At 38.7% G+C, this 72,089-nt stretch overlaps 3 protein-coding genes across 4 annotated transcripts; 2 read left to right on the forward strand and 1 right to left on the reverse strand.

Annotated features, from left to right (window-relative positions):
- The first annotated feature begins 14,428 nt into the window (after positions 1-14,428).
- Positions 14,429-38,730, forward strand: LOC135465413 (serine/threonine-protein kinase H1 homolog). The gene is made up of 2 exons (XM_064742653.1): positions 14,429-15,433; positions 35,173-38,730. Exons 1-2 carry the CDS (start codon positions 14,567-14,569, stop codon positions 35,524-35,526), a joined length of 1,221 nt encoding a protein of 406 aa, XP_064598723.1. The 5' UTR covers positions 14,429-14,566; the 3' UTR covers positions 35,527-38,730.
- A 1,569-nt stretch (positions 38,731-40,299) lies between these two features.
- Positions 40,300-57,127, forward strand: LOC135465580 (uncharacterized aarF domain-containing protein kinase 5-like). Of its 2 annotated transcripts, none has more exons than XM_064742838.1 (14): positions 40,300-40,535; positions 41,392-41,722; positions 42,130-42,394; positions 43,915-44,055; positions 46,092-46,205; positions 47,070-47,201; positions 47,575-47,658; positions 48,731-48,812; positions 49,546-49,716; positions 50,762-50,969; positions 53,180-53,254; positions 53,994-54,089; positions 55,661-55,774; positions 57,004-57,127. In XM_064742838.1, exons 2-14 carry the CDS (start codon positions 41,409-41,411, stop codon positions 57,017-57,019), a joined length of 1,812 nt encoding a protein of 603 aa, XP_064598908.1. In that variant the 5' UTR covers positions 40,300-40,535; positions 41,392-41,408; the 3' UTR covers positions 57,020-57,127. The 2 variants fall into 2 exon arrangements, with proteins under 2 accessions (XP_064598908.1, XP_064598910.1); XM_064742840.1 differs by lacking the exon at positions 50,762-50,969 and adding an exon at positions 51,340-51,517.
- A 2,661-nt stretch (positions 57,128-59,788) lies between these two features.
- Positions 59,789-60,796, reverse strand: LOC135465959 (dopamine D2-like receptor). The gene has a single exon (XM_064743342.1). It carries the CDS (start codon positions 60,794-60,796, stop codon positions 59,789-59,791), a length of 1,008 nt encoding a protein of 335 aa, XP_064599412.1.
- Positions 60,797-72,089: the final 11,293 nt, after the last annotated feature.

The raw sequence follows: 72,089 nt of genomic DNA on the forward strand, positions 1-72,089 counted from the left end.
TTTATTATTATTACACAAATAAGCCTCACAGCAGTAAATTAATTTCCTTTTCGGTACCACAACAGACACAAACGATGAGAACTCACGGATATATACTCTGTTAACGACAGGCCATTCTAATCTATGGATTCTATGTGGCTGGCGAAAGGTAATATGCCTCTATACGTGAGAGCAGTAATGGACATGAATTAATCTAATATTTAAGAAACAGATACTCCTATCGGGCCTAAGTAGTCTGCAGGGACCAAGTCAAGGGTAGAACAAGCTTGACCTGGCCGTGAGTGCATGGCCAAACGGGAAAAACAGTTTTAAGAAAGAAAACAAGGAAAAATAGAGAATAGCTGTCCAATCGCGGTAACAATGTTTAAAGTTGGCGATAAACTATAAAACTAATAATTCTGTCACTTTTTTATTTATTTATCAGCGTTAATTGCGTAACTTTATTGCCGTATGCCTGAGTTAATTTTGATCAATGCCCGCACATATTCCCCATCATCACTATCTCCACACCACATTTCTTGCACTCACTTCATGACAATCCACTTATTGCACTACAAATCGTGCATGTATGCATGCTACCAGGATCTTTGGCGGAGGTGCCTGATTGGTTCTGTCCCAACGATCAGCCTTTGTCCACTGAGGTCGAAGGTAGAATCCAGATTCCACTGCTTCAACTATGTGGCTTCAAGTCAGAAGGTTTTTACAGGACCTTTTACCCAGGGGCAATTCCCCCACTGCTGTTATATATAAGTTAAATTTTATTGAACATACGGCGTGAATAAAACAATAAAATGTGCCAAGTAGCTAAAAAATATCAATGGTCAAACCGTCATAATTTTCATGGTACACTGAAGACAAATAAATGCAATACACTGACTATCAAAAGAAGATGTGTACATGTACTTTTCTTATTCGACATCAATTGTGACAACAGGTAAAGGTTTCAATATAAATAAGCCTGTTTCCCAGGGATGTTTCTCAGCTTATTTGCGTGTGATTGATATATTCTCCGCTAAACTTTCTTCTTTTTTCTTTATTGGAGAAACATAGCATGCTACATCCATGAATCACGAGTTAGAGAGCTGTGAGCATGATGCTTATTGGTTCACAGGTGCCCTCCGAACAGTCGCGTGCAGGAAGATGGTCACGCGATTGTCACAAGATACTGACATTCGTTACCACGGCCACTCGTTTTCCATGATGGAAGCTTGTTATGTATGCTTACTCGCAGCGAAACAATTTTTGTCACTTGCTAAAAACGTTGCTTGATTTCCCCTTGAATATCCTTATTCTTCCTCTCGTTTGCAGTTATTTAGTATGCGGATGACGTTCATGGACATATGTCCAGTATATATATATATATATATATATATATATATATATATATATATATATATATATATATATATATATATATATATCTTTTTCATGCATTTCTATAATCTGTTACTGTGAAATTGGAGTTACTTTTTATTGCAATTGTTTTATAACTGCACTAAAGGTCAACTAGAGTTTCTTTTATTTTTTTTCTTCATACGTCCGAATAAAATATGTCCGGAGCACCTGTATACAAATTACCAGTATATTTACAATTTCCGCTTATAGCAGAGAACCATGTGGAAATTGTCATTTCGCTACCGTCTGTATAGGTGTTGTAACAGGAACCAGAGAGAATTGCTAAATGTCAACGTCCCAAGATTGTTATCGCTGAAATAACCGGGTTACATGTTGACCTCCACGGGGTCACTTCCGGTTTGTCACGCGAGGTTCGTCACCCACGAGTATCAACTCTCCTCCAGCCTCCGATCTGCGCCACATGTCTGTTTAGTAGAGGCCAAGTATCGCACAATGCACGTATTATATACATGTTTTTAATAGCCTGGACTTGTTTGTCAGCGAGGAGCGGACGATAACCTGGAAGCCGTCCCACTGCAGCAAAAACAGTCAGAGGCCAAATATACATTAATAACTATAAAGCAATGTGTGTGTTATTGTACCATGTCGAAAACAAAGACTGTCCTATTACTTTGAGTTGGGCTTTGTTGTAACCGTTACCCGACATATGAACGTGATAGCACGACTCATTTTTATTTATAAAAAACCCCACTTCACCCACTTTCAATCCGCTTAATTGTAAACCCATAGTCCACTGTTTTAGTTTCTCAGGGTCTACACGCTTCCCCTAAATGAAGAAGTTCATTCTGACATTTGTTGCAGCAGGCTTGTATATATGTAGCTATTGTGATTTGGTAACAACAACAGAACAAAAATGGCCATGATTCTGACCAACGACCAAAACTCAACTTTGATCTGTAACATGCCTCTGTAAAGCCATGTCCATGTCCACTGTACATCATGTACCAAGTTTAAATCCAGAATAACGAATCGCTTTGAAATATGTCATTGTGTGAAATTGCATTTCTTTCAGAGTCCATGAGAAAGAGACGGTCATAATTTCGTTGAAAATGAACCAAACAGCAAAACTCGAACTTGATCTGTAACATACAAAGTATCCATTCAGTATATATGACTAACGGTTTCTCAAAAAAATTAACCCCCCCTCCCTGCAAAACAGGACAAAAAATGGCCCCAAAAATGTCCGAAAAACTGATGGACTGATGGACTAATAGGTGTGGGGTAATCCTATAACCTCGCCTCCACCGCCCCCCCCCCCCGTAAGGCTATACAAGGGACTAATAGCTGATGAGACACAGGTATCAAAGCCTTTAAAAGTGAACTGCATCGGTTTTTGATCTCAAAAATTATTGCCATCTTTTGCCAGTAGTTGTTTATTTGGTTAAATTGTTAAGATTTTTTCACTTACATAATGGTGGTCAGTCTTTTTTTTTTTTGTTTGGGAGTGGTGGGTGGGGGGGGGGGGGCGGTAAGAAAACCTTAGCAAAAGTTAGATTGCGCCAACACACACTCAGTCACCATCGACCGCTTATTATCAAGCCAATGCCCGCCCTTCCCAATTCCACGTACGAACAATCCTTTGCCAGAATTGAACTCACATCTCCTCTGACAGAGGTTAGGAGTCGCGCATCGCCTTGCCTCCTACTCTGTTTGCGTATTTAGAATTGTCGCGAAACTTTTTATGTTTGGAATTGCGAAGTTACCACTACAAATGTTTAAAATCGCTCCACAATATCTGCTTGGGGAAATCTTTTCCGCCTGAATATGTAATTCGCTCATAAGCTGTGTAGCTTGTTGTTCAGACATGTTAGCTTTAGGAAAATATTTCTAACTCAAGAGAACTATAGTCGAAAACCATCGGTGAGCGGTGGAAATCCGTCCTGCAACAAGGAGGCACATTACATGCTCTCTAAGGTTTCCTTCGTTGTCATATGACTGAAAAATTGTTAAGTACGACGTTAAACCCCAAGCACGCACTCACTCATTCTTTTACGAATATTAAGCTATATTACAAAACGTCTTCTTTTTCGACTATTCCAGCTGCACATGATGTTTGCATGAGTAATGCACAGCCTTTCCGCTGTCCGTATACGGTTAAATCTGGCTATGAATGAATAATGCTCTTTGTTGCTGTGCGCATTGTGACAGTAATTAGCAATTACTTGGACGAATGACAAACGACAGCCTCCATACGGATAAACGGGAAAGGAAATGTCGTGCTACATACTGAACTCTTGTAAATGTCACACATTATCTCTGGAGAGAATTAAGCTTGACAATGTGTGCCCCCGGTCCACCCGAGATCAGGGTTACATTTGGGCCATATAGACAGGCAGCACCCGTATTGCGTATACGTGATTCACTGTGCACTCAGTGACCCGGCGATGCCTCGGCCAGATTCTTGCGCGCTTGTGTCTATGTCTGTACACTGTAAGCCAGATCCGTCTATGACGTTACCTTCCTTTCTGACGTTTCTTAGCACCACAGGGCTGTTCTTCCCACGAAAACAAGCAACACCTCATTTTAAGCCATGCCATTGTTCTTGACTAAAAAAAAAAAAGCCAACAAGCCAAACCGTTTGTTCTAACATTGTTTCTCGACTGACTCATGTCCGTCAATACATTGGTGAATAGCGGTTCTTTTCTGTGTAAAAAACCTGGCCTGTTATCGCCACACAGGATCTGTCAGACTGAATTGTGGTGCGTATATAGATTAACATCTACCCTACATACACAATACGCTGCAACTGTTATATGGCTATGATAATATACACATGCACACATAGCGTCTACAGCTTCCTTTTTAACTGCCATGCCGGAAATCTTAATCTTAAAACTTTCTCTATACAAAACAGATCACGCTGATTTAGACACCGATGTGTTTTTGTGTGTGTGAAAAGGGCGGGTACCTCAGAAAACATATACACTGACTAGCAAAAGAAACAGTACGACTAAGATATTTATCATATTTTCGGTTGACTGATAAATTTGGTGATGAATGACGTTATTAATGCTTTACAAAAGACAAATGCATACAGAGGATAGGAATTCTGTTCATCTGAAAATTATGTTGCAATGTACTAGTTTTGGTTGGCAAGCAGAAATGCACGGAGAGGTGAAAGACGAATGGGATTAAATTTAACTTGTATGCAGTTTCGATTAAAACGATCAAATCAGTGAGATTCAAAGTGCTTTAAAACACGTGCTTCTCCAATGTATATTATGCTGCACTGCAATTACATGTATGTACATATTATATCATGAATATGAAAAAACAGTGATGTGCAATACAGATACAAGAAACAACAAAATATGACAGAGGTTAGGGCCGTTTCGTTATAGGCAAAGAAGAAATTTTTCAAATTCCGCATTATGGCATGTTTTGCCAGTGCCTTATAGATGTTTCCTTGGTCATTTGGTAATTCGCCACGATATGGCTGAAATATTGCCGATGTGGCGTTAAACCATAGTCATTCATTCATTTGGTAAACAATAGGCTTTGTGGTATACAATTCTTTTAACACTCTGTATATATGCACTGAAATGATGCGGGGAAATCCTTAAACATAAGGACTTAATTGACTTTATGATAATTCCACTGACTTCTAGATTTATTTATTTATTTATTTGATTGGTGTTTTACGCAGCTCCCAAGAATATTTCACTTATACGACAGTGGCCATCGATGTTACGAAGCGTTGGAACAATGTCACGAAGTGATGAAACGGTGATACGAATCGATTGCACGATGATACGAAACTATACATGTACATTTATGGCACGAATATATATATATATATATATATATATATATATATATATATATATATATATATATTATATATAATATATATATATATATATATATATATATAATACATAGGAGGTGATAATATGTATACGATAGCACGAAGCGATGATATGATGGTATACGAAGCGATAAATATCCTGTCACAACTGCGACATACTTTCGTAAAAATCATTGTGCCATCGTTGGACTATACACTCCAAAAAATTAACTGTTAATTTTAACAGAAAGTCTGTTGCTTAAGTGATACTGGAATGTATTCTGTTATAATGACATACTCTTCTGTCCTGCTAGTTTAACAGAGTCTTTATGTTGAATTAATAGGATATGTGTTTTATATTTAATAGAACGTTTGATACAATAAACAGAATACATTCTAGCATCATGCAGACAACAGACTTTCCTGTTAAAATTAACAGATTAATTCTTTTGAGTGTGCAAGGAGGGAACGATCGTACAACGATGGTCTTAACCAGCTTCCATACTCAGACAATGTTCACTACCTACATGTATATTTATTAATACTCACGACAAAAACTTATACCTCACAATAACCTCCTTCGTTATTGTATTAAAAGTTATCACATAAACTGTATATATTCACGTGGACAAATGTTACACATAAAGTATCACCTAAAAAGATATATGAAGGGGAAAAAAGACAATGTTTTTTCTTTTGCCTCTTTATCTAAACTTTCCAAATCACCGAATAGAGGGGGGAAATCTATAAACGCTATAATGTAACAACTGTTTAAAAAATTCAATTGTATGGTGTATTAACTTTTCATCTTTTTAACATTTCGCCTTGAAATGTTTAGAATGTAAATCCTATTTCACATTTGTTCACTGCACGTATGAGAGTCAATAAGTTGACAAATCAGCAAAAAAAAAAAAAAACCCATAGTAATAGATACTTGATAGTAGGAGAGCAGTACTCTCTGACACGGATATATTCAAATATTGCCGTGTGAAATTCATAAAATCCTACAAGAGAATGAAAACACAGATCTGTATTGAAATAACAGCTGAAAAATAAAAAGAAAGGCTTACGAGTGCAAACGGCTGCAGTTTTTGACATTTCTTTTTACATATATACATTTGTAAACTACAAATCTATAGCAAGCTTGTAGAATAACTTTTGATTGCTCCTGTTTTGTACTAGAGCAATACTTTATTTTGTATAAAAGACTGCATGATGCTTGGGAGAAGGGATTTGTTTATACAGAGTCGCGCGAGGTAATGGGATTAATTTGGCTTTTTGACTAGCTCATTTTACAGAACACGAAAACGCGAATTTAGTCAAAACAAAACGTAAATGTTAAAATGTCAGCATTTACCCAGTGTTAAAATAATACATGTTGCGCTGTAAAATGTGATTGCCCACATCACCAAATGTAAACACTTTATCAACATTTATAATTTAACAGCATATAGCACATGAAAGGGTCAAACTAACACTAACATGTTAGATTACACCTTTTCTTAACATTTTGTAAAGTTTGCAATTTCTAACACTGTAGAAATAGTTACCTTTACATTACAAATGCTTGCCCTCTCTCACCACTACAAAAATTTTCATTCAACATTATTAAAGTTAAACATTACTCTTCAACGTTAAGAGAATATCGATAAACCAAAATACACGATATTTCTGTGAAAACGTTTATCAGCGTTGACGTATGTGTTACATTATCAACAGGAATATGATTCGTGTTGTATGTATGAATGCTTGCAGGGCTATTTTTCAGCCATATGACGAAGGGGAATCATTAGGTGTGTGTGTACATATATACTGCGTCTTGTTGTGGCAGGGCAGAGGCCATGTCTCCAAAGTGTTGCTGCCACTGAAGTATCATGCTGAAAACACCCACTTGACACCCCACCGAGGTCTCATTATACTGACACCAGGCCAACCAGTCTGTTTCTTTGCTCTAATCTCTCAGTACCATTTTTAAAGTGTTTGGTATGACCCATCCGGCTTTTGATCCCAGGTCTCCCGACTTTGGGGCAGGCGCTCTAAGCATTAGGCCACTGAAGCAGTGCATCTTATTATTAGTGTATATTACGGAAAACCATTCTCGCCTAAAGTAACTCGGGCCCAAATAATGTATATAATCTATTGTTATTCCCGTCTTTGTGATGACGTCTTGAAGGCAAACTGATTACGTAGCACTGCAGACAACATTAATGCTCAGCATCAACAAAATCTCCATGACGTCACGACATCATCGACCAGTCAAGAAGAGCGCAGTAGACTTTCTCATGCGCTTATGTCCACTGATGCAGAACCTAGATTGTATCAGCTTAATGACCTTCCGGCAGTTTCAGTGAAACTCATGTAAAGGCATTTTGTTGGTTGTCAACGTAGAGGAGCATAATATCATAGTTATATCTATGGTTTAGTTATTTATTTATTTTTTTTTATATTTATTTATTTATTTGGTGTTTTATGCGTATATTTTGGAGGTGATGGGAAAAATCTCTATAATAATAATAATAATGTGTTAAATTTAACAGAAAGCCGATTGTCTGAGTGAAGCTAGAATGTATTCTGTTATTTCAGTACATTATTCGGCATATAATCTTACGTTTCCTTCAACTCGAAAATAATCGTTTCTTGTTGTCTCTAAGGCCTATTGCTATCGGCTTTTGTCTCTTTAAAGACTATAATTATAAGCATTGTTATACCGCCGTCGTCTAAGTGAAATATTCTTGAGTACGGTGTAAAACACCAATCAAATTATATAGCGAGAGGTCGATGTCTAACACGTGAAAAAGACATGGCAATGATGTCAGCCTTAGTGGGGTACGTAGATAATATCTTTTGATTAGTTCAGCCTTGTCTCTAGAGATATTGTTATCTGTCCTTTGTCTCTCTTTAAAGACACAAAACTGCATAGCAAGATGTCGATATCCAATACATGAAACATACCCGTAAATCGTGATGTTCTCAAGTTTGGCATCCATCTGGTTTTCTCTCTAAATATATATCACATAAACTGTAATATATATACAAGGTTAGTTGTGATGTCCAAATACATGAAACATACATTATAATGCTCTCTACCTTGATATAGTAGACAATAACCCTTGATTATTTTAATATGTCTCTAAAGACCTATTGTTAATTTACTTTTGTCTCTCTTAAAGGAAAGAATACATTGCAAGGCGTCGATGTCTAACACGTGCAACATACTTCAGGGATTCTCTGAAACTCTAATGTTTCTACTATTGTCGTCAGACTGCTGGTTATCTTTACAGACAAAATGCAGGTGCATAGCTACCTTGAGCTATTTTCTAGAGTATTAGAGGTTATTAGGTTCTTTTGTTTAAAAGTTACAAGTTGTAACTTGTAACTTCAAACTAGAATTAGTCTACCTATATTCTAGATTGAAATTACACGTTACAAGCTGATCTTGTAACTTCTAACTGAAAGTCTCCGTTGTCTCTAAAGTTGTATCTATCTCAGTGAAAACTGAATTTTTCTCAAGCCGTTGAAAGCCCTTTCACCTCAGTGAAAACTTCTTCCACCTGAGTGGAAACCTCTTCACCTGCCTTCCATCTGCTATAAATGAAAACCTTTAAACCCAGGTGAGATCTGTTTAAACACCACTGAAAACTTCTTCACCCAGGTAGAAAATATAATAAAAAAGTCACGACAAAGGTAAAATGTTGAACGTGGACCACCGTATATATGTTTTAGCTTCCAGTTTTTCGCCACTGAGGTCTCAGACTCTATTCCATCTTTTGCTGTTTTTTTTTGGTAATTGTGGCACTTTTATTCATGGGCTTTGTCAAGCATCTGGATAAAGTCGCGGTGCACTGGAGTGTCCAAATAATGCTTAACACCAATGAATTCCTGATATAAAGTAACATGTATGGTGACGTATATATGTGATACTGACCCGATGATGATGACGTATGCGATACTGACACGCGGTCGTGTATGATGACGTATGTGATGCTGACACGCAGTCGTGTATGATGATGTATGTGATGCTGACATGTGACCGTTTACACTAAAGACTGAAACAAGAACCGTGAAGTAAACTTGTTTTGTTGGGACATTTTTTTATTTTCTCAGAACACAGCATGCATGTAACGATCTATAAGAATATATGTTAAACACTTTGCTATGCGAGTATGACCACAATTCACATATAGACTCTGTTATTATACTCAGCAACATATGGAGTCCATAGAAGCATCCATCGCTGGGCGCTTGGCAGTGAGGTTGTATTCAGGTTCGATTCCAGCTTTCGCTCTGTGGTTCGCAGATATACATATATATAAGTAAAATATTCTGGGGCCGATTCCACGACGCCGTTTCGGACGTAACTCAGAATTTAAAAACTCTTTACGATTTTTAGCTTTAGGTACTTTAAGTTGAAATTTTGACACATTTGTCTTAAGATAACATTGATGAGGTGGAGTAAATATTCATTTCTAAAGTTTAAAAATACGCTTCACGATCGTATTTTACGTTCTGGCTTAAGGCAGAAATGGCTTTGTGGAATCAGCCCCTGGAGTGTAAGGCGTTAGACACTAGGCACATAAATATAAAAATAAATAAATAAAATAAATAAATAAATATAAGTGAAATATTCTTCAGAATACAGGATTCAGCACTAGTCAAATACATAATTAACATAACATTATGCCTAAACATAATTGAAATATTCTTGAGTATACGGTGATAAAAACCAATCAATGTACATGAACACAAAAAGTCAAACAATCGCCCAGAACTGTTCATCTAATACCTGTGGAACCTATACCTTTTGTGCTCAGTTTGTCAAGCTGGTTACCCATATATGTAAATTTGTCTCGTGTCATCTTTGTATATGTCTTCTATTTGGTATTTCTATCTTTATAATCCGTGTTTTAGTATACGAACCCATAGAAAGTTGGCCTCGGGATCGGGAAAGACAATGAAATGAGTAACAATTGCTGGAGTGACTAACTAAACTACGGCTGAGACTATATCCGGAAACTCTTAACTGTGGCTGTTCCAAATCACTTCTCACCCTCCCACACACATCCTTCCTGGTCAAGTCGCCTCATCCGGGTGCAGATCCATTATACATGCGAACAATATCATAATGTATATGTACATCCACAACGTCAAAGACACTGGCAATGTGGAAATACAGCCGCTGTATGCATCTGGCCTAAAACTTCCAACATACATGAGTATAATAATATATTATACTCAGTTTGCCTTATTCCGAGATTTTTTATTCTTCTTAAAAATATTTTTTAAGGTTTATTTGGAAGGTATGGTTATATCCTGTCCTGGAAAATTGGAGTGAGTGAGTGAGTGCTTGGGGTTTAACGTCGTACTTAACAATTTTTCAGTCATATGTCGACGAATGAATCCTTAGAGTGCATGTAATGTGCCTCCTTGTTGCGGGACGGATTTCCACCGCTCTTTTATCTAGTGCTGCTTCACTGAGACGACTTACCAAGGCAAGTAAGCCGCCCAGCCCGAGCCATCATACTGATACGGGTCAACAAGTCGTTGCACTATCCCCTTCATACTGAACGCCAAGCGAGGAAGTTACAACTTGGAAAATTGGTCACATCACTAAAAGTAATATTTTTTATATATTATACAGATATACAGTATATACGAATGCTCCGCTTATTTTAACTGTCTTCTAAGCTTGTTTTAATGACATCCGTCTACTCTCTACATAATACAGGATTGAGGGGAAGAGTTTTATAATTTATGGGTATAATTAAAATTATATATATATATATATATATATATATATATATATATATATATATATATATATATATATATATATATATATAGGCCTTTGTACATGTACTATATCGCATCACTGTCACATATCACTATACATACTACTACTAGTTAAACTACATTTGTAGGCTATTTGTAAAGGGTAAAGAGATCATCTACACCTCCACTGTTCTCAGTAAAAAGAAGCCATTGACAACTCTCAGCTATAAACCGGCTGCTTTAAGAATTCTTCAATCAGTCAATCAATCAATCAAAATTTAATCAATATATTTATATGGAAAAACCACACCGGGAAAAGATGTTGAAACTCACGTCACATTTAAAGGAGAAGAAAATGTAAATATCAAACAAATACCATTGAAAAGAGTATGCGTTTCCTCGCAGGTGCATGAAATAAAAAATTCTAATATGTACCTCTAGTTGATAAATTATAAATAAAGTCAGCGCCAACATCCGCTGTGGGCGACTCCATTTTGCCTAAGAACTAGTCCGGAAGTCTTCTGTGTTAGAATGAGAATTGCAGTCGGAAACCGCCGAGGTGCAGTTCGTACATTTCCGGTAGAACTCTTCTTCTCAGAAGGTAGCGAAGAGTACAGTTCGTTTTCCGCTTGACGACCGGGAGGCACAACCAGATAGACAAAAAATGTGCTCTTTTCAGCCTATAGTGTCATGTTTTTAAGTTCTCTTCTCCTTTAAAAGACGATGTTTTCAATCATGCAGCATCAATGTTTAAGCGGTCTAGCTCAAATGGGAAAAGATAAAGTATGCATTTTTGTAAAGAAGGTATATACTTCATCAATATAGTTCCCTTCAAACAGCCAGGACTTAGCATGCAAGCTTGCTATAAATTTAAAATAACTTCGTAGAAACATGGTTCTTTTGTCCCCATGCAGCGATGCAGTATACAGATCCAACTTTGCACTTACTAAAGTACGGAAGCCAGAATTTAATTCGACGAATATTTCTTACTTCTCATTTTAGGAGGAGGCAAATATATACACATATAGACTTAACATTAGAGCATGGCAATGTTTTATCGCCGTATATTAATGCCATAGAGGAGCCCATGTACACGTACTGTCTACACAAGCGAGATGACGTTTGTAGATTCCCTAAGTGTGCTCATGTATATTTCCTCCTTAATCGTAAGCTTATAAATCCTTCCGTATTTCAGGCATCATGCAATTTAATTGCCCCTAGCTCTCTTTCTTAAAAATACATGGGGTCTGCATGTGTTGAATTGGTTATAGGCCATTCCATGTATGTTTACTACAAACAACATGCGCTATACATGTGCCTATTAAAACACGCCACCCTTCCGTGCTTCAATAAGTGCGGTTCCATGCATAAATTGGTCTGTGGGCTACATGAGATGGCTTCATAAAGTGAAATCCGAAATTCTGGCAAAATCAACAGCATGCATCATGTGAATATCTGGTTGAGTGTTGCATAGTATGTGGTACCCCAAACACCAGTCACATCAAACATCAAGTCACATCACATCCGACGGTGGCGAGCACCATGGACAAAGTGGGCGTGAAGAGCATCCGCAGTTTGCTGGAAGACCCTTTAACGTATACGGAGATGTTCCGCTTATGCTATTGTCACACTAAAGTAGTCAAAACGTCCTGTGCGTCCAAAACTTGACTGCACCACGTCGTAATACGCCCTTAGTAGGATCGAAGTACGGCAATTCCGTTCGTAGTACGTCAATCGCGTTTTAAGTATGTTGTCACTCCGTCTAATTGCAGAACGGGATGGCCGCCTGAAATTTTTGAGTCGGTTCGAAGTTCTAGAGCACCCTTCCCGTCCATCCATGAAATTCACATAAAGCCCGTAAAAAGTTGCTCCGCAGTTCACATGCAGTTTGAGTCCGTTCGGCAGCAATTTTAAGAACGTAGTGAGAACTTGCTTGGTGTGATGGAGGTATTATAGCCTACTCTGTGCACGTCTCAATGCCTCTGACAATTTTTATTTTGTATTTATTTATTTAAATGTTTCTTGTCGGCGGTAATGCAGGTTTATGCATGTATGAGGGACTGGAGTCCCCGGAAACTTGAAAACACCGCCCTTCACCAGGTACCTGGCCAACCTCTTGACAACTGCAGCCGAATCAACGAAAGCCAAGTTCGAACACATTGTTATCGTCAAGGGCTTGAATCAAAGTTGCAGGTAGCCAGTGCATGCTGTTTGCGTTTGGGCAGGCAAACCAGGATTCCACTGAAAACTGAAACATGTGCAAAATTTAAACACATAGGCACTTTACCACGTCAGATGGTGGAGGGTTAAGTTTTTCATTTTAATTTTGAATTTTTTTTTTATGTGGGTCAGGCTCATGGTCAGGTGGAGAATGCCGCAGAAAACCACCGTCAATTGCCATGTACGCCTACATGCACATATTTAGCTGATATTTTTCTTAATAGACATAGAAATGTGTAGAAAATAGCACCATTCTCAATCAAAATTAGGATAAAATTTGTAGAACTGTTCTACCAGTTTACTGGACTTTTACATGTTCGCTGATATCAACGGGGAAACTTTGTAACTTTGATATAGGCTATAGGCCTATGCTGTACGATTTTATTTATTTATTTGATTGGTGTTTTACGCTGTGCTCAAGAATATTTCACTTATATGACGGCGGCCAGCATTATGGTGGGAGGAAACCGGGCAGAGCCTGGGGGAAACCCATGACCATCCGCACGTTGCTGTACGGTTTTAAATGTAGCCTGTATTGAAAGTGGGATTACAAGCGTGATTGCTTTATTGTTTAGTCGATCCGAACATCGTCAGGATATGATCTGTAGTTCTTTATATTTTACACAGTGCCTTGACACGACATAGGCCTACGGATCAAAACAGTTCTCAATACATGCAGTTCTAAGATGTCATGTAGGCAGCAAACGGGTTTTTGTAAACGACATCGAAGAACCCAAAACTTTTTTTTTCTTATCCCTCTCCTTAACTGGTACCCAGATAGTGCCTGGTACGGCTTCCTCACTTAGAATACCACACAGTGCCTGCATCTCGCTCTTTGTTTGCTATCCCTTGTTGTTAAACTCTCTCCATAGCTTACATCGATCTATTCCGAGCAATATTTACCTGGCCTTTATCCACGAGCTATACTGGCAACGCTCTGTCGTTAAGGACTTGTGACGTAAACGGGTATAGGTCACGTGACCTTATAACTGTGTCACGATCTCCGCTTTAAGTTAGGAGAGAAAATTCCTGTGCCCGTGTTTCTTTAATATCGCGAATTTTCAGGGATATATTCCTGGATGAAAAGTAGGTAGTTGTATTTTTCAGTCCCAGTTAACAGAACGCACAAGCACGTTGCTGTGTGGCCGTGTTGTCACTTTTTTCCCCGGGACTACTTTCTCTCGCAAGTCGGGCAGGTGCGTGAACAGGCTAAACTTTTATTCAGTTATGGATGCCAGTCTCTGAAGTTGTGTTGCGGAGCGTGGATGGTGAAACTCTCACAAGATTCATCGGAATTTCCTCGGAACGGTGTTTTGTGTGTCTGTGTGTTCTAGATGGGGTAAATGAAAGTCAGAAGTTCTGTTTTAGTACGCGATGGGCTGTATGACCAGCAAACTGGTGCCCGAAGCGCCGAACGATGGCCACCTTGTGAAGACAATGTTGCCGGATGGTAAAGCGACGACAGACAACAAACAACATGTCCACTGTAAGCCGAAAGCGAACAATCAAAACGAAGTGCCGCCCAGGCCGAACAAAAGAGTGGCCAAGTACAGGGCAAAATTTGACCCTAAAGTCACAGCAAAGTATGATATTAAAGCCCTGATCGGCCGGGGCAGCTTTAGCCGAGTTGTTCGCGTGGAACACAGGGTAACAAAACAACCATACGCGATTAAAATGATTGACCGCATCCAGGGTAAGGAGGTTTTCGAGTCGGAGTTGTGTGTGTTGCGGCGAGTTAGGCATGCCTATATTATACAGCTAGTCGAAGTGTTTGAAACCAGAGATAAAGTGTACATGGTGATGGAGTTGGCAACCGGAGGTGAATTATTTGACAGAATTATAGCCAAGGGGAGTTTTACTGAAAAAGATGCGACTCGGGTATTAAATATGGTGTTGGAAGGAGTGCACTATCTGCACAATTTGGGTATTACACATAGAGATTTGAAACCAGAGAATTTACTCTACTACCATCCTGGCCATGATTCTAAAATAATGATCACAGATTTTGGGCTAAGTGCTAGTCGGAAAGGCACTGATAATTATATGAGAACGACTTGTGGTACCCCTGAGTATATAGCCCCAGAGATCCTTGCCCGCAAGCCTTATACCTGTCAAGTGGACCTGTGGGCTGTAGGAGTTGTTACCTATATCTTACTCAGTGGCACCATGCCTTTTGACGATGAAAATAGGTCCAGACTGTTTAGACTCATTCTAAAGGCGAAATACAGCTATGCAGGAGAGGTAATATCAACTGATTTGATTCTTGAAATTGCTCTGCTCTGTGATTATGACATTAAGATATGCTTTTCTTAACAGGAACGAATAATAACATTTACCTTCCAGACAGATGCAAAGCCTTGGCGTTGTTCAGCTTGACTGACAGACACCTAAATGTACATTTTGTGTGGCAAAGTTGATCAGCATTTATGCCTTTTACTATACACATGAAATCCTTTCAGTAAGCTTTGTATGGTTGACTTGATTAAGGAAGTCAACCTAAATGTTACTGGTCTAGGTGAAGTTGCCCTCTGCTTCATTGTTCCCTACTTTTAAGTATTTTGGAGAAAACTTAAGAATTGGGTGGTGTTTACTTCATTTGGTAGAGAATATGTGGAAGAGGCTGCTGTTGGCAATGAAGATCAGAGAAGCTGATCATATGAAAACTTAACAACACCCAGTGTGTAGTTTGAAGAAATCGCATGTTTTGTCCAGATCTATGACATGGTTCACAATTTACATATGTTGTGTAGATTTGGTCTGTTTTTTTTTTATGGTTGTTATCAGCCGTAATTCTCTGGAAAGGGTCCAGTGGTGTCCATCTCCCTCTGTCTTCCCATGTTACCTTTCACCTTATTGCCTGCTGCCTTTGTAGCAGGCGAGTGAAGTGTCTGGATGAGGACAGTCCGGAGTTAGTGCTGATTCTTTAAAAGGGCTAATGTGTATATTTATTTTGATTGGCCTTTAACACTATACTAAAGAATTCTTAACTAACACAACTTCAGTTATGTTTGTGCATATACCACAGAAAATGACATCCCTGCTTTACAGTACATTAAGCTACTCTCCTATCTTTTAACGTGGCCATGTTTTTGTGCTGAGATAAACCTGCCAGTGTAAGATCATTGCTTTTTAACATTTCACAAGAATGAAAAAAACATAATTTGCAGGATTAATCTAACCTCCTTTTATTAGTTTCTGTATTCTGTATAGCGACCCATCTTAAAATTGGCCAATTGACTCTAATTTGCCATAGAGCAATGGTGTCACATCACATAGGGATGTCACTCTAGTGTCGTAGAGCACCATCATCAATAAGACATGCTTGCTTTACAACGTGTGTAACAACGTAAAGGCTGAACCTTGCCACATTGTGATGTATGTCAGGTACATGTATGTTACTCCAGTGATATGAGAAGTTTTGACGATGTTACTTACAATCGACCCAGGATTGACCCTGGATCTACCGCTCCCGAAGCCGACACTTGTTACTGTGATGAGTGCGGAACCAGCACTTGCTTGCCTGTAGCCTTTTCTTAGCATACTAACAATAACATACATATGGTTACTACATTGTACCAGACACGTGCTGTTGTACACAGCATCAGGGATTAAAATTTACTTCTTATCAAATGATTTTAATACCCAATACAACTTAGGACTTATAAAAAGTTCTCAGAAGCATTTGACTCCTGAAATACCTTCAATTTCAATCCTCGATTATTAGTTAGATTCTTGGGACCGTCGATTTAGGGTGATGACCTCCTTTAATTCTTCAACCCTTTCTTCCACTAAAACACTTTTTTTCTGTGGAAGTTGTGCATACAGTTATTATGAAAATGATGCTAAAAATTCTTTGGGTCATTAAGATGCAAGCTTCATGAAACTGTGCAAATTGTTTATCCACACCCTACAGCTCTCTCAGAATCTCTCAGAATTGGAGCATGTATACCTGTGAAATGTAAGTTATTTTGTAAGAGCATCAGACAGAATTCTGAATTTTTCCATCAAGGTCTAATATGCCACTGCAAATCTATACATTATCAGTAGATACAAGGTACACGTGTGGAGGCCAAAAGAGAAATACATGTATGTGTACCTACACATATTTGGTTTATGTGGCTCTGATACAGTGCCAGTCAGACATATATACAATCACATCTGCTATTTCATTTGTAATGACAGTACTTCCATGTACTTGTGTGTACTTGTATCAGAATGTTAATTATAGATTTTAAAGATTGAAATTATTGGAAGGTTATGGAATTTTGCAAAGGGTCTGTAAAATCAGTGCTATCTCAACACATTGTTAACATATGCAACATTGTTGAATAGAAGTTCTTCTGTTGTTATTCAGGTAACAAATGTATACATCCACCTATCATACAACCTGTATTATTGACACTGAACACAGAATAGTAAGTTACATGTTTTAAGCACAGTTACATTGTTCAAAACTGCTATTTGAGATTTATAGACTATTTGAAGACTATTATAATTATTCAGGTATGACATACCCATAGGTTATTATTATAATTAAACTTGTATTAATTTAGTGTGTATCTTCTGATTACTATGTTGTGATCAATCAATTAGAAGATCTACTTAACATGAATACACTGTGTGGAAGGATATACATGTAGATGTATACATATTCACAAATATGGGTGCATTCAATGAAAGTAGTTTTAGTTTTGTGTATGTAAATTTGACCCAAGGAATACATACGTGTACATGTATATGGCATTGTGGTAAATTTTTGAAACTGTGCCAGTAATGATATTATCTTAAAGCAGAAACCAGACATGAGTTTGCACGTACAGGTAAAAGCATGGTTTGAACATGCAAATACATGTCCTAGAGTGATCCAGTGGGTACAGTGCTGTTACTATCAGAAAGTAACGAACACAGTACATGTAATCTATTCTGTGGTATATGCATATTATAAATAGTATGCCATGTACAGGGTTATATCACTTATTATTCATCCCGATATATATATATATGACCTGCACTTGTGTATACTTTAAACTGAGTACTTAATGAAACAGATTACCAACCGGTACTGGTAATGATTGTGTTCAATTGGAGAAAAGATGCATTGTCAGATCTAGAGCCTGACAACATTCATGTAGAAAAGGACGCAGGCATAAAATCTAATTAACATGTTTTCTTAAAATTTCCTTTAAAGTTTTACCAGGTATGACAAAAATGAAAACTTAAGATTCTGACGTATGGGCTGAGCATTTTTAATAAAAGAATGCGGGGGTTGAACTCTTGACTGAGGAATTATATTTGCAAACCATATATTACTACACAGGTATTTATTAATAGTATCATACAAGATGCTTTTAATGCTTTCTGTGTCTTGTTGTCATTCAGTCAGCATGTAGGGTAGAGCCAGGAACTAAATTACTCCATGTGATGTTCATGGATTTCATACACGTGTACTGTGTTGCAGATATATACGTGTACTGTATTTACGTGTAGATAATATGTACATTCAATAATATGATAATATGTGCATTCATATGCATGTACATCTTACAGATCAGTTGTTTGTCATGACATAAAGAAGATATATGAACATGGATGATTTTTATTGTAGATATATATATATATATGTACATTTTGTGCAGCGTGTTGGTAATTGTGGACTGAGTATGCATGAAAATATTCCCCCAAAACTTGCTAGAAGGTAAATGAAGCACAAGGATGGAAAAGTCATCTTGATTCTCTCTATTATTTATAAGCACTTCATTGTAAGGCCCCCATGAAAAAAACAAGGCCATCCAACATGACAGAAGTCTTCATTGTGGTAACCTGGGCTTAGTTTGAGGTCATTTTTATTATTAACTCATAAAATCAAAAGTATGAAATGTTTTGACTCTTGTGTAGGTATTTTGATTCAGATTTGTCTGATTTGGTCAGTTTGTGGTGTACATGCAATAGAATCATTAGGGTCTCTGTCTTCTTCAACATGCAGGTTAAAGCTTGTATTAACCAACACCCATTTTAATCCTTGTCTTCTCTTCAGACAGGTGTAATAGCGCTGTAATCATTTCCAAACTCAAACTGCAAGAATTAATGATGAAACTTGTTGCATAGAAGCAAGATATTCTACATGATTGCACATACATTTGTCAATTATATTCAGGTGTCTGGCGTACAGGGAGATTCATGTATATACCGTTCTGTGAAACTCATGGGTGTCTGGTTAAATTATTGTGGATTGATTTGGCTGGTTTTGGTAGGCATTTGTGTCCAAGTTACACCTAAGAGGGCATTATTAACAAGTATGTTATATGGCGATCAAAGGTGTGGCTTGTACCAAGAGACTCCGCTTTTGCTTCCGCTTTGTTGTGTACACGTATCAGATGTAGGTGTGTGCTAAGTAATCTTGTTTTAGGAGTAACCTGTCACCTGTTGAAGCCAGATCACATTTCATAATTATATATTGTATAATGTTGTGTAACAGACATCAGCTCATTGGTCCCCATCTCCCCATTGGCCAATCATTAAGGCTTAAGGCAGATGGCTTTTTTACATGTGGGGAATTTCACGTTTATGTAAGCTGAAATTTTCTTGTGTGGATTCGTGTGTATGTGTGTATGAGGATGACATACATTTTCCTGCTTAGTCATCTCAAAAGGCTTTATTGTGCTGCTTACAGTGGCCTGGCCATGCTCTGATTGTCAGCCCAACACAAGCGGCATTATCTTCTGCCTAACAACACATAGCCGTGATAGGGGAAAGTGGAACAGTCCTCTTCCCTGCTGTGCACTTGCATAGTGCTGGAATATAGAAACTGATTGCTGAATCTTGCTGAACAAGGGGCACTAGTATTCTCTTAATTGGTTGATTTCCATGCATCAACCCTTTATAAATAGTGGCTCCATGGGAATGCCCAATTTCCCAGCGCTCACTCCTCTAAACTCATTGTGTTTCGTAACTGATTTCTGATGTCACTGGGTACAAGGACATTGCTACATGTACATGTACATTTTTTCCCTCGTAGGAAATTACATTCAGGCCATAGCAGTTTGAATTGTTGTTTTATGGGCAGAACAACAATCTTTTACCAATGTTAGAGGAGTTTATAAAAATAAAAATCATCTAATTTGTGGGAAATGTGAACTGTTGCAGCCATATTTCCTTGATCTGGAAGCTTTGAAAAAAGAAAAAAAAACAGGAAAATTTTAAAAATTTTAGATGACATGAAAACATTGGTGATGCCTTATGTACCTTTACACTTTTCATAGACACCTGATAAATATATTACATGTAATTGGAGTTTCCTTAGGCACATAATATTTGAAAATTAAGATTGAGACATATCAAAAGTAGATGGCTTCAGGGACATTCAAAAGATATTTCTTTCAAGCCATCTCTCAGAGTTTTTAAAAAAACTAATCAGTCTTTAGGATCAGTGTTAAAAGTGCTTACATGCCCAAGTACAACTTGGTAAGGTGTACTAGAGGTATACTTAAGGTACATCTGGGGTGTAGCGTATCTGAACTGAGGTGTGTCTAATGTATAATTGATGTGTGTCTGAGGTGTATTGAAAGTGTATGTGAGGCTCTGCCAATTATGCAAATTAGTACCTCAAGTACACCCACAGTACACCTCAGTGGAGGTGTACCCTGTAAATGTTAGGTAAAAAATATGATGCTTGAGGTGTATCTGAGGTACATGCTTATGGACGAGATGGATGTATACTGTTTTCACTTTCATTTTGATGTGAAACAAGCTCAAAACACTTAAAATATTGATTGTATAAATAATAGATAAATTTGTTTGAAAGTGCATGCTGTTCTTTGTTTACAGTATGTGTAAATGGCTTTCTAGCTGCTTGATCAAAATTTAATGTCACTCCTTTTCTATGCCTTTTAGAATATATGTACGTCTTGTTCAGGGAATCCATGTTGGAATGATCAGGGGCAAAGATATCCATACTCTGTGAGTGGTCAGTATTTGACCATGGACTGGCCAATCATTATAGGGTGAGACAGGGGTTTATGTTTATTTAGTAAACATTTTTTTTCTGCACAAAAATATTTGTAATTTTGTATTCACCATTTTGTCTGAAGTAAATTGTAAATCTGATCCTGTTTTAAAAAAGTGGCAGAGGTGTACCTGACGTACATGTACATGACCACTAAATTATAATTAAAAACTCTCAAAGTTTCTAAGGTACATCATTTACATTTTTTAACTTTCAAAGTTTCTAAGGTTTACCTGAGGTACATCTTCTAAGTGTTACCTAAGTTGCTGAGGTGTATTTCAGGTACATTATCTCGTGTTCAGAAACCACTCAAAAATTCTCAAAGTTTCTAAGGTGAACCTGAGGTACAGCATTTATTTTTTTTAACGTTTAAAGTCTGTAAGGTGTAGCTGAGGCACATCTTCTAAGTGTTGATTTGTTTTCAAAGTTCCTGAGGTACATCTGAGGTATACGTATACACCTGGGGTGTAAGTGAGGTACAGTACACTTCAGATATGAGAGATGGGGTGTACACCTCATCTATACCTCACAGCGAGGTGTACACCTCATGTCTATATGGGTGTTGAGTTTTAAGACTTGAAATGTGATGCCTAGATCTGATCATTATAAAGGTATATGCAGGTCGTACTTCCAGGTTTATCTAAAGGTCTTCCCTACTGGGCATTGGAAGGGATTGAATATCCTCCATTTGGCATGGGAATGCCAGGATTCTGTGGACAGGGACATTTTCTGTTGTGTCCATTGTGTTTCCTCCTACAATCTTGTTAGACGCGCTTTACTTGATGCTTTGTCTGAAGACAAGCCTATTCGTCTGGCCTGGTTTCATTGCACCCCCTGTTTCTGTTATTCCCCAGGTGATTCCATCCATTGGTCCCCTGCTGCGCTATGTTGTATGTTGTATTGTGAACTTACAAAGCCGCAGTGTAAGATTGTACAGGATATAGACATCGGGCACCTGAGGACATGATTCCTATGCATGAAAAAAAACGGAGTCACTCAGGCGTGACCACTACCTGACCCTGCACAGCTTATTATCAGTCACTTGTGCTGGGAGAAAGTCAAATGTGACAAGCCTTGGTTACCTCTTTCAGTCCCACAGGTGAATCAGGGCTCACAGACAACCAGTCATTGTCCTCTTATCACTTGCCTGTATAGCTCACATTATATACAAAGTACACCCACATAAAAGCTGAAGGCTATTCAAAAACTGGATTACCTTTGTTCCCGCATCCTGTTTTTCTGTAGATCTTATAAAAGACATGACAATAGGTAACACACATGAAGATTTTAACAGAAAGATCCGCCCTGTAACCATAACAACAATGTTGCAATTTTATTGAGGTGATGAAAATGTTGTAACAGAAGATTGAAAGGTGTACAGTGTGAATGTTTGCTAAGAGGTCTGGATGTTGGAATGTAGAAATTAGATACAAAAAGGTAAAGGACCTGCACATTAGCATAGAGCGCGGTTCGCACCTGTGCTGCTAATTTTTTGTTTTGTATTACTCATTGCCCTTTTTTCCTGTTACTGTAATCCTGCTGAAGTTCTGATATGCTGACTTGCATACATATGCCACTTTGTATCATTCTGTATGTATTAGATATTTACAAAAATTGCGAGAAAATTAAAACCACGTATATGCTGATGATCTCACCGGACATAAAACTGACATTTTTCCCATGCAGATTATCACTTAAGGTATAAGACTAACATTTTGCCTCGAGTTGATCTGTTTATATATTTTTAATGTGTTGTGAGAGAGTTTGCACAAGTTTCCTATTGTTTACAACCTGATGATACCTATCCTCAGCAGCTTTTCAGAGCTTTTTTTTGCCTGCTTGACCTGCTGAGAGATACAGTCCATGTGCATGACAATAGAGATTCGAGTTGATCTACAGCTGGGTTAAGAAGAGTTCGTAATAAGTATCAAGGGTTTCAGGTACATTCACAAGTCCTAACCATCTGCCCCCTAGCTTGGTCATGGCCTCCGCTCCTAAAACCTACTTGGGTATTCATGGCTAGTCCTTATTTTGACATTGTTCTCCAGTTTGATTAATGACTGTTCTCATTTCTAATACATCTGTATAGCTAATCTAATGTGATTAATAAAACCTTCATGAAAAAGAATGTACCTGGCCAGGTATTAAAACTCTGCATATGATTTGCATGTCATGCACAACATGGACATGTAAATAAGAAACATACATCCCTTACCTGCTGACCCTGAGACATGCATTTCTATCATTAAACTTAATGAACATAAATGTTTATAGACTGGATAATCTCAGGGAAGAATTTACTTATGAATGCACTAGACATTCATTCACTCAGTATTTAATATGAAAACATATATGAACTTGCCTATAAATGTGGACTTTCACAGTCCATAGTCGGATTTTGAAATTGGTCTATCATTTAAAATTTTTTTCCTCTGAATGTATATTGACGTCCAAAAGAAACTTAACCATGGCTGTGAGAGACGATCAAAATAAAGTAACCACATGTTGCATATGCAAGAGATACATGTATGTATTCAAGAGAGTGATGTTTTAGGATGGTGTGAACTAGATGAGACTCGATGATAAGGGAAACATTTTCATGAACAGTCACACAAAGATGCATGTGTGTCCAAATGAAACAAGTTAAAATCGCATTTGTAAAGTTTCTTTTGGACGTCAGTATATATTTTATGTCCTTTCCCCATAATACAGGTAAAAATGAGATTTCTTGTGTGGAATGTTTACAGAGCAGAATAATGTGTTTTGGTGATGCATTTACCGAAAACTTTTGTCTATAACTAACTTACTGACCAGCTCTGATAGCTCAGTTGGTAGAGGGTCTGCTTCGGGGTGGTAGGTCCAGGGTCAGTCCTGGGTAGGGTCACACCCTAAAAGAGGAAATTGTAGCTCTATTGCTTGGTGTTCAGCATTAAGGGTACACTGCAACAACTGGTTGACCCGTATCAGTATAACGGTTCGGGCGGGGAAGTGTACTTGGCTACTGTAAGTCATCTCAGTGAAGCAGCACTAGATAAAAGAGTGGTGGAAATCCCTCCTGCAACAAGGCAGTACGTTACATGCACTCTAAAGACTCCTTCGTCGTCATATGACTGAATAATCGTTAAGTATGACGTTAAACTCTAAGCACTCACTCACTCACTTGCTCACTCATATACGGATACTCATTTTAAATGATAATGAGAGTTCTATTGATTTTCTGATGTTAGAGCTTTACATGTGGATGTTTAGATGTTTGTTAGGAATGTAGGATGGTGAAATAATATCACTCTTGTAAAGTGAAATAATTTATAACCTTTATTTGTCCCTAAAAATATCTATACCTTTTTTGCCAAAGTCATGGGTAAATATAGTGTTTTGGCCAAGTTATGGCATGTTGGGACTCTAGTCCATCTTTAAACATGGTAAGGTGTTTGCGGAGACAATAATATTCTAGAAAGTGCATGTAAGTTTGAGTGTTGTCCATGCTTTAGTCAATATGAAGACCCAATTAAACAACTTGGTAAAGGGGTACAGACTCTGCACTGATTGGCAAATAGAAGAGATGGGACATACTTGGTTTAAAGTAGAAATAGGCGTTATGTCTGAACCTACATGTAAATTCAGCTTAACATTTGAATTTGTCTACGTATGTAATTAAATATTACATGTACCCTATATAACAGTCAATGAGTGACAATTCTGTATCATGTACAGGTGTTGAAATTTAAGACTTGCCTATGGTGTAATAGAGAGGCATGTACGTGCACTTTGCCTGAGAAGGCTTCACTTTGCTGACACAGTATCTTTACTCTGTCAGATTTGCAAAGGTACATGTATGGTCTTAAGGAGTTATAGCTCATAAATGATCAAATGTGACTTTATTTGTGCATATTGATGGACACAGCAAGTTATTCTGTCTGATTTATTATCATGCAGCTTTTATCTGCTAATATATTCATGAAATCATCTGATATAACTAAAGATTCTTTGCCATTGGCAATTTTCACTGTGTAAAGGCATGGAGTTCAGGCAGGTACACAACTTCTGAAACAATCTACATGTACGTCCCTGTCAGCCATGGAGAGATATTCACATAGACTTGTAAGTTATGACACAAGTTATGACACATTCGGTTGTCTTCCCTCTGTTATGGACAGAGGACATGAACAGTCTAGGTGCACTCATCTTATTTGTTGCCACTGTACATGTATGTCACGGGATGAAGTCACTCCGTGCAATAATACACCAGTACTATAAACCTGACACACACCTGACAACTTCTACGGAAGATGTTACTTTAACACCTGACTAAGTGGCCTTGTTTTTGTCAAGATGTACATAATGGATGACACATTCCTATCATTGCCCAGGCATGACAGTACATCTAACCTGAAATTAAGCTCAGACTATACTTTGCCTGTATTTTTGTTCTATTTTTACTGCCTTCGTGCAGTGTAGATCACTTGATTAATTAGATGACCTAATCCGGCATTGTTGCGTCTGAGATGACTGAGGTGTGTGAAGCTGTTCTATCTCATGACTGAAGCCTGAAAAGCTATGTTTTAGCCATTGCCCTTGGCGCTGTTTGCCTCAGCATTTGTTCATCAGGGCTATTGTTTCTGATCAGTTTGCCGAGCGCACAGTGGCAATGTAATTACCTGTGGCATGTGATTCTAGTGTTCACCTGGCCCATTGTTTGCGATAACGAAGTAGTTTGTTCCACCTCCGCTGTATTGTGTTTGAGTGCTAATTAAGCTTTTTTCTATGTGATCAGGTGATACTTCTTATATGTACATACAGTACAAGTGAGCATCCCAGGGTTTACCATCACATAGTACTAAAGATATAGAGAAGGATATTCACCTGATGCACCTGATTATGTACAGTACAGGGAGATGTGGGTGTGGTTGGGTACTTACATGTAGATTGTAGATATGTTTAGATTGGTTGGCATTCTTTATTAAGTATCAAAGGTCATTCAGTTTATTTCCCATTGTACAGACACAAAGCCCCCCTGCTCATCCCCCTCCCCCCCCCCCCCCCCCCCCTTTTGCAGCAACAACACACTGCAGGTACAAAGGCAGGCTTCATTTGATCCAAGATATGGAGCGCTTTTTATATCAGCTGCATACATGTACATGTAGATCTGGGCAGAGGGAGCTGATAGCCTACTCCTCGGTTGTTCTACACAATAGGAAGTTACATACCTGCGTGTCTGAGAGATTAGCCTAGCCAGAATGTACAGGGGAACCAGAGAAAGGCAGAGGGAAAATCGTTTTTTTTATGTCCGTACTTCTGTGTGTGAGAATTGGGAGCTGCACACAGTGACGTCAGTGTTCTCTTGTTTGCTAGATGTGGCTGACTTTCTTTTCAGTGAAAAATTTATTCCCTCTGTCTTATAGATCATAATGATGGCATTGTCTTGGCTGACTGAAACATTGCAGTATTAAGGAGAGAAAATCAAATTAACCTGAGGATAATTTATTCTGCCAAGACGGTGGTAGGTTTTTGTCGGGCGTGTGAGTCGTATAACTCTCATTAAGTCTCTGTTTAAAACACCTGCCATTCTTCATTAAAACTGACCTATTTCTTCTGATCCAGCGCTGAATACATACATACTCGGGCTGTAGGTTTATTGCAGTGAAAACGTCAGATTAGGTTTCATAATAATCAGGCGCAGTATGTTCATTAGAACGTTATAATTGCTCTATTTTATGGAAGTTTTGGTTTGCGAGAAGACACCTTCAAAAGCACATACAGGTCTTAAGATGATGCCAGTTGTTAAGAATTTGTTTTGAGGAATTAATCAGACTTTGTAACATCTCTTGAATGTCCCTAAAAGGTGAATGAAACAGTCAGAATCAAGTTCGGTGTCCATTGAAAAAGGCTACACTTTAGGTGATATACAGTAAATGCCACAAACTCCTCTGCTCAGGCAAGATGGTCATTTTTCTACTCTAACGTAGATGAAGTTCATTCTGATTGCATCTTTGAAGTTTTGCTTTGATTATTATAGTGTCTAAAAGCTGCAACTAGGCATTGTTATTGGACTGAAGGGATGATAATTTTTTTTTGTTGCATTTCATTACTTTCTGTATAGATCATGTTGAGCATGACATTAAGCAACAGTCAAGTGTATACCGGAAGTGGAAATCATACTGAAATTGTATACGATTGTTTTTGTCTCAACAGATGAAAGCAAAGGATATGTGAATTAGATTTTTTTGAGATTACAGATCACTCTCTTTGTCTTATCTTTGTTTGCGTCATACATTTACATATACAGAAGGGTACAGTGAGATTTCAAATTCTGAAGCATGTAAATTCACATGTATAAAAAAAATTGGATTGACAACAAGGAGCTTTCTACCCATGATTATATACCTGTATAGGTCATACTGTACATGTGTAGATGAAAGTTACATGAAGTGGTAGGTGGGTGTATGAGGAATTGTCTTTTCATGTAAAGTAAAGTAAAGTAAAGGCATGCATATGGATACCGATCTGTCGTCGAAAACATTTACATTCCGTAACGTATTAATGTCAGAAGTCGCTGTGATTTAACCGTAAGAACTGACAAGTTTTCTCGTGAAACACAAACTTTAAAGTCATACAAACTTCTAAGTGTTTTGTTCATGTACATGTATATTATATGTTTTATATATACATATATATACTCATGTTTAAGTTAACTTTATCTCATCTTTACATCTACATGCATAGCTGAGTTTATGTAAATGTACATACTATATACTAACATCCAGTATTAGAGTCAGGGTAGGTGTGAGCAGTAGCCAATGGCCATTTCGGAGCTGTAACTGACCCTGTGTGCCCACAATGTAGGCTGTTTCTAGCTGAGTTAACAGAGAGCTTGTGGCTCTACTACAGTGGGGAGGTATGGCTGGATGTAGGTATGGGATAGCAGAGAAAAGGGGAAAGCATCTGGCTTCGGCCTCCCTCCTCATCTCTCTGAGTGTAGCAGCAGGCTGTGAATGACTCCCAGAAGTAGGTCATCGAGGCCCACAAAAGGTGGCTGCAGGGCCGGCCACACTATCAACCTCTGTCTAACTGCCTATTATGTGGAGGGAGCTAGGGAAAGCCTAAGAGAGCCATATATACCCATGCAGTACATCAGCCCCTCATCTTGCCCCCATTGCACAGCACTAAAGGTGTGGAACCCACTGACAGCAAACACAGCCAGATGGCCATCTTCACTCTTCATCCTGAATACACACTATACTGTCTACTTGGGATTTAACCTAATACGAAACTTTCCCATTTACATGTAGGTAATGAGGCATATGCTTAAGGGGAACCAAATTTTTTTTTTTTTTTTTTTAGTTTCTATTGAATCTCCAGAATGGGGATGTATAACACAACTCTTTGTCGGCAATCATTTTCTCACCAGACGACCTCAGTCTTTTTTTTGAAAGCTCAGATTTTCCATGTATTGTTTAGGCATGACATTTGCATAGTTTCTTTCTTCTGCTGACTTTGATATCCTGCGAAAAGGGTGGAATTTCCGTGGCTGTTTTCCACCCTTTCTTTTGGACGATTCAAAGAGAAACACATGTTATTGGTGGGCCAGGGCAGGGATTACAAGTTTTGTGATTTATTTGGCTTGGCCGCTGTGTGACCCAGACCAGGTTCTGTACACAAAGAACAGAGCAATTGAGATTAACAACAAAGGAACAAGTCAAACATGGAGAACACATGTGTTTGTGGAGCCCCATTCTCCCAAAGCGAGGCCTCTAACCTCTGCCACCTGCAACCTCCATCACTTTTTACCTGCCACCTGACCTCTGCTACTCTCTCACTCTTAGACAGTTTCTTGGAAAACTACAATAACAGGAATGTGCCTGTGTAGAAAAGCAGGTAGATCTGGAAAGAAGCTTACACAGGTGTCAAAACACAACTGCTGGAACTTTCCCCTAATCTTGTTACCCTGTATAGGACATGTATATGACAGTGTGTTGGGAATTGTTTTACCAGAAGGTTAACTGTACCATATACATGTATGTGTACAGTACTTTTGTTACATAGTTCATGAGTGAAACAGACATGTTACCTGCACTGTACATTAAGCTTTAGTGAAAGTAACAAAGCACAGCAGGATATGCAAATGTACATGTACCTGAAATATTTATTTATCTGTTTGATTGGTGTTTTACGGCGTACTCAGTAATATTTCACTTATACAAAGGTGGCCAGCATTATGGTTGGAGGAAACAGGGCAGATCCGCACCCCGGGGGGAGCCCACGACAATCCACAGGTTGCTGGTAGACCTTCCAATGTACAACCGATAGGAAGCCAGCATGAGCTGGACTTGCACTCACAGCCACAGCATTAGTGTGAGGTTTGGCAAGCTGGCGTAGTATCCCCCTCGGCCACAGAGGCCCCTGTATTTGAAAAAAAAAAAAGTTGTATTATTTCAGAATGTGTGATCATTGAGCAACCACCAAGCCCTATGCTCATTATGTCACCTAAAATTCATGTTGATCCAGAGCAGATGGGTTAGAATGAAGGACTGAAAGCTTGGTTTAACAGTGGTGCAACTCTCTGTTGTTGTCTAGTGCTCTTTGTATGCATGAGTGCATTAAAGCAGAGTGTTATTTATATTGGCAAAAGCAAACTTTGGAAACAATACTCTCAAGTATGAGAACCTTTGGGCTGCATATTATTTTCAAATCTTTACTCATGTCATCCTGTTCGTATGCATATAAATGGGGAGTCAACAAATCTATTCCTGGGTCAAGTACATATGTAGATGTATGTCCTCTACCAAGATTTGTCATTCGTGTGAAATTTGTTATTCATTATGTAAAATAATATGCTTTAGTCATGGTACCAAAATTCTCTTGTGGTCAAATAGTTGCCAAAGGACTGGGTCTTGCTCAACTGAGCCAGTCTCGGTTACCTACCGTGCATAGAATTTGAAATCAGGCCATCTCATTTCCACTTCCCCTCCCCCCTGCCGTATTCCCTACCTCTTCCATGTTAATTTTGCCAGAATAGGGTGCCTCAAAGACTCTTCAGACACAATTACCCTGGCCAAACCAACATGTATGCCTCCAGTTCAGAATGTCAACTTAGGCTACCCTATTTTTTCTGAAGTTTGGGACACTAGATCTGCTGATTTTAACTAATATATGTGTAATTCTAGCAGGAATATTGAGTTTCTTTTTTTCCCCACATCGTTAGACCATCTAATGAACAACATACTCATATCTTTACTTTTCCAAAAGGGTGGTAAAGAAATCTAATATTCTACTTTCAACACTACTAATATCTGTCCCAAATTTTACACGAATTAGGGTATATGATAATCATGTATTATATACTGTATGTGTACAATGTATGTAGGAAGTTTTTGCTTCTCCAGTTATTTCCACTTTATTATGTTTTCATACTTCTGTGCAGATGTACACACATATCAGCCAAAAATTATAATGAATATGAGTAGGGTACCTGATTTATGTAAAACATCTCCAGCAGTGTTTTCATAATCTTACTTTTGTTACACATAGATTAGTGTAACGCACAGTTAACATAATTTAACATTCATGTTCGTTGTGATGGAAATGCTAAGGTTGTATTCAGTAGCAATGTTGGAATTTTGTGTGAGACAAAGTTTGTCCCAGCATAATGTCTGAGCTGTTCAACAGCTCTTTCTGTAATTGGTTTTATTGACAGAATACCTTAGCATGTTGACGGCCGTGTTGACACACACATCTATAGCAACCAGACAATGGTGTAGAAGGAATACCATTGTCTACCTGGCCTCCAGAGAGAAAAACAGACGCATGTCTGGGCACAGGAAAACTGCAAAACAACAGCATTAGCAGTTTATACCTGTCTATATGGGTTCTTTAATTTATAATGTTACCTTTGAATCAGTATTGGAAAAAGTCGTGTGTGTGCGAATGGGAGTAAGTTATACACATCTATCAGCCGGTGGGAGGGGGGGGATATAAATGTATATATTGATATATAACAATGGTTGCCTTCACCACCTTCATTGTTTCTTCCTGCGACTGCATGCACAAAGAGATCGTAAACTAAAGTTTATCGTACATCACTAAGGTCGCAATTACATGTGTATTTAGGACAAATACATGTACCTTATTTTCTGTGTACAGTAAGCATATAGAGCTGTGAGATTTGTAGTGCAGTAAATGACCCAAATATTTCACCCATGACAAAAGTTGTACACTTTGCCTAATTCTGAGAATTTTATCAGCTGTTATTAAAAAGCTGTTTTTTTAAGGTTGTTCTGAGGTTTGTTCCACTGGGGAAATGTAACTTTCAACACCTGAAGAAATGGATGAAGTTTCAGGTCATTTTAATACTGTAGAACATCTGGGAGTGCCTGAAAACCCTTGTGTGACACTGTATGTGTGCCTGTTTTGCATATCATTCTGGCTAGATCTTTGTTACCATCAAGAGCGTACAAGTACATGTACCTGTTTCTGATATCAAACTGTTGGATTTTTGTTGCCATCAAGTGGGCCCAAGTACCTGTTTCTAGTATCAAACTGTTGGATCTTTGTTGCCATCAAGTGGGCCCAAGTACCTGTTTCTGGTATCAAACTGTTGGATTTTTGTTGCCATCAAGTGGGCCCAAGTACCTGTTTCTAGTATCAAACTGTTGGATCTTTGTTGCCATCAAGTGGGCCCAAGTACCTGTTTCTAGTATCAAACTGTTGGATCTTTGTTGCCATCAAGTGGACCCAAGTACCTGTTTCTAGTATCAAACTGTTGGATCTTTGTTGCCAGTATGTGTGTCCATGTACTTGTTTCTGATATGAAACTACATGCAACTGGACCTGTTTTGCCGCAATATGTGTCCAGTCACCATGTACATATTTCTAGCTGTGTTTGATATCAAATTAGGTAGACCTACATGTATTGTGCCATCATGTGTATGCATGTGTTGTAGCGGTTTCTTATATCTGAATTGCAGTATTTGTGTGGCCACTTGTGACAAGTTTCTGACTTCAGCCAGACTTCATCTGTGTTACCTTATGTACATATACCTGTTTTTGATGTCAAACTGGCGGTGGGTATTTGCACTGACAGGGGTGTTTGTCTCAGCTGCTTTGCCCCTGGTTTTTAGTCTGTCATTCCCAGACAGGATGTGGCCAGATGTGGGGAGCAGAGTCTATGGGAAACCCTGTCAGAATTGTAATCCAGGAAGACCTTGTTGTGTGGATGTGAGAGTCTGTGTCTAACAGACAACCAGGGATTGACCAGGCTAGCCTGGGAAAGATAGGGGACTCTAACACTGTAATAAAGCCACTTGTTAGCAGGGGGCCTTGCCAGAGGATGCTGCCCTTTCCTAATAGTGTAATTGAAATGGATGGGTTGGCTCTTGACGTGGCCTATTCAATTGCTTGTTGATACCTACATTGTATACATATGTTACATATACATCATGTGTGAATTGATCATGCACACTTTACTGGTATATCAGTTTGTGTTAAAGGTGCTGTTGATTTTGGAGTTATGGAAATGGCAAAAACCACACAGCATAACATATTGTTACATGTACATTTACGAATCAAGTTTTATGGGGGGGGGGGGGGGGGTGGTAATTAATGTGTCTAACCACATTTTCAGTTACCTTTGCTCTGAGTGAATAACGGTTTGCCGGGTGCAATTTATGAGTGCTTCCTAAACATGAGGCTGCTGATGTTATCCAGGCATTTAATGTATGTTATATGTGCAGTGTAACTGAGTACTGTGCCTGTATTAACAGTGTGTATGTATATTTAGTGTATGGATAATAGTGTAGACTGGTGAAGTGTTGTATGACTGTAACATTGTAATGATGTTTCAGTGTTATCTGCCTGTGCCTGACTGCTAGCCAGCCCCCTCCCATCACCCCCCCCCCCTTCCCCATTGCATCCAGACAGACTGTGTAAGAACTAACCCCTGGAGAGAGGCAGAAAACCTGATACTCTTCCTTTCCCCAATTACTCATCCTCTTGTCTTCAGCTCCACCATAAACCATTGTGTTTAGAGATAACCCACTCTTACAGCTGTTGGTAGGTCACCCCCCCCCTCCCCGTGGAGCCTACTATGATGGAGAACAGAAACATAGGCCTGTACAAAAAGACATGACCTACAAATGCGAATCTACTTGCTTAATCCTCATGTATGTATATATACTGTGTGGAAATGTCAGTATGTTAGGACATAATGATGCTCAGTGAGAAACAGGTGAAAACATTGACATTGTACGCAACTTATGTGGAAGTATATACATGGATACTTGGTAGATGAAGTTAATTATGTACCTGTGCTTCATGGAAATGTCAGAATTTTAGTATGTAATGGTACCTCGGTGAGAAACAGGTGAAGGTAACGACATAGCTGGTGTACAAAACTTAGGCCTTCTGTAGAGATGTACATGTACTTCGTTGAAGTATCAGTACATGTATGTAAGACAGTGATGAGAAATTAGAAACAGATGAGAGATGTACAAGTTAAGAACGTACCTGTACTTTATGGAAATGTCAGTATGCAAGGACTCACAATGATACCACAATGAGAAGCAGGTGAAGATAACGATGCTGCGTACAGATTAGGCCTTTTGTGGCGATGAAGTACATGAATACATGGTGTTGCCTTTGATATAGTTGTTGTCTTAGATCTTAGAATGTTCAGTTCATCGTCTGTTACTGAAGAACAGCCTTGCCCTGATAAATGTAGATACAGGATATGTTTGTGCACCTTAAACCTGTAGTTGTCTGATTCACTTGATATAGCTTTATATCTCAGCTGTAATGAGGTAAACAGCTGCAAGTTTGTGATCTTCGTATTTATTTCTGTGTACCTATACATCATGTACATCAGTACATTTTTTGCACAGTATTATTTACATGTATTTGTATAATTTTTTTATATTTATAACTGCGTTGCATGTGACTGTGTCCTCACAACTGGAGAACTCTTAAAAATAGATTAGCAATCAAGGGGAGCATTCTTGAATTAGCCATGTGTAGGTTATATTTAGGTTTTATTGACCAAGGGAGATAATCATGTACGATTGGATGAGTTGACTGACTACAGTCTGAGATACAGTTGACCCAGTTCCCTCCCCTCCCTTCATATGCGGGGGCCTGTCTTACCTAGGCTATTTGGCCCTATTCATTTATCCCATTATCAGCCCATAGTTTGACAAAAAGCCAGGGTTTAGTTTTACTGTTCTAAATATAGCTGACAAAGTCCTAGAGTTTGTAGCCTGTTAAGAGAAGTGTTACTTTGTTTACAGGAAGTGGCTCATGCCAGTGACATTGTGTTTCCCTTGTCCTTGAGAAAAGGCTTACCAAACCTGAATGATAAATTGAAACTTCCCCACCCTTTGATGGTGTGAATATCTTGCCAAGTTAGGGTTTTGTGGTCTTTCTGTGCCCCTGAAGTTGTAAGACGTTGAAAGAAATTTGATTTCTTTTTGTACATGTATACAGGGCTACTAAACCAATTGCATGTGTGCATACTTAATTTTCATTTTACTAAATGTTAGTGCTTGTAATTTCACATTATGAATGAAGTTTGGTTTAAATCTTCATTCGTACAAAATGGGGAGTTTGTTTATGTATGTAGTTATTTTGTTAATGCCAGTTTTGAATGAAATCAAAGGTTGATAAGGTTTTAAGGATTTGAAAACAATTATTGGGTGTTATAAAGGAGTTTTGAAATGGTGACCTGAGAAATATGCCTTTGTGGTATCAACCTTATATTGCAATAATATACATGTGTAGATTTGAATATGATGATGGTTATTATATGTTCCTCATCATGAATACCCAGTCACTTGATAGTTTTAACTGTAGGTATTACACTTTTGTCAGTTATTATTAAATATTACGAAATACAGTATTTGGTCATGTATGGTCTAGCCTGTATATGTGTATACATGTGGAAAACTTTGAACAATTTGCTAACAGTTTGTGTATGTTTATATCTTTTCAGCACTGGAAGGATGTGTCATTACTTGCCAAGGATTTTATTGACAAGCTATTGTTGATAGACCCCTCAGAGAGGATGACCTCCGATGTTGCACTTCGCCATCCGTGGCTGGAGACAAACGCCGCCTCCTCGTCCAATAAAAATCTCCATAGAACAATCAGTCAGAATCTGCTGCAGCGCCAGTCCTCTCGGGCAAACAGCACCAAGTCCGCGAAATCTGCCAAATCCACGCGCAGCAACAAGTCCAACAAGTCTGTCAAGTCACTGCGCTCAGACCATCGCCACGTACAACCCGAGGAAATCGATGAATTGCACAAAGACCCTGAATTCCAGGCAGAGTTATCCTCCCTTGGATAAAGCTTTTCTGTTTTTATTTTTCTTACAATCAAAAAAAGTTGTATAAAATAAGTCAGAGGTTTTTTTATCATTGGTTGGAGGGTAACCAAACAAAGATTTTCGTACTGTGAAATCAACAGTTTTCGCCAGTATGCCATTCAGAATACTTGAGAACTCACTATCAGGGGACCGACCACGCAGCAGAGTTAAAGAAGAGTGTGTTTGGCTGCGGGTCATTGTGGAGTTCTACCCAATTCAGAAATGCGCAATGTCAACTTCAGTGATTGGCTCGTAAAGAAGAAAACTCAGTGACATGGTGTCAGCAGTTTTCACTGGTGTTCCGGGCACATGTTGGAGAACTCCTGAACTGAGGACAGACCGATTAGCAGAATTGCGGAGGCCTTAATAACTTGACAGTGTTTGTGCTGTGGGGGACATGCATGATGTCTCATGTTGTGTGCAGCCACAGCTTGTGCGCTGTGACACTGGGTTGCAGGACAATTACTCGACGTATGATTATCATTATTACAAAGATGACATAAAACAGGGGATATTTGTAAATGTTACCATTTGTATATATCTGTCTCTACCCCAACCCCAAAGTTCTCCACCTAGAGAGCTGGGTGCCACAATACCACCGCCTCCCATAATGGGGGGTAGTGTTCAGGGCAGCTTATAGAATAGAGCCTGTTCCTCTGTCTCAGTACCCACAGAGCCTGGCCAAGCACAGTTAGCTCTGGGTGGGCCCTAAGGAAACAAGGCTGCCCCACAGGTTGTTATTAAGCTGCAGGTATGTCTCTGCATACGACCATGCTTAAAAAGTTCTTTGTTTGGGTTAACACAATGGTATCGGGATGGGGGGGTGGGGGGAGTGATAAAGGGTTGGGACAGTAGGGAATTTTTCTCTTCCTCCTCTTCTTTCCCTGTGCAAATCCATTTGCATTCGGGTCAAACTATTTTAAAGCAAATCATTGTGTGAAGGATTTGCTGATTTATTTCTGAAGTCTAACCCTTTTACCCCCAACAAAGATATCTTCAATACTGGCCAAGTGACATTAGTGTTACAGTACGACAATAGTCTTAGGGTTTGTTTTTTTTTCCCCTTTTCATGTATATGTATGTATACTTGTATGTATATTTTTACCTTCTACAGTATCTGTCAAAAACACAGTGACATACATGTACAAGAGTTGTAGGCTTGATTCTTCAAACTTTTGGAACTTAGGATATGGTGGTCTTTTACTCGATTCCAACATTCTTTAATAACTCATAAAATATAAGCACATGAATCTGCATACTAAGAGAAAGAAGGAGAGTTAGTTCAAGGGAGATAATCTCATCCGTTAAACATCTCAAGTGTCTTTACAGCCGTGATAGAAATGTAAATGTGTATACATGTACATTATATTATACACCAACCGTAAGTGGGAAGGTCTGTCAGCAACCTGCAGATGGTCCTGGGTTTCTCCCCCGGCTCTGCCCAGTTTCCTCCCACCACAATGCTGGCTGCCATCGTATAAGTGAAGTATCCTTGAGTACGGCGTAAAACACGAATCAAATAAATAAATATTATACACGTGGTAACAAGGTCCAGAAATGTGAACCCAGAAGTTTTTGTGGACAGACTTGCTATGTTTACATTTTTTGGTCTACATACTGTTTAAAAGATGTTGATAGATATCTGCCTATTGAGCTGCCTGGAAGAAACAAATTCTATTATTTTTGTGACTGGTCTCTTTTCAAGTTGTTTTTGATGTAAGGACAGATGTAGGTGTAAATGTACTTGTAGTTTTGCCTAAAGCCTCTGGGCAGTCTATTAGTTTCATATTTGTCAGCTAAGTGCTGCGGATATGATCAATTTAGACTTGTTCAAGGAAGCCTGCATTTGCTTCATCAAGTAGAAAGTGCCTATGTGCCATCTAGACTAGTCCGTAAAAGTGGTTAAATATTGACTTAATACTAGTGTATTCGACACACCTACATGTATGTTATATGCTTATAGGAAGACATGTAATTGAAGGCTGTCCAGCTCTGATAAAGCCAGGCTGTTCAATCTTATGTGCCATGATTATTTATCTCCCCTGGATGCAGACATGCATATACCTGTATTGAATGTTTCTCAGCTATGATAAGACCTGGCAGTGAAAAATTCTCCTTAATTCTGAGACAGAAAACTTGACATACACTCATCAGCTGGTCTGATGTGCCGTTAATTATTTAAACGAATTAAATTCTGATATTTTCATTGGTTGTATCAGGTCTGATCAGATGTTAAGGTATTTTTTTTATGGGTCATGCTAACATGAGAAGTTGTAACTGAAATTTTTGTGTGATTTTATGTTAAATTGAGAAGCTCTTTTAGCATCCACTCAAGGATCTGTTATGTTGCAAGAATTTTTGAAACTACTCACAAGGGTACACAAAAAGCATTCAAACAGATTAAATATATGCAAAGGGTAATAGAATTATGTTTTTTGTTAATTCAAATTTTTATGCCAGCTGACCCTATTATTGTTATCTTTAAAGTTCATGTACAGTGTAGAATTGTTAGGCCACACAATAATGACACGCTATTTAAATCTGGTGTAAATATGTACATAACTGACTGGTTTATGTTTTATATGGTATTTTTCAGGTGACCAACTCTGTCATTGAATGATCAAGCCATTCTGTTAAATCCTGTGAAATTCAGTGCTTGTACTTATACATATATATATATACATACAAATATATATATATATTTATGGATATTAAGTCTGTTATTATGCTATTGTTCTCAGATCTGGTTGTCTCTGTAGAGTTTTTGACTCCAGCAGCAGTTGTAGTGCTTTACAGAATCGTAAGAGGAAATACACTAGTCTCTGTCGTACAGTGCTGCTTTCTGTAAATTACCCTCCACATGTTTAGTGTAAATGGCAGCCTGCTCAGTAGATTGTGGAGGTACATTCTCATTGCTGCTGAAAAGCTGATCGCTGAAAGAATAAATTTATCCAATGAACAAATGATTGCCAGTGCTCAACAGTAAATGGGCTATCAGCCAAGAGTGCTGGAGCTGTTAATTTCTAACTACTGGCATGTAGTTTGGGTCATATGTAATTAAAAAAAAACAGTGAAAACTACATTTATGGTAGTATTTTTATGGGCAAATCAAAATTCAAGTTTATTCTAAGGCAATGTTACGAGTCATAGTAAAGCTACAGTTCCAAATGATTTACCTCCCTTTAGTGACACTTTGCGGAGGGGGGGGGCTCAAAGGGTTTTTTGGCGGGGGGGGGGGGGGGTAACTGTTGATGGTAAAACATAACTAAAACTATTTATCTTATAATATTTGACTTAGAAGAGTCAAATATTGCAGAGAGCATACTCGGGCTTGTTGCATGTTTAAAACGTTTAACATGAAATGATGACAGGTCTGTTAGAAGTATTTCCCTCACAGTTGACATCCTCAACTGTGAATTTCCATGAGTAGTATTTCAGCTTTTTTCTCCAGGGTCAGATGCTCAGTGAGATAAATACGTCCATTCTCTACTTCTACTTAGTGCAATGGCATAGAGTTGTCTGGTAGTACTAGTTTGCTGCCTGTTAGTCATTTTGTAAATGTTTGTTGACAGTCAATAAATTTTATTACGATATCACTCTTTGGTTCTCTCTCTTTCTGTCTCTCAATATTTTTGGCGTTGTCTGCATGTGTGACATTTTGTACCAGTACCGATAGCCTATGTCGTAGCAACTGGATTATACACTGTATGTGGATGGTGTTGTCTAGTGCTTTTGGCGCTGATGATACAGTGATTGAGGCAAGAAGGAAAAACATTCAAACATTGACAATAAATTTTGATATGCAACGCATCATGTTTCGAACAGTGCTTAATTCCAAAGGCCCTGCTCTTGTTTGAGGGGCCTTTATGACTATGAAAGGTGGAAGATGTCTGTATGGACATTTGCTCAGTAAGTCTCTTGAAGACCACTTCTCTTCTATCAGTGTGGTACAAGTATGGATATCAGTAACTTGCCAAAGGTTGGTGGTTAATTCCAGCAACTCATAAAACCATAATACTGACTGTCATTCTGTAAGAGAAAAATTCTTGAGTAAAGTATTAATCAACCTGTAGCGGAAATAATGATATAAACAATTTGCAATCAAATTAAATAAATAAAGGTCATTTGCAATCAATGTATGGTGCTTTTTATCCATTATTTTAGCAATGTATAAAACCTACTAAGCTATCATGCCTATGGAGGTCTCAAGGAATGCTGATTGGGATAAGATTGATGAAGTTAATATCACAAATCAGACAGCTCATTAAAGGCAGAATGTTGTTACAATAGATACTGATACATTGTGACCTGCCGATACAATCAATCGTTCACTTACAAACAAGGGCTGAAGGCTCTGCCCCACACGGGTGGCATCTCATGTAACCTCCCCATTACCGGTATCTAAGTTTTTATCTAATGGTGTGTGTGCATCTGAACCAGATCGTCTGAACAATGAGGTGGTTCCGTGTGGACCTACATTGTTAGATCACTCGATTGTCAATGTTGCAGAGAATAAACATTGAAATTAACAGAAATTCCAAAAAATAAAGAAAAAACAACAACAAAAAAATAAATAAATAAAAGCACGACAGGGGAAATAACTCACAGAGGATTTATTTTCAAAGGTTAGCCCAAGGGAGATAAGCCTGTAGGCGCATAAACTTATGACGTCACGATATCAGCGGTTATGTGTAATGACTATAATACCCTAGGTGAATATAGACAGGAATCAACAAGCCACAACCGTCTGCTTAGGTAAGAGGTTACGATGGTGACATTGATTTACTTCGTAATAAAACGATGTGCTGGTTCTAATGTAAAATAAGTCTTTTCTTTGGAGAAAAACGAATATTATTAACCCAACTGAACTTTCACCAAGCTTTCAGTGTACAGTTTTCTCACTGTCACAGCGTTGCAAACTTCATACTACATTTAAATGAAGATTTAATTGTTCTGATTTAGACACTGCAGAGAGATTCTTCACTTCAAAGGTATGTGACTATCACTTAGCTGGTAATTTGTACGATTATTGACACTATTTAATATTTGGTTACGTTAGCGGCGTTGGACCTGTCGGGGATTTAAGTGGGGTGTGTGCTTTTGATCTCACTCATATTGTTGAAAAAGAAAAAGATAAAGATGCATGCTTTAACTTTTATGATAGGCCCTATATATGGAAGTTATCTCAAACTAGTAGTGGCACGTCAGTTGACCTTGATAGCAGAATATTAGGTGAAATTTCCTTACTTATGACATTTTTGATGTCAATTTAAATAAATCAAATTGACTCACAAATACAGGTATGATTTGATTGTACATGTGTAAAATAGTTCGAGATTGCATTGAAGTTAGATTTCGCAAAATTTTGTTTGTCCGAGGATGGCCCCAAACCAAGACCAGAGTGCGCACCATTTAAAAACCTGATGCAGTTACCTGCCCTTGTGAAATATGTTGATGCTGTCAGTACAGCCGTTCACTGTGAGAATCTTGAACCCATACGGTCTAGGAAATAACAGATTGGCGTTGAAGTTATGATAAATTGACAGATAAAAAGATAAGGAACATAAGTGTTTATGAACTTATGGCCGTGAAGACGTATTTGATAGATAATTTATGTCTCAGGTGCCATGAAACACTGCAAGGGCAACTGCATCAGGTTTGTAAGTGGAGTGCTGCCTGATGTTGGTTTGGGGCCATTCATGGCCGAACAAAATTTTGCCAAACCTAACGTCAGAGCAGTCTCGAACTAATTGCATAAAGGAAACGTTAATCAAAAAAATATCAGCCAAAATCATCAGGTGTCTAAAGCAAAAACGTTGAAAAATGTCTGAATATTGTTCATTGTAGTCTCGAGTATTGCGAGCATGTGGTGGAGTGTTGCAGGCATTGGGGGTGGACTCATCAGGAAATGTTTTCACCTGTCACACACCTGTGCTGTGTGTGGCCGGCCCCGGACTGTTTCCTCATTCATCACATCTCACAAAGTACATAAAGTACTAACCGGTCAGGTTCACAGGACATATGCTAGCACTGTTAGGAAGAAACCGTCCTGGCGGAAGAGGTTCCTACTCCTCTCTTCAGTCAGTCTTATGGCTGGAGGCGGGGTTTACGTTTTACTAGATGCTCCACAGAGGCGAAAGGTCAGAGTTATGGTTGGTGGTGTAGGCAGGTTTTTAAGGTGAGAATGCTCAGTCTTGTCTCTGTCTATTTCAGTGGTTATTTCTGTTCAGCTACTTGTTCTTGTGTATCACTTTGCTGGAAATAAAAATCTTGTTTAGAGTCCAAGTCCAGCTCATGATAGCTTCTGTGCGAAAATCTGCCAGGAACATGGCCAGTTTCCTCCCATTGTTGAGTATGGTTTGAAAGGCTGATCAAATATATGCATGTAAATACGTCAGTCAAATTGCAAGAAATGTTTTCAAAATATTACTAAAACTGATATCATCAGAATTTTGTAATATGGCGGACTTTTACGTTTAAGTAAATTACACCACTATGTCCGGACCAGTGGAATTTTGGCTGAGCCAGTGTTTCAAGTTGTGGTTGGTCCGTAAGTAGATGAAATGTCTTATGCTTGCATTTTAGATCAGGTATAATAGGACTGGCAATATCTTTAGATTATAAATGGAGTCTGTGGAATTTAGAAGATGAAACGGAGCAATATAACAGCGCTATACGTTCCTGCCACAAGAGGGCTGCTCAAAGAATCCTGGCTGGCTGTCTGGCCAATGGTGGCCTCTACGTCAAACTGGGGCAGGGACTGAATGCCATGAACCACATTCTACCTCGAGAGTACATTGATACGTTAGTGGTATTACAAGATAAGGCTCTTCACCGTGGACCAGATGAGGTGGGTCATAGGTTTCTCCAGGGAGGTGGGAGCATAGGTTTAGTTATGGGAGGAGGGTCTGTGTTTTTTTTTTTTTTTTTGGGTGGGGGGTGGGGGTGGGGTGTTGCTCAGTGTCTTTGAGACGCTCTATTCTGACAAAATTAACACAGGACAGATAAGGAATATAGGAGAAAATTGGACGTCCGAGGACCGGATTTTTTTTTTTTTTTTTTTTTTTTTTTTTGATTGTTGTTTTACGCCGTACTCAAGAATATTTCACTTATACGACGGCGGTCAGCATTATGGTGGGTGGAAACCGGGCAGAACCCGGGGGAAACCCACGACCATCCGCAGGTTGCTGACAGACCTTCCCACGTACGGCCGGAGAGGAACCCAGCATAGGCTGGTCTTGAACTCACAGCGACTGCATTGGTGAGAGGCTTCTGGGTCACTACGCTGCGCTAGAGTTCTAACCGACTGAGCCACGGAGGCCCCCTAGGACTGGATTTCAAATTCTGGCTAAATCTATGGGAAAGATGGGAAAGGGTGCTCATGTCACATGGGACACCCTATGCTGATTTAAAAATTGATATGAAGACGATAAGGAAAATAGGACAAAATGCGAAAGAGAAAACATGATTTCATGGTTGGATCACAAAGCTGTCTTGCACTCATTTCAAAACTTTAACTTCTTAATTTCATAACAATGAACTGCTCTAAAGTTGTGACAAACTTTAGGAATAGGAGACTCCAGGACAAGCAACACATAAGGTCTAAATGACAGTACAATGTGTGGTTTTCTTCTGTGATGTTGCAGTGCATGTGTACTTCATATATGTTGTATGAGCCCACATACACTGATAATTATGACGTAATAAAGGAAATTCACAACTTTGGATGGTCATGATACAGACAGAATGGAGTTCAGGAATAATTCTTTAGTCTAAAGCCATCTTTGTGATCCCTGGCCTGATCCTTTCTAACATATTTTGTATCGCCAAACCGCAAGACAAAATGCAGTCAATACATATAGTTGCTCTTAGCTTTGTTGAAGACCATTCTTTCCCATCAATGTTGCATGCATATTTATAGATGTACATGTATCTGTATAGGTCCATTGTTTGTCCTGGGTACTCCATTTTCCCCAGCCCATAAAAATGCATGACTGCTGTTGTATACAAGTGAAACATTGTTTGATGATATGGAGTCATTCATTCATTATCAAGCCATTATCATGTTGAATAAACTGAAACAAGATCTCGTTCCGTTGGATGCAGCTTTGAAGCTGCTGTTGTTTTCCCTGATTCGGTTTCTTCCTTAGATACATGGTAAATCAGTGTAACCACAGATGTTTTGGTAGGCTCAGTATGGCATGAATCGCTAAATCAGTCAATCAAACAAATGAATTAACAAAGAGGAGGAAATTTGCTGTTAGCTGCAACATATTTCTAAAAGATAGGATGTCGGTAATTTGACCAACCGATTTTGTTACAGCTACATGTAAAAAATGACATGGCTAAGCTGTAGACTTTATCTGACAGGTACGTCAGCTGTTTCTGGAAGATTTTGGGGTCACTCCAGACAAGATGTTTCGTGAGTTTGATACAGAACCAATTGCTGCGGCTAGTCTGGCTCAGGTCCATAAAGCCATGACGCATGAGGGAGAGAAAGTGGCAGTTAAGGTGAGTTCTGTATACTCTACATGCACCTGGGGGGTTTGTATGACCAAGTCTGTTATTTCACCGATGGGATTATCTATCAGAGTAGTCTACTGAAAATTTACATATATAATGAAATCCGAGCTACCTGGGAGCAGAATGAGGGGTATTTGTGACCAAGCGGTTTAGTGGTATGCAAGCACAGCACAGTGACTAAGAAGCCTCCCACCAATGCCGTCAGGCTGAGGCCCAGCTGATGCTGGCTTCCTCTCTGGTTGTACTTGTATGTGAGAAGGTCTGCAAGCAATTTTGGAGATGTCCTTGGGTTTCCAATGGGCTCTGCTCGGTTCCTTCCCAGCGTAATGCTGGCTGCCAACGGCATGTTTAAAAGTAAACTTTCCTCAAGTACGCCTTAAAACAAATAAATAAATGTAAACAGAGTACATAGGTTTATTGTGTCACATATATCATTTTTGTAGTTATTTCATACCGGTATTTTCAGACAAGGGTGCAGTTTTACTTATAAATTTGTTTGTAGAAATGGATTAAAACAATACAGGTATACCGTATTTCTACAAAATTTTCGCAAGCATGGGGCCTGAAAACTTACGGGGTTGAATCCATGACAGGCAGAATGGGAGATTGGGGGTAATCCTGTTCTTGTAAGAAACACATCACGCACCGCAGGAGGTCTGACGTGCTGAGACACCCGCGACAACAACAACACCTGTCAGTCAGCCAGCGCAGCCGTATGCGCGTGACTATATGGTTGGAAGTAGAAGACAAATACTGGTCTTTTTTTTATAATATTTACCAGAAATATCAAGTCCAAAACTGTTACAGACAACAGGTGGTTTTACATTTTTACATGTTTGCTCCCGTAAGAAAATTTATTTTCATGCAGTTGTTTGCATTAGATTAGAACATACATGTACACGTCATCACCCCTTACCAATGTAGGCTCGGATGACATAACAATAGGCTGGCGTTCTTTGCTTGAAAATTTGGAGGCGATGTCAGTGTACAACTGACGGGGTGAATTCAAATTTAAACAGCCAAATAGTATTGATATGCAAATTGGAACTTTGCTCAGTTCTAGCACAGTTTATAGGAAACGTCTATCACAGCAAGCGACCTGAGACAACCACGTGTTGTTTTGCCTGTACTAACTAGACAAAGTGTTGTGGACATCATTACAATACATCAACCAGTAGAGGGCTTTATGATCATTTTACTAAAATGGTTTAGTATCAAGACCAAAGTTAATGTGGTAATTAAAAGTCATAATTGTCACTAGGTGCATGTTGATGTGTAAAATTTTGAACTCCTATCATATAGTCTAGATTTGGCGGGAGATTTCACAACAAAACTTTATGTTTATTTAAACTTTATGTTATTGGTGCTGAAAATACCACCAATACGTTTGATATATCTGCACCAGAATGTTCTAATTACGTTCGTCGGAGTTTATTGCTATTAGACAGGTGTTGGCATAGGAAGTTTGACCTCGATTTCACTGATTTGGAATCCTTGATTGAGGCACTCAACATCGTGCGATGGCTGTTATCATACTTGACAAACGATTTGTGTGATACATATTTTAGGTACAATCTGCTTATTAAGTCATGTGTAGAAATGGTTTAAAACAATACTGGTATAATGTGATTTAAACGTGTAAAGTTTTGTGTAAGCTGTATGTTTGTGTATACATATATTGTGTAGAGTACAGTTTGTGTGACCCATATTTCAGGTACAGTACATTTTGTGTGACTGGGAAGGTCTGTCAGCAACCTGCAGATGGTTGTATGTTTCCCTCGGGCTCTGCCCGGTATCCACCCACCATAATGCGGGCCACCATGGTATAAGTGAAATATTCTTGACTACGGCGTCAATCACCTAAGCACCAATCAAATAAATAAATAAATAAATAAATCATTTTTTGTGACCCATTTTTTCAGGTGCAGTACCGTTTGTGTGACCCATATTTCAGGTACAGTACATTTTATGTGACCCATATTCCAGCTACATGTACTGTACAGTTTGTGTGATACATATTTCAGGTACAGTACATAGACCTGCGGGACAGGTTTGTTGGGGACATTGCTACCTGCGAGCTACTATTGCGCTTAATTGGATGGATCCACCCCAATTTTGGTTTCGCCTGGGTTTTACAGGTAATACTGAGTATGCGAGAAGGAGTGTATACATACATGCACCCATTCAGCTGGCATACGTGATATCAGTCATAACCAATGCTGGTTCCTGTATAAGCACAAACTGATGTGTAGCTACATTTACATGCAGTCTAGTCTATTCTAGTCTATTGATGATGATTCATGTGGTAATTTATAACGTCTAATGTGGTACTAATGCACTTAAAAAATAGGGGTCAGTTCAGCTTGGTCCTGAGTGTACAGAAGTGTATCCCGTCGTGCCTCAATATCAGTTGTCAGCAAAGATATATCCCAGTGGGACATACAGATGTAGATGTACATAGTGTAATTCTTCAACCTTTTTGCATATTTGCAAGGTGTTTATTCAAGCAAATTCTGAAGACAGTTTTCTGTGTTGACTGATAAAGTTATGCTTATTGTGAAGCTCAGACACAATCCGACCAATCTATGGTGTCTCCAAAATCAACTTACAAATGTGTATAAATTGTTCTGAAAGTTGCTCTTTCATATGCTGAAAGGTCAAGGAATTAGATCATATACAAATGATGTGGACTCTTGAGCTACATGCACAGTGTATTTTGGGACAACTAGCACCTTTGCTGCTTTGGTCAAGTACTAGATAACATAGTTTTGGAAAATTTATTTTTATGATTAGGTACCTATAAATAAAATGCATAGGCATCGGTTGAGCTTTCCACAGCTTTTTATCAATTATTGAGTAGGATCTTCATCATGTATCAGTAGTGTGATTGAATTTGAGCACAGGGCCAAAAACTGCAGTCAAAAAAAACCTGAAAAACAAATGTCTATTGAATGTACTTGTATATTGTGTTTTTTTTTTGTTGTTTTTTTTGTTCTGTCAAGGATTTGAAAGGCAACCTTGCGGAGGAATTAGATTTTGAAAAGGAGGGTAGAAATGGTGAGGAATGTCAGCGGGACCTGAAGGACTTTAAGTACATCTATGTGCCAAAGATACACTGGGGGAAAACCAGTAAAGTAAGACATTCCCTTGTGTCACTAAATAGATGAACAGATCCTGATATTTGTTTTATTTGGTGTTTTAAACAGCACTTAAAAATATTTTGCATACACCATGGTGACCAGCATTACGGCGTGAGGAAACCAGCCAGAGCCCCGGGAAAATCCATGACACATGTGGGAAATTTTATTTCAAGTAACACATTTTGCTTGATGCTGATTGTTTCATTCACCTTATAGTGCCAGATAAAAGATCTTTATGGAGTTAGGTTAATTTCTTATCAGAAAAACTTGAATTTTGGAATTCAGAGTGTTATTTTAAGGCCTTAAAGTACTGCTTAATTGTGGAACTTGATTGTCTGCACTAATATTTGTCTACTTGTCTTTATAGCGAGTACTAACAGCAGAGTTCATTGATGGCGTGAAAATAAATGATAAGGCAGGACTGCTGAAGATGGGCCTGACTTTTAAAGATGTAAGTCTGGTTTGGGAAAGAATAGTGCATGCAAATTAGTGGTCTAACTATGCAAGGTTTCACTTTCGACTGTGAAATATTAAGAGTCTGTATTCTAAAATGAAGTAATTTTTTTTATTTATCAAGAGTAGCTCAAATTACTGCCTTTTATACAATGTCAGACTTGTGCCTTTACTATATATAGTTTTAAAATGATTCCATTTATTTATTGCTTTGAATGGTGTTTGTACGCAATTTGAAACATTTTATATTCATGACTATGTCACTTACATGACTAGGGCCAGGATTTTGGGTTGCTGGCACTATTCAAAAAAGCGACATGCATTATAAATCTTATGAACTTGATTGCTGCTTGAACGGTATCACATGCACTGATAAGGCTGATCTTTTGAAAGGTATTTATATGGGCTATTCTAAAACAATAGTAAATAACAATTCCGTCTAGTTTTTTGCAAAAAATCACCAGTATAGTCTCTTTAAACATTTCATGATCCCAGTTTGCTTGTATTACCCCTCTGGTCCCTTAGAAATCCATTAAATTAAAAGCATACTGTACTTATGCCTGTAATAAAATGTGGAAAGAGAGATAAATTACTGCTTGTTTCTCAAAGTTATCGTGAAAATGCTTCTAAAAATTGTCATGGCCTTCTTTGGCTGACTTAGATCAGATTGCTGCATCTTGTTCAAAGAGAACTCGTCTTCAGATCCAGCTCTCACATGTTGGATTGTAGTCTGGTCAGGAGGTCTTGCAAGCTTATCTTGATTCCGGGGCACTCTTAAAGCACTTTAATGTTACAAATGCACAACTGCCATGGAGATGTTATGTCTACATTGCTGGTTTCTATGGTAGTAATGTACATACATGTAAATCTACATCAGCTTTATGCAAGCGGGCCGAGAGGTATGACTATCATCCGTGAAGTATAACGTGTGAGTGTTAGAAAAGAAAGCAACGAGGAAGAAAAAACAGAGTTGTCAAGATTCTTAGATATCATGGAGACATCATAACCTAAAATACTGGCATATGAAAGTGCACAAAAAGGCTGAAGTGAGTTTCGTTCTTCTGTTATAGGTTGATGAAAAGTTAGTGAAATGTTTTGCTCACCAGATATTCCGCTCAGGTTTTGTTCATGCAGACCCTCACCCAGGCAATAGTAAGTTACGTGCATGTCACTGTAAACTTTTAGTGTGCTTGATATTTTGTAATCACAGGTGCTTGATATTTTGTAATGCCATCGTATCATGACTGTTTCACAACGACTGCAGTATTTTGGAGAAGTCTAATCATTATTGGATTAGAGAAAAGGAAAAATAGGTAACGTGAAAATCAGAAGAAAAAAAGCAAAACAAAGGTTAAGTAATGATTGAATATCAGTGTGGAATTTTAATTATATTAATGATTATAATTATTGTGGTTGATTTAATTATACATTAACGATTATAATTATAATTACATATATATCTTAAAGTTGGTTGCCCAATTTGGACTTGAACTTGTATACACATTTTATCATCGCATATTTACTCTCAAGGGGTGTAGTCTTTAATGGATTTCTTTATTTGATTTGTGTTTTACGCCGTACGCAAGAATATTTCACTTATATGACGGCGGCCAGCATTATGGTGGGAGGAAACCTGGCAGAGCCCGAGGGAAACCCATAACCATCCGCAGCTTGCTGGAAGACCTTCTGATGTACAAGTCTTTAACAGAGATTTTGAGCTGTACATGTACTGCACATCATTGAAACCCAGAGAATAAAAAAGCTTTGAAAAACAAGAGTGGAGAGAATGGACATTTTTTGGAGTAAACATCGTGAAAATTAAAAAAAGGCCTTTCAAAAGATGTTCAAAGTTAGCATTGCTGAAAGCTGTTGTTTTATTTGTCAGTATTTGTGCGTCGTGGTACTGATGGGAAGGCAGAGCTGGTTTTGCTGGATCATGGCCTGTATGACCGGCTATCCCCGCCCCACAGGGAAGCCCTATGTAAGCTGTACAAGTCCATCATTAAGAGGGATGAGCTAGGCATGGAGCAGTTCTCCAGGGAGCTGGGAGTGGAAGGTGAGCCAATACATGGGATCTGCACCTGTGGCAGGACTGGCTAGTCTTCTTGGTAAACTGTATAACTGAACTGGTAACTAAAAAAAAAAACGTAATAACAAGTTTCAGTTATTTACTTATTTATTTATTTGATTGATTACGCCATACTCAAGATTATTTCATTTATATGACAGTGGCTAGCATTATGGTGGAAAGAATCGGGGCATAGCCCATTGGAAACCACAACCATTTGCACAGTTGCTGACAGTGAGGAAACCAGCATGAGCTGGACTCACATCAACCACATTGGTGGCAGGCTCCTGGGTCATTGTGTTGCACTAGCTCGCTAATCACAAGGCAGTGGATGGCCCCATGTTTCAGCTAGGATTAAGATAGACACTGTTAAACTGTCTCAATCGCAGGTTTCAGTTAAGAAAAGACTGTATTTTATACATGTATTTAGATGTATGCCTGTTTAGTAATATTGCCTGTCCTAGTCCCATTATATGTGAACATACCACATCCAGGGACCTGTTTCACAAAGCTGTTGCAATCCTATGACAACAAGTCCAATTTTAATGGTGACATACTAGTATCTCTTCATGGTATTTTGTCATGGATGTTATGCTAGGTGCAATTTGTGACTGCTTTTAAACAGTCCACAGATATTCCTCCTTATTTATGCTCCAGGGGCCTCCATGGCTGAGACCGTTGCACTGTAGCACCCCGGTGAGTTTAATTCTAGCTCATGCTGTCTTTCTCTCTGGCTGTATGTGGGAAGGTTTTCCAGCAACCTGTGGATGGTGCAGGTTTCCCTTGGGCTCTGCTCAGTTTCCACACTCCATAATGCTTCCTGCTGTCTTATAAGTGAAATATTCTTGGGTACAGCATGAAACAACTATCAGGTAAATAGATAAATCAAGCTTGTTCACATGAGTCAGACCACTTGAGCAGTATTACAGTTTTATCATGGTGATCATACAAATAACAAATATGTTTGTTAGAGGCTTAGAGGTGTGGTAATGTAGAGAATGTTACAATGGGTCGGTGTTGCTCTCTCCATCAGACTATTACATATTTGCCATGATGGTCGTGTCACGACCTGTCAAACTGAAAAGTCACCCACCTGTCAGAATGAAGCGGTACACGAAGAAGGAGTGGCGAGAGATGAGCCCAGAGACGAAGGCGGAGCTGCGTGCTTTTTTTGTCGACCTCCACGAGAGAGTGTTACAAGTGCTGAAAGACATGCCTTCACCTCTCCTCCTTATATTTAGGTACTGTCCATTCACCTAACCATTAACACCTCTTTAACACGCTCAGACTTGACGGCTGTCCGGTGTAGAAGGCTGTACTTTTCATAGTGTGTTTGTCTTAAAAACCAATTTATAGTTTTAGGTAAGGACTGATGTTCTGAGCCTTCTGTGTTCCAATCATGCAGACTTGTATATATTTATATGTTCATAATTATTTCTGTCAAGCTTATTGCGATTAAGAAAGATGCTGAATTATGAAATGAGTCATTAAGAAACTTATAGATTGTACAAACCTTTGAGCCGAAAGCCGTCCAATCTGGAGTCTTGTTGAAGGGATCAGTATACTTCATGGTTTACGCTTTTAGAGTAGATCATGTTTCATTTGTGACAGATCATCCCATGTTTTGTGAGATCCTTGTACAGCGCCCTATAGCAAGGGAGACTACCCAGTTGCCAAGCTATCTGACTGTGGCCGATCTGGAGCACATGAGAGAAATGGCTCAGAATCATTTTGATAGAATCATGGCGGTTCTGAAGAAAATGCCCAGGACTATGATTCTCTTGATCAGGTTGGTGAAAGCAAAGCTACCTGTAGCTTATGATCTGCAGGTTATTTTTCCTCTCTACACTTCACTGTATAAATAAATTACAGGTGTATATATATATAGTTAGCAAAGAGTTTTACGATTTGGTCTTCTGCTCAGCTGAGTTTTGTCATTTTGATGAGGTCACTGTTTTAATATGTTAGTTCCATGGTATGTTTGTTTTTGTTTGCCTCCCTGCTTTGTCACAAACTCAGGAACTTTGCTCAGATATTAATTGGCATATTAATCAGCTTAATTTGCATAAATGTTCCCATTGTGATTTCCATACCTACTTACAGGTAGTTCAAGATTGCTTGTGGAGAAAATCATTTGGACTATGCCTTTTGACTTTTTCAGGACTAACCTTGCATTAATTTTTATAATAATCTCTTTAATTTGCATAACTGTCACGGTGTACCGTTTGGCATTTTCAGAGCTATACTTACTATACAACATTTGGCATTTTCAGAGCTATACTTACTATACAACATTTGGCATTTTCAGAGCTATACTTACTATACAACATTTGGCATTTTCAGAGCTATACTTACTATACAACATTTGGCATTTTTTAGTGATTGAGAAATCTGTTTTGAGGTTTATCCCACCTAAGTAATTCTATTTGTCTTATAAGTAGCAATTAACATCACAGATTTTTTTTTACCTAATTCTGCTTAAGTCATTTTTGCTAGGGATGTGTAATTTGCTACTCTTTAAGCATTTACACAGACAGTTCGTACAAAACCCTTACTGATTTAAATTGAAAAGAGGCCATATTTCACTGGTTACGCTGCATTATAGGCATTTACACGAACACTTTGAATAAAACGTTAGCTGAGGTAAATATATCATGATGAGGCCATATTTTTCCAGTTGCGTGTGACCATTTCCCAGCTATAACACTGTCAATGCTGCTTTGGTTTTACTCTCTGTGCTGTACATTTTTAACCATTATGTAAATCGATGATATGCAAAATTACTAACACCATGTTTGTGAAGTGTCGGCTATTCTAATGCTTAAAGATTTTGCTCTTAATAACTGCATTTTATAATTTGCAGAACCTGTTAGCTTTGCTTTCACCAGTTTGTTTAAAATTTTGTTCATATTCATTGATACTTCTATATTTTCTTTTGGTTAGATTTGCAGTTCTCTTCTGTAATGCATGTATTTATAGTATTGTTAATTGTGAAGGCTTTGGCACATATAGCCGAGAGTGAAAAAAAAGAATTTAATTTGGGTTTCCAATAATCTGTTTATCAGTGATGGCCATTTAAACTATTTAGGTATTAATACACACATGTACATCGCTCATAGAATCGTCTTTCATGACTCTCATTGTTAACGGGGCCTAGGTGACAACGGTCATCAGTCCTGATGGGAGCATTTGCACCTTGTTTGTTGAAGACCACTCGTCTTCCACAACTCCATAAAACTGACTGTCATCACGCAAGGGAAAACATGGCATTTAACAGAAATAAAGTACTTGAATTAATTTAAAACTGAATAAACAAGGCATAAAATAAAATTTGAGTTTCCACCAGATTGTTCCTGCGTTTACGCCCATGTGTGTCAGGAATGTTGGTTGTGTGTGGGGAGTTATATCCTCCGTTAAAGTTCTCCAAATTGTTTTCCTCTGTCTACCACAGAAACATGAACATCATCCGTGCCATAAACAGAGAACATGGCCACCCTGTGGACAGGTACACTATCATGGCACACAGGTGAGAGTTATGTAATTGCACACACATTCTGATATTACCTGATTTTAAACCCGGGTCAGGTCATATCAAAAGCTTTAAAAATGGTACTTGTTGCTGCCTAGCTTGGCACTGAGCAGTGAGAGGTTAGAGCAAGGAACTCGGACTAGTTGACCCAGTGTCATTATAATGTGACTGGGTGGGGTACCATGGCTGGTGTCAACATGACAACATGGACTCCCCCTGCCACAAGAAGACAGTATACTGAGTATGTACACACACTTAATGACTGGTTGTTGTCATATGATAGAAAAATTGTAGAAGTACAACGTAAAACCCCAGGCATGCATACATTTTTATGATATTCTTAAAATGTTGAATTCTTTATAATGTTTGAGGGTGGGCATCATTAAAATATGCCCTTTGCTTTATAAAGATTAAACCTTCGTTTCAAGAAACCACATGTTTTAGAACAAAAGGATAAATTATTGACTTAATCATATATATATGTACATGTATGTGTGTGTGTGTGATAGATGTATATATGGGAAATATATAAAAGTGAAATATTCTTGAGTACAGCGTAAAACACCAGTCAAATAAATAAATGAATAAATTTTAATTTCCAACACTAATGAATGTTGTGTTTTACCCACGTCCATATTGTTTAATTGTGGTAAGATCATCAGTCTGAAGAGCTTGATATATTAATCATTTTGATATCCACTGACACTGTTTGATCCTCAGCTGGATTGTTTTTCAGTGCAATCTCGGGCTCCTATCAGCATGGCAACACGAGAGGGCTTTTGGCACGGGCTTACAGCTGGTTAGAGAGATGTCACTTGGATTATAGAATAAGGTAGGGATTACAGTCTCACTCTGTCCCATCGTGTCAATGTTAGATAAGTGAACTGAAAATAGTGAATTTCATAAGCGGCGTTCAGACGATATGGTTTGTCAAATGCTACAATGGCAGGTCCTATTTTCATTTGACTCGTCAACTCAATAGTTGCAGTGTGAAGGCAACTTAATGACCACGCTGTTGTAAATGACAGGACCTCTACCATTTTTCTCAAGGTGTTCTTTTAAAACCCCGAAGGAAAGCACAGTTTTCAGCACCTGATCACCTTGTTGATCTAGCTTGGTGAGAAATCATATAAAACTTCATGTGATTATTAACATTGTAGGCATTTATATGACCTCACATGATTTTTCAGTAACCGATCACTCTTCTGCACTTCAGTTCGCGTAGCAGGGTGATTAGATGGTGAAACATTTCATGACATTATAGATGATTTACTATGGTGTGAAATGTGGTAATGACTGTTCAATGTTTTGAAGTATTTTTGTAAAATTTTTATTCATAATTCAAATATTAATGTTGGCATGTGTAATAGGGGAGTTTCAAGTTTGTACTTCTTTTTCACTGAAGGTAAAAAATGTCTACTGTACAACATGACTTCTTAGAAATGTTAGACAACTATTTTTTATTATATTTACTGTGACATGAGTGCCAAAAAATGTTTCCGAAAAAGTTATTTAGAATAAATGTACAATGGAGAAAATATAGGAACTGAGACTTTGTGAACTTAAGAAATTCTTCATGCATAGCGGTGTCACTGATCTACTTACAAAATGGCGAGACAGGTGTTAGGTAAATTAATGTCCACAAATGTGGCCTCAGATTTTTAACAAGTCACATGATACAGAAGCACTATTTTTACCTTTAGTAACAAAGAGTTCAAACTTGAAACTCTCCTATTAATGAATATGGAGAGCAATTCATTGCTGGTCACTGAAATATTGGTAGTCAGAGTAAATGTAACAGCCTAAAGTGTTGATTGCGTGGAAAGTTCGCTGGACATATTGGTAGTGCGAGTAAATGTAACAGCCTAAAGTGTTGATTGCGTGGAAAGTTCGCTGGACATATTGGTAGTGCGAGTAAATGTAACAGCCTAAAGTGTTGATTGCGTGGAAAGTTCGCTGGAAATATTGGTAGTGCGAGTAAATGTAACAGCCTAAAGTGTTGATTGCGTGGAAAGTTTACTGGAAATATTGGTAGTCCGAGTAAATGTAACAGCCAAAAGTGTTGATTGCGTGGAAAGTTCGCTGGAAATATTTGTAGTGCGGGTAAATGTAACAGCCTAAAGTGTTGATTGCGTGGAAAGTTCGCTGGAAATATTTGTAGTGCGAGTAAATGTAACAGCCTAAAGTGTTGATTGCGTGGAAAGTTTGCTATGGAACGCCATATTTTAACAAATGAATGAAAAATTGTACATAGAAATAGGGAGTTATATGTAGGTGCACCTGTACTTTAAACAATGCAGATGTTTTGAAGCTGAACTACACAAAGATCAAAAGTAAGATAAAGGATTGCAGTGCTTTACATGTACAAGTATCTACTTTTGTTGGTATCATTACCATTTTCAGTGTTGAAAAGTTCCAAATGTGGCTTGCCACAACGTACCTGAGGCTGCTTGCATTGATTGGTCGAAGCCCTTCGTTTGAGAAAGTTAAGCAGCTCATGGACACTGCAGAAAAACAGTAGGTTATGGTTTCATTTGAATATTTTGTTTAATAACTGCAGGGTTCTTGTTACTCCTATTTTGAGGTGTGTAACAGGACATTCTTCCCACTCGTTTTCAGAAATGTCCGGTTTCCTCCCACCATAATGCTGGCTGCTGTCATATAAGTGAAATATTCTGGAGTAGTCAAATGAATAAATCAGTAAATAGTTGTGTGATTTGTAGTTTCAAATGGGAAAAAAACCTCCAACTACATGTATGTGTCAAAACAAAGTAGATTTTGTAGTGTTCTGTTGGTGGTGTCTGTGGTATTTTACAAGATTTTGTAAGTGAGTGACTAATCACAGTATAATTACAACTGTCATTTTGAACAGCAGTCAAAATAAAAAACAACTCTGAGCACTGTTAGATTCTACCAAAACACAGAAATTTCTCCTTTAGATGGACCCTGATCTCTTCTGTGACTGGAAGACACCGAAGAGACATCCAGCAGTTGTTTGTTTTTTTTGTTTTTTTATTTTTATTTTAAGAGGGTCGACAAAAAACAAAACAAAAAAACAAACAAAAACTGAATGAGTATACAGATGGTAGACAGTGGACTATAGCCATCTCATGTGTAACTGATCTAAGAGTTACATTGTATTTTGTCTTTCAAATCAATTTCTTATATTGTACGGTGGCTTGTACTAGAATTATGTAAAACTTGTTGTTGATAAACAATTTGTCCCTAGTTTAGGTTGGGCAATGTTCAGGATGTGCATGTACTTAATAGCCCTACAAAAATCATAGGGTGCCATAGCTTACTGCCAGTTCCTTGCTTGTAGTCAGTGAGGTCACATGTTCAAATCCACACTATATTGTGTGTATTTTTTTTTTTTTTGTCAGGATCATTTTGATCTTTTTGCAATTCCTTATCACTGAGATACATGTGTGTGCCCCTGACCAGTATATTACCCTAGTGCTTCTGTGGCTTTTAATCAGGATTACTGTCAGTTAATTGATAAATGGCCACGGTTTATTCTGGCCACTCATTTTTATCAGGAGTATCAGTGAAATTATCTTTAAACACTGGTGAAGCAAATAAAGTGAAAACGTAGAGTAAAGTTATACTGTGTGACTTTTAACAACTGCATTCAGCAGGATCGTGTAAAACAAAAAAATAAAAAGACTCATCTGTCCAAATCTCAGCACAGCCAGTACAGGTAGAGATTTCAATGTTTTATTTTTGCGTTTACCTTTTTTTTTCAGGTATGACACAATTTGATGGCAGTTGACCTTTAGATCCTGGATATACAAGTATGCCTTCAGATTTTCTTATTTATAATTCATCACTGTATTTATAAATATGTAGATAAAAGTTTTAAAAGTGGGATTTGTGTGTTCTTGTTTGTCCTTGATTTGAGTCTGTCTGCTCAACAACCTATACATCCGGCCGTTTGCTGAAGGTAACCTTTCCAATAATGACTCCTTTTAATCTTCTAGTAAATCGAATGTTGAGCCAGCGGACATCCAAACATTTGCCGTTTTACTAAAGGGAAAACATAGTCTAAATATCATGGAATACAAAACTATTTCAGGGCCTCTGTGGCTGAGGTGGTTAGCGTGCCAGAACGGCGCAATTACTCAGGAATCTTTCACCAATGCAGTAGCTGTGAGTTCCAGTCCAGCTCATGCTGGCCTCCTCTCCTGCCATACGTAAAATGTCTGCCTGCAACCAGCAGATGGTTGTGGGTTTCCCCTGGGCTGTGCCCGGTTTCCTCCCGCCATAATTCTGGTCGCCGTTGTATAAGTGAAACGTTCTCAAGTAGGGCGTAGAATACCAGTCAGATAAATAAATAAAACAACGCATAGGCATTGTTGACATTCACAGTTTACACATGCTGTGTAGTTTGTCCATAGAGCAGCAATGTGTACCGTATTTGTCTAACGTAGTATAATTTCCGTTTTTTACGGGCCATAGTTCTCGACCGTAGTTCTTAGAATATGGTTTAATTTTGTTCATTTCTTTGTATCGTCCCGTGTTATCTTTCACCTCCTCGTCTGCTTGCCGATGTCTCTTGCGCACAGTGTTGTGACGCACGTGGCCTCGACTAGAATTGGTGGAGAGTTGTTTAAACCGTATTTGCCTCCTTAAACATAATAACAACCCATGTTGAAACAAATGATTTATTAGGGTGGCCAACAGGTACATGTAACAAGCTAAACATAGCTTGTGCATCAGTGCAATTTCGTGAAGCAAAGTCTGTGTAATTTGCGGTTGTTCAATGTTAATATTCAAAACTATTGGACCACTAAGGGCCGCCCACATTCAGACATTCAGACCAGGTATTATGTCTAGCGTTTAAGGCCTTGCTGGATTGCCATGTGTTTTTATGGAGTAAACTTAGTGGTTGGTCATACAGCAGAAAAAGTCCACTCGAAGCAATAGAAAACCAATCCTTTCCTTCAAGTCTATACAACACAAGAGAAATACATTTATGTTGGCGTGGACTCGTCCCGCTTCAAGCGGTAACTTGACACACACCTAATGACTCCTGGTCATATGACGGAAAAAATTTAGTGTAAATGAGTGTGCTCAAATTTATATTTCTGAAATAGGGTGATGTCATTTAAACACTTGTAGCAAGAAAACTGAAGATGGTAGCTGAAAATTGTTCAACCCTCATGAAAAGAACACCAGTTGGAATACATCAACGTCATATCAAAGGTCAAAACATTATATGACGTCATATATTTGACCAGTGCCGAGCTTTTTAAGTTTTTAACAGATTTCGATGTCGTCTTCAAACATTATGTTTATTTATTTATTTTTTTATTTGTTATTTGGAAGAAACCGGGCTGGAATCAGTTATTGTGTAAGTTGTACATCTCTACATGCATATCAAATTTTAGAAGAATCCGTCCATTGGTTCTTGAGAAGAAAATGTTTAAAGGTTTTGTTCGATATCCAATATGGCCACCAAACTTCAAAACCTTAAAAGATAGTATCGGCGAGAGCTTTGCAGCCAGATTTCAAACAAATGTAATTTGTAGTTTTCTAGAGAAATTAATGACATAATGCCCAGCTCGAAGTTTTCAGCTCGGATACCCAATAAATGTTGATGAATTACCCCAGTATTACTGTTCCTTGCGATCTTATGAAGTGCACGTCTAGAAGACCCGTGTCGTATATCTGATTTAACAGTTGTCTAGATAAACTGTTACGGGTTTCAAGCGGAGAATTTTGCAAAATGCTTTGCGAACTTCGGCCATTCTGAGGTGATGCATGCATCGGATTGGTACCCGAATTGGTAAATGATAAAAAGGTAATGCAGATGTGGACGGTGTTAACCCAAGACGGGAGGGAGTTGATCCGAGACGAACTGGCTCTTAATGCATAAATCTCCCAAGATTATAAAACTGGCGAAAGGCAGGTTACAAATGGCATAGGCCCCGAACACCATGACCAGACAGTAGCAGCGTTTTTGTTTTATGTACATATGGGCATAAACACTGCACATTAACAATGCCAACAACATCGGAATTGCAGAAGATAGATAGCTTAATATAAAATGTATAGGCGAGACAAAATGCCATTGATGTACAAACACGAAATATTGAATACAGTGATTGAAGTTCTCTCCAAGGTGAAAATAGTGTACGTGAACCAGGGTGATGGGAATTATACGGCATGACGATATAGGAACCCACGGGAACAACGATGACATAAAAAGAAGCCGGCAATAGAAACGCCATATTTTGCGACTACAAAAACCCAACCGCTTCCACTGAGTTTGGCCTGCCATGAATGCGTGCATTGGCTGGATATTTTAAACATTGTCTTCACTTTGCACAGAGATACTTTTCACACAAATTACAGTAACGGCTAGTATTGATTGTATAATTTCAAGTACATGTGTGTATGTTTTTGGTACTTCTGTATCATTTTTGGTACAGTGTGTAAGCACCTGCGAATAAATATTCATAAATTTACCCGTGATTTTTTTCCTTGCAATATTAAGAACTTTCCATCCGGGCTGTATTCCTGACTTTCTTAGCTGTCTGTTTCGGGTTTCAAACGGAGGATTTTGCGAAATGCTCGGCGAAATTCTGGCATTCTGCGGTGATAGATGATTGGATTAATGCCCGAATTGATGAATGACAAGAAAGTAGTGCCGATTCGGAAGACGTGAAACGAAGACGGGGCGGATTTGATCCGAGAGGAACTGGCGTTTAATACATAAACCTCCCAGATCATGAAAATGGCAAATGGCAGGTTACAAATGGCGTAGGCTCCGAACACCATAGCCAAAGCAGCAGCAGCCTTTTTGTTTTTCAGGAATAGCTTGTCCGACGTGGGTTCCCTGTTTACAGTGGCAATCTGTTGACGAATTTCTCGTGAGACGGCGTTGGCTGTAAGAAAGATTTTAAGGTTGAGGGTGCCGATGATTACCACGGCGATGATAATGTGGCCTAAGATGAAGGCAATGAAGGGAGCTGGTAGAACGAGGGTGAAAGTACAGTCCACACAGGGTGACCAACGGTTCAGTCCCAGAAGAGGCAGAGAACCATTCGCCATGGCATATGTCCAAACAGCAGTGCAGAGGATCTTGGAGCGTGTTTTGGACATGACTCTTTTATAGATGTACGGCTTCTCGATGGCGATGTATCGGTCAACTGATATTAGCATAAGCGTTGCGATGGAGCTTCCACAACTTACGATAATGACACAGTATCTCAACATGCACACTGCGAACACGATTTTGACACTGGGGAACAGGAAGATGGTGATGTGCAGAGGCAGGGCAACTAAAGCTACCATCAGATCCGAAAGGGTCAAGCTGAGCACAAAGATGTTGGTACTTGTTCGTAACTCCTGAAATCTGGCGACAGCTATCACTACCAGGATGTTAGTGCCAGACAGGAAAAGCACAAGGCATATCTCGGCAATCACATAACCGAGAGTTGACATCTGAAAACTTTCCGTAGATGCTCTGGCAATACGTTCTTCGCAATCTTCGTAACCGATAGTGTCGAAATTTCCGGCAGTTGAGTTGTTCATTGCGGGTACGAGGTTTGGTGTACGCGAACGTTTGAATCGCTCTGGACTACCGCAGTGTCTTTTGTTCCTTATCGGATGGTCTGTAAGTCTGAAACATAAACAGAAAAATTTAATGAGATATACAGACCCTGCACGACAGGCTCCTATCTGACCATGCCCCCCCACCACCCCCACCGACACACACACACACACAATATGTTAATGTCAACAACCCAGGCTGATGTTTTCTGCTATGCGACAGAATATTCTGTTTAATATAATATAGCACACATATTCTATTAATTCAACATAAAAAATTCTATGAGAACTGAATATTCTGTTAGAACTGAATATGATAAAGTATTATGTTATAATTTACACAATACATTCTAGTATTACTCAGACAACTGATTTTCTGTTAAAATTAAAACATTAATTTTTTGAGTGTACAAAGATCAGCTACCGTCAACATATTACTTTATAGGTAGATGTGGGAGTTTTAGCCATGCCAGTATGGACACGTGTGCACGAGCGAATCCAGATTTCGCTGTTTTATTCACTGCCTTGAGACAGAAGGTTTGTGTGGTACGTGGCGAAGGTCGGTAGTTTTCCCTGGACACTCTTCAACCATAAACTTAGCCGCCTTGATTTGTGATTGGTGTTTTACGCCGTGCTCAAGAATATTTCACTCGCTCGCTCGCTAAGTTAACAAAAGAATTTTCAGTATTTAGAACAGAAAGAAAAACTTAACAGTTAACACATAATTGGTACACGTGCCAGAAGATTCCGGAATTGACAGCATAAGCCATCGGTTTGGCTGTACTGGTGCCCAATCTTATTTCTCTGATACACAGAGGCACGTGCCAGAAGATTCAGGAAGTGACAGCATAAGCCATGGGTTTGGGTGTAATGGTGGCCGTCCTTATTCTTCAGATACACAGAGGCGCGTGCCAGAAGATTCAGGAATTGACGGCATAAGTCTTAGTTTTGGCTATATTGGCCGCCATTCTTGTTCTTCTCATACACAGAGGCGCGTGCCAGAAGATTCAGGAATTGACGACATAAGTCTTAGTTTTGGCTATATTGGCCGCCATTCTTGTTCTTCTCATACACAGAGGCGCGTGCCAGAAGATTCAGGAATTGACGGCATAAGTCTTAGTTTTGGCTATACTGGCCGCCATTCTTGTTCTTCTCATACACAGAGGCGCGTGCCAGAAGATTCAGGAATTGACGGCATAAGTCTTAGTTTTGGCTATATTGGCCGCCATTCTTGTTCTTCTCATACACAGAGGCGCATGCCAGAAGATTCAGGAATTGACGGCATAAGTCTTAGTTTTGGCTATATTGGCCGCCATTCTTGTTCTTCTCATACACAGAGGCGCATGCCAGAAGATTCAGAAATTGACGGCATAAGTCTTAGTTTTGACTATATTGGCCGCCATTCTTGTTCTTCTCATACACAGAGGCGCATGCCAGAAGATTCAGGAATTGACGGCATAAGTCTTAGTTTTGGCTATATTGGCCGCCATTCTTGTTCTTCTGATACACAGAGGCACGTGCCAGAAGATTCAGGAATTGACGGCATAAGTCTTAGTTTTGGCTATATTGGCCGACATTCTTGTTCTTCTGATACACAGAGGCACGTGCCAGAAGATTCAGGAATTTCTATTTTCTATCCTGGAATGCTGACAACGTTTTGAATACTTTTTCCAGGCTAGGTATGGCGCCAAAGCGGGTCTGTTTGTAATAAAGCGCCGTTTGTATTTGTTACACCTTGCCTTATCACTAACTGTCTTCCAGATGTTAACTCAATTTTTAATAACTAGTTATTACAAAAAGCCAGTGGAAGTACTGGTACAAATTATAAAAATGATTACAGACTGTCATTTTAGGGTGGCAATTTTTAATAGTTTATTATATGAAAGGCCACTCTGAGAGCGGATTGTGTAAGTAATTGTTATTAATTGCCTTGTAACATTGGTGTCTTCCGGATAGCGTTTCAATCAGCCACTATTGTATTTGTCGCATTCATGACACACCACAGGCATATTAAATTAAATAAATAAATAAACGCAAAACGAATTGAACATTCCCCCTTTTTTTTGCAAAAAAAAAAATCTCTCGGCTTGTTTTTGACACATGGCGTAGGTTAAATTTGGATTGTGGGCTTTTGATTTGCATAGTGCTTTATAACAGGGTGTGGTTCAGATTAAGGTAAAGTAAGATATGATTAGCGACTCCGCGACGTAATCGAACAAAATAATTAGCCACACATTCGAGCTGGCTGACTTTCTACTAACTATATGTATGTAGTAAATCATTCTTTTCTAACACGAGACTACCATGCATGGTAAAAACAATAGAATAAATACCACATTCTAACTTGACCGCATGTTTCTTGCCCCCCCCCCCCCCTGGCCAATTGCTGTATTTTATCGACGAAAAATGTGCGAATCACAAAAGAAAAGTATTTCATTAGTAATGTGCGACCGCATCTTTTTAAAATTAAGACGATTCGAAATCAAGCAAGAAAACGCGTTCGCCGAGTGATGCTTAATAAATTTTGTCATTTCGTACCACAGCATGAAATATGAAGGACCAGTGAAGTCGCGTGTTCGAATCCATCTCGCTCGGTCTCGGCTTTGGCATTACAGCAGTCTTTTGGAGGCCCTGCATATGGCGCGTGTTTTTTCTATCATAGGATCTATATCCGCTTTATCAAGACAAACTGATATAAAGCTAACCGTCGCCAGGCAGCAGGCAGGCCTACGGATTTATTCTTGGTTAGACACCACAAGAAACAAGACAAAATGACCGATATACATTCTCTGTCCCCGACGCATGGTTATTTTGAAAATGCACGTGTCCCTCAAGAATAAGTGGAACACCATGCATCGTCAACAACGTCAACATCGACGAGGCTGTCCTTTGACTAGAGCCATAATCAGAGTAAGAAGTGGCCGATGTGCGGTCACAAGCGACCACGCATGCGCATTTCAAAAAGTCATGTAGAATGTGTTCCCCATGCAGAGTGGCTAAAAATCAAATTCAGCATTGACCGGTTTGTACAAAGTTAAGTATTAGTACTTGTACGGTGTGTCTGTTTGGAGAAGCCTGTGGGGTATTAGTACGGCAACCAACTAGTTGAATGAATACTTGGATACCTATTAAAGGTATACAGAAATACCACCAATTGGCTCAGAGTGGAGATAGGGTTTTCTATGTTGAAACTTAGAGAACTGGACATTTGAATGACTCTGAAATACCTACAATTCAGCGTAGGCTACAGGCATAGCCTGGAGTTGATTAGGGTTGTAAACGTGGCTAGGGAAGAGTCTGAAGATGGAACAAAATATAAATAAGTCTAATCGACATTACTGGAGTTTCACATGTTCACGCGGGATTGGACGAGACCTTTTGGGAGCTCTCGCAAACTAAAGAGGCTAAAATGAGTGATTTACGGTAGGTGCTAAACTTAATTTGCATGTACATCTTGAATAATTTGGTCTGTTGACCTACGGGCGTCGTTAACACCTATCGTAAAACAACGTATTTCAGCCGCGTTAGTTTGCGAGAGCCCCCACTGTATCTCATTTAAACCCGCGTGAACTCCCGAGACTCCTGAAATGCTGATTCGGCTTACCGTGCCTTGCGGAAATGTGGCCTGTAAGTGAACATTAAATAGTCTGGCTGGGAATTTGCGTGATGATGTTGTCTATTTCATGATGATAAAAACTGCATGCGGGCCTGTTTTCCCCGACTTCGGTGACCGTTCCGGTCTGTATTTGTTCTTCTCGATCAATGGAGGTTTTCTCCTACGATTCTAATATTTGAACTGTTAATAGGCCTATATTCTACATTAGTCAGTCGAACACGCCAGTTTATCTTTACTAACCAACACATTTAAGACATGAGCACATATTAACACTTATTTGTGAGCATCTCGATGTCAAATAGTACGCGCATCGTAATTTAATTATGAATTGTACATGCAATTAACCTCACGTTACCTCATTGTAGACCTAACCTTTTTTTAGGTCGGGCAGCCTGATTTTAACTTTTTATAAGCAAATTCATTCATTTCGTGTGTGGATAGATTGTAAGTCAGCTTAAAAAGCATTTGGAATTTTTTCTTCTTACATCTTTTGTTAGCCTATATCTAAATAATTGAGGTCTTCCGATTGGATATATTTAAATCGACTGTATAACTAAACAATATGTTTTAGTCTGAAGCATGTCGATAATCGATCGCCCAGGATATATTTGAAGTAGTCAACTTCCTGGTCGTAAACACTGTCAAAACGCACAGTTTTATATTTTTCTGTTACCTTGCTGTGTCTACACGAGTTTCAGTTTGCGATAAGCAATTCTATGAAAGGGTGTCATTTTTGTTCTGGATGTTGTTGTTGGAACACATGTGCCGCCATCTACGCTCGCTTTACGTCAGTGACACCTAAAGACCTCTTATTTTAAACGCCTACATGTGTATGGATATAGATGAATTATGTGTTAAATGTTATCAGTAAATTCATTCGTTTGGTGTATGGACAGATTGTATTTATTTATTTATTTATTTGATTGGTGTTTCACGCCGTACTCAAGAATTTCTCACTTATATGACAGCGGCCAGCATTACAGTTCGAGGAAAGCGGGCAAAGCCCGGGGGAAACCCACGACCATCCGCAGGTTGTTGAAAGACCTCCCTACATTCGGTCGGGATAGATTGTAAGTGAGTTTAAACGCATTTGGAAATCAGTGCATTCTTTCTGTGCAAAGGGGACAGGCCTCAGGATGCTTAATCCACCAGCCGAATTCTGGTTTATGAAGGAGTACAATATAAAAAATTCCAGCAGCTGGATAATAAAACCAGAGCACTGATATATTTAGCAAACGTAACCGGTGAAATATGGCTTCTTCTGAGTTTACCTCAGTTGGGGATTTATGCTAACAATGTTCAAGCAAATGCTAAAAACTAGGAACTTACACATCTCTGAACATCATAGTTTAAGGAGAATAAAATAAAAACTGCAATGATGTTAATATCACTTAATCAGACGTCATCGATCTTATCACATAAAAGTCAGTTTAAATGGCCTAATAAACACCTACATATTTGACTCATGACCTTTGCACTAAAATATTGTTCACAGTGTTATTGTGTTAAAGCAAAGAGGGACTACTTTGTTGGTGGATGGTTATTGTATGAATGCTGAAAACACAGATAGTATAACGTCATCAAGTTTGCTCAGGTGCCAGATGTCGCTCGCTGGAAACCGTAATATACATACAGGATCTCCAACGAGTGACCCCGGTGTATAAAATTCAAAAATTGGTTTGTTTCGAGCCTCTGGCGAGAAACAAATGAAAATTTTGACTCGAGTTTAATAAATTTGATACTACAGGTTTTGGAGATTCTATTTATCCCATAAACGGAAAATCGAAAAAAGTACAAAATTATGCTTCAAATCAGCGAGTTAGTTTGCCTTCTCTCGTTGCCTTCGTATCGTTGTAGCATGTGTTACCATGGCAATTACGCTGGCGCAAATATGCGCACGCTTTGTAAAACGGGTCCGTGGAGGTCAGAATACTAAGAGGCGTGTGAAATGTCAAACGTCTTGTGTGGCGTTTATGTTGTAATGTAATTTTCCCGAATGGCGACCAGTCCGATAGTAATTTCTTCGTCTGATTAAAGAAACTTAATAATATCCCCACTGATGCATTGATAACATTCTCATCATTTATATTAGAACATGGACTTTGCATATTATTCCGGTGGGGCCTCCGTGGCTCAGTTGGTTAGCGCGCTAGCGTAGCGCAATGACCCAGGAGCGTAGCAGTGCGGCCGCTGTGAGTTCAAGTCCAGCTCATGCTGGCTTCCTCTCCCGTACGTGGGAAGGCCGTCGTCGACGCCGTCGTATAAGTGAAGTATTCTTGAGTACGGCGTAAAACACCAATCAAATAAATAAATATTATTCCGGTACCGTATCTATATCGCTGAGGACTCGACGGTATTTAAACACGCTTTTGGCAATGGAAGAATTATACCGACAAGGTCATAAGAAATCTTTACATCGACTGTTTCTTTTACAGTTCACCCTATTTCTTGCGGCCTGGCGTCGTCTATGTTTAATAGAATGTTATAAGACTATATACATGTACACTTAGGTAACAATTTGAAGACCAAATCTGTCTCCTAATCTACGCGTGCATAAACCACTGAACAGGAACACATACGCAGAATATTCAATAGGTATCCACGTTGACATTTTAATCTTACAATGAAATCTTACCATATTTGCCAATACTACATTTAATAATTAAAATCAGTATTATTACCTACCTGGATATATGCTGATGCACACAAATAATAGATTTAAGATCTGGGTCCAGGAACAGTATGGGCAGATGAAACAGACAGATGTAGAGTGAAGCAGAGCCGTCCGAATGGTGCTTGGCATGTGACCAGACAACTACGACGCTGAGGAAATCTGTGCGAGTTGAAACTATCATATATGTCGATAGACGCAACATGCGGTTACACCGTTGCGTTTGAACAAAGGCGCATATATTCCTTTGATGGTTTATTTAAACATGACTCGTCCATGATATGAAGACTGTCATCATTGGTAGATTTCCAGATGCGACACACCTGGTGGTCGGGATTAGATCAAACGCTATATTACTGTGATGATAAAGTTCAAATTTCTGTGACAGTAAATAACAGTATTTTGAAATTTTGTCTTGACAAAGGAGGAACGTAGTGGAAAAGTTTTTGTTTGCTGGGTTTTCCTGGATAGAAGAACAGAAAAAATGGATAAATAAGCCTACTGTCACAGAAAAGTGACATGGCGAAAAAAATTTTTGGATGAGAAAAAAAAAGTACGGTGATTTTTTTTTGGAAAGAAATTTTTTTAACCCCCGACTTAAATTCGAGGCCCCGGAGTTTAAAAGTCGGGGCTAAAATTTACGCTATAATCTCATCTATATATAGGGGGCTACTGGATGATCGTCATTGCCATTATACTTTCACAAATTAACTTTTGTCGCTTGCAAATTATACTTTCTCAGTCCCAAAATGTTCTTTTAGACGACAAGGAACGCCAGCAGGATTCACAGCATAGCTTCCAACAATCTGGAATTATTATTAATGAAGTAAACATTCAACCAAATAATGCAATAAGATTAAAACTTATCACAGCCGTCCTAAGACACCAAGCTTAAGCTTTTGGTCCTTACGTATATATAGCTTACCTTAGTTCCACTCTGGTTGGATCAAATACATGTATAGAACTCCACTGGGCTATTTCAGGACGGGGCTGCATGCTGTATTTTGTATTTTATTTTTATTTAGTCCATATACCTCTTTTTGAAATCTCTTTATTAATAACCTGGCTCGTTGTTATAGGAAAATGCATTGCCCGCCTAAAACAAGTCGGCCTGAAACGGTGTACTCTTTTATTCTTTCAGTACTTCACTGTTTCTGTTTTGGCCTAGTCGTGCCCGTCAAAGTCCTACGTGTCCATGAAGTTCACAAGCACTGCAGCGTGGCAGCTTAGAATATGTTTATTCAAACAGATTGGAATTGACCTGTATAGGCGATCAAGCCCACTGTAATCCTTGTTCTTGATTTAAAATACAAGTTATTTATCTCACGGCAAGACCCTGGTCAAAATATGTAGTCATCAGTGAGAGATGCTCGTCTGTGGCTGCCATATGGGCTGTATGATGGCAAGCAACCTGTGATTGGCCAATATTATGTTGAATATGACGCAGTATTATGCTTTAATAACAGAATACACTCTAGCTTCACTCAGACAACAAACTTTCTGTTAAACTAACAGATTGATTTTTACAGCGTGGTGGAGAAGAGAAAGCATTTATGATGTTAGGCTTACACGTTCTAAGCGTTAGAAATTTCACACTTTGTATAAAAGGTTCACAAAATGTTATTCTTTAATTCTGTCTTATGCCATATTAACACTTATAGATGTTCTTTCCACATTATAATTGTCATGCATCTTGTAATGCAACACTAAGTTACAACGCTGAAGTAATTATTCAACACTTTGTGTTAATCACACTTAATTTGAACAGAAAGTCTGTTGCCCAAGTGATGCCAGAATCTATCCTGTTATTATAACATAATACTGTGTCATATTCAACATAATACCCTGTTAATCTAATAGAATCTTTATGTTGAATTAATAGAATATGCTAAATTAAACAGAATAATCTGTTAATCTTTGTGTTAAAATTAACAGATTAATTTTTTGAGTGTACCATGTTATTACGCACTGTTTTGCAGCATTCAACGTGTTGTATTGTTTTAAATCTTACAAAAACTTAACATTTTAACATTTGTGTTTTTAGGTGTGTACTGCTGTCAAATGGATGTATCGAGGGTAGCATTTCCCACGCAGAGATGTGGTGATACGCACACTCCTGATAGATCAGCGACTCGCTGACATGTCGCTGCATGTTACCTTCACATCGGCGGTTTCTTCTTTTGATGAGGGCGGAAATGGAGTTGAATGTAGAGTGTACACAGAAGACCGCCTGCAGATCGTCATCGTCATCAATCGTCTCTAGACCACCATGTTCATCTCTTCCGTAATGCATAATTTTTTCTTCGTATTTCTTATTACGAAGATCCCGAATGTTTCACTAATTTTTCTGTATTTTTTATACAAAGTTTTTTCATGCAATTCTTTACACGGAAAGCCGAACGCAAGTTTCCGTGATCTCTTATTTAATTGTGTATTTACGTTTTTATTTGATCAGTGTTTAACGCCGTAATCAAGGATATTTCACTTAGAAATCGACCGCGACCAGCGTTATGGTGGGAGGAATCCGCGCAGAGCCAAGGGGTACCCACGACCATGCAGTGTTCCCATACAAAAGGTTCCTATTTTGTATAGACAGAGAGCAAAATACAAATTTCTCCCGCCCCATACACAAAAGGTTCCATGCATGATTTACATATACAGCCCAACACACGTTTTACTGCATTTCCCGTACAAAGGGTTCCATGCATCTTCCATAACCCAACACAAGTTTCTCTGTTCCCATAAGGCCTCCGTACATGTTTTACATACACAGCCCAGCGCAAGTTTCTCTGTTCCCAAGCAAATGGTTCTAAATATGTTTTACGTACAGAGCCCAACACAAGTTTCTCCTGCTCCATACACAAAAGGATTCGTACATGATTTACATATACAGCCCAAAACAAGTTTCTCCTGCCCCATACAAAGGTTCCATACACGTTTTAGCTCTTGTTGCCTTCCTCTTCAGCCGTACGTGGGAAAGCCTGCCAGCAACCTGCGGATGCTCGTGGGTTTCCCCTGGACACTGCCCGGATTCCTCCCACCGTAATGATGGCTGCCGTCGTATAAGTTAAATATTCTTGAGTGCGGCGTGAAACACCAATCAAATAAATAAATAAAATAAATAAATAAATAAATCTTAGCTCCCTTCTTGGGGGCTTGAAAATGGCTTTTTTCACTACAGTTTTCCTAAGACCCCATCGGCCAGTCCGGAAATTAGGCAGCCTGATGTAGTGACGTCAACGATCATAGCTGTCAAGACAATTTTGTTGGGGGCAGATCCCGGATTGGGGCGCTAAACTGGCACTGTGTTCCCAGTACGTTCAGAAGATGGCGTCATTTCCAACTATTTCCGACCATGGATGGAAAATACGCAGAAAATAGAGAGGTTATTAAGAATTATGGAATATCCCTAAAAAATAACAACATATTTTTTAAAAATTTAATGGCATAAACTTCTTTATTTTCCTTAAAAATACATGAATATTGTCTTCGTTTTATAGCACCGTATACCTTTTCATTAATCGGTTAATGTCGTGCTCAAGAATGTTTCCCCCTCACACGACAACGGTCAGCTTTGTGGGTGAAGGAAACCGGAGTGCCCGGTGTAGACTACTGACAGTCACCTGGTAGCGGAAAACCCTCCTGACGTAAAGCCGCAGCCGTGAAAGCTGCATTCGAACACGTGACCCCATTGGTTAAAAGCCACACTCCTTACAGCCCACACTCCTTAAAGCTCATGCTCCACTCTATATCGTCTCTTTATACCAGTCTCACCACTAGGAAGGTTTGTACAGAAATCTTGAACCACGTCGAAGTCAGTCTGCTCACGTGATAAATCAGGAAGTGATGTCAGAAAACCCAACAACTCTATCTCAACATTTGTGTCTTTCTCTTCAGTGTGTACAACATGAATCTAACCAACCCCTGGAACAATTTTATTGATGAATGCTGATTAAAAAGTTCCGTGCGAGGACATCTCTGATGGGGCTAAGTATAAACAAGCCCACGTGCGTTATACAGGCTTCAAAAGTCAAGCTTATCCAGTGGTGTCTATCTAGTGATGTATGACGAGCATATAGAGCGGCCATTACGCTGTAAGGAGCTGTGTTCAGCCCATAGTGCCAGTATAATGTAACTGGGTAGGGTGTCATGTCTGATTTTTTTATTTATTTATTTGATTTGAGTTTTACACCGTCCTGTCATATCTGATGTCTTCGGTGTATAAATATAATGGCATTAGGTCCGGCCAACTACAAATCGTAACACAGTCGTGATCTGACCGAACCACTGTTAAAAACGATGTTATTCCCGAGGAAACAATAAATTAGCAACCACTGTGCATTGGCAGTAATTCTCAGTCAGGAGGAAGGTCTATCAGCAACTTGCGGATGGTCGTGGGTTTCCCACGGGTTCTGCCCGGTTTCCTTCCACCATAATCCTGGCCGCCGTCGTATAAGTGAAATATTCTTGAGAAAGGCGTAAAACACCAATCAAATAAATAAATAAATCAATCAATCATAAGGTGACATTGTCATTTATGTATAAAGTAATTATCTGCCTAATGATGGCTTGACATGGCAGGAAAGGCTGTGAGTGAATGATGGAACATCTAACGTCTATATACTTCTGACAGCATCTTATAGATAATACTAAAATCTAATTTGGGAACTCATAAAACCCTAAGTCCATCCAGCGTGCTGCATGCAGAAGATATAAATTATAATTTTATACATTTTATAATAGATGTAGTTTTGAATGCCTGATAAATTCGCGAAACCCCTGTAGATATTGCACAGTATACAGAATGAACACAATGTAGCTCAGTTTAAAGAAAAAGTTTTCAACTGTATTTGCATCAGATCATCCAGTCTCATCGCTTAAATTATATATATTCTTATGTATATAACATTAATTTTATTTATTTATTTAACTGTTGTTTTACGCCGTACTCATGAATATTTCACTTATACGACGGCGGTCAGCATTAT

The sequence above is a fragment of the Liolophura sinensis genome, chromosome 5 (genome assembly GCF_032854445.1).
Source record: "Liolophura sinensis isolate JHLJ2023 chromosome 5, CUHK_Ljap_v2, whole genome shotgun sequence".
NCBI classification, from domain to species: Eukaryota; Metazoa; Mollusca; class Polyplacophora; order Chitonida; family Chitonidae; genus Liolophura; species Liolophura sinensis.

Bases quoted from the DNA above. Each gene is read 5' to 3' on its own strand.
- LOC135465959 (XM_064743342.1), bottom strand. From the start codon at position 60,796: ATGAACAACTCAACTGCCGGAAATTTCGACACTATCGGTTACGAAGAT.
- LOC135465413 (XM_064742653.1), top strand. From the start codon at position 14,567: ATGGGCTGTATGACCAGCAAACTGGTGCCCGAAGCGCCGAACGATGGC. The intron at 15,434-35,172 runs GTAATATCAACT...ATATCTTTTCAG, and splicing joins AATACAGCTATGCAGGAGAG to CACTGGAAGGATGTGTCATT.
- LOC135465580 (XM_064742838.1), top strand. From the start codon at position 41,409: ATGTGGTGGAGTGTTGCAGGCATTGGGGGTGGACTCATCAGGAAATGT. The intron at 41,723-42,129 runs GTGAGAATGCTC...CTTGCATTTTAG, and splicing joins GGTGTAGGCAGGTTTTTAAG to ATCAGGTATAATAGGACTGG. The intron at 53,255-53,993 runs GTGAGAGTTATG...ATTGTTTTTCAG, and splicing joins TACACTATCATGGCACACAG to TGCAATCTCGGGCTCCTATC.